At 38.3% G+C, this 72,089-nt stretch overlaps 4 protein-coding genes across 4 annotated transcripts; 1 reads left to right on the top strand and 3 right to left on the bottom strand.

Annotated features, from left to right (window-relative positions):
* Nucleotides 1-19,046: 19,046 nt before the first annotated feature.
* Nucleotides 19,047-27,136, top strand: LOC134001248 (tumor necrosis factor alpha-induced protein 2-like; the record flags this gene model as incomplete). Its single annotated transcript, XM_062440814.1, has 11 exons — nt 19,047-19,146; nt 20,044-20,686; nt 20,998-21,103; nt 21,565-21,687; nt 22,295-22,389; nt 22,485-22,601; nt 23,220-23,346; nt 23,699-23,821; nt 24,927-25,082; nt 25,610-25,731; nt 26,986-27,136. Coding segments are annotated over 11 exons (1,863 nt in total), but the record flags the coding sequence as incomplete, so codon positions are not given.
* Nucleotides 27,137-27,705: 569 nt separating this feature from the next.
* On the bottom strand, nt 27,706-35,169 carry LOC134001246 (exocyst complex component 3-like). The gene is made up of 11 exons (XM_062440813.1): nt 34,909-35,169; nt 33,642-34,131; nt 33,268-33,385; nt 31,979-32,083; nt 31,319-31,419; nt 30,769-30,870; nt 30,390-30,516; nt 30,138-30,245; nt 29,741-29,896; nt 29,520-29,641; nt 27,706-28,064 (listed from the first exon to the last, which is right to left on the bottom strand). The coding sequence occupies exons 1-11, from the start codon at nt 34,994-34,996 to the stop codon at nt 27,908-27,910; spliced, it is 1,674 nt and encodes a 557-aa protein (XP_062296797.1). The 5' UTR covers nt 34,997-35,169; the 3' UTR covers nt 27,706-27,907.
* Nucleotides 35,170-36,759: 1,590 nt separating this feature from the next.
* LOC134000747 (exocyst complex component 3-like) lies at nt 36,760-43,706 on the bottom strand. Its single transcript, XM_062440219.1, has 11 exons — nt 43,547-43,706; nt 42,411-42,882; nt 41,893-42,010; nt 40,877-40,981; nt 40,508-40,608; nt 40,170-40,271; nt 39,811-39,937; nt 39,614-39,721; nt 39,251-39,406; nt 39,030-39,151; nt 36,760-37,097 (listed from the first exon to the last, which is right to left on the bottom strand). The coding sequence occupies exons 1-11, from the start codon at nt 43,638-43,640 to the stop codon at nt 36,965-36,967; spliced, it is 1,638 nt and encodes a 545-aa protein (XP_062296203.1). The 5' UTR covers nt 43,641-43,706; the 3' UTR covers nt 36,760-36,964.
* Nucleotides 43,707-44,812: 1,106 nt separating this feature from the next.
* LOC134000746 (exocyst complex component 3-like) lies at nt 44,813-54,100 on the bottom strand. Its single transcript, XM_062440218.1, has 11 exons — nt 53,949-54,100; nt 52,471-52,969; nt 51,373-51,490; nt 50,268-50,372; nt 49,893-49,993; nt 49,249-49,350; nt 48,857-48,983; nt 48,604-48,711; nt 48,345-48,500; nt 48,124-48,245; nt 44,813-45,667 (listed from the first exon to the last, which is right to left on the bottom strand). Exons 1-11 carry the CDS (start codon nt 54,040-54,042, stop codon nt 45,514-45,516), a joined length of 1,686 nt encoding a protein of 561 aa, XP_062296202.1. The 5' UTR covers nt 54,043-54,100; the 3' UTR covers nt 44,813-45,513.
* Nucleotides 54,101-72,089: the final 17,989 nt, after the last annotated feature.

The raw sequence follows: 72,089 nt of genomic DNA, 5'->3' as shown, positions 1-72,089 counted from the left end.
GATAAAAATAATAATTCTGTTTTTCTGCACCCTGCATTAATTCTAGGGTTAATTGGTTATTTAAAAGACCATTCCAATTTTCTAAGGATATTCTTGGGAATTTTCCCATGCCTCACTTGGACTCAACATGTGTTACTGTGACAGTAACAAAGCATCTTTGCATCTTTTCAACTGAAACTTGGTTAAACCAAGATAACAGTGCAGTTGTTCTTATCAAGTCAACCCCTCTCAACTTCACTTTTATGAGCGACTCTAGAGTGCATAAGAAAGGAGGTGGAGTTGCCACTTTGTTTAAAGGTTCCCTCTAATGCAGGCAGATATCTTGTGGATATATTTCTTATTTTGAACATGTAACTCTTCAGTTGAATTCCACCTCTCAAGCTATATTTCTAAATTTCTACAGGCCACCAAAATACTGTGCAAACTATGACTTTGATGAACTGCTGTGTGTAATCTGTGATTGTAACATCCATGTTGACAACCCCCAGGACGGCAGCGCTAAAGACTTGTGTTGTGTTCTTGATATCTACGGACTGACTCAGCATGCGATGGAGCCCACACACAACAAAGGACACACCATGGACTTTGTCATCTTGAAGGATCTGAACATTTCTGAGGCTGTGGCGACTAATGTTGGTCTCTGATCATTTCTGTGTTTTCTTTGAGAGTTCTATCTCCATGCAGACAAATGCTCAAACAGAGCTTATCACAAAACGGTATATCACTGAAAACAGTGAAATATTTATTCATATATTTCCACTTCCACACCCACTCTCTCTTTTGTCTCAGTCAATGAGCTTGTAAATCATTTAAATTCTAAAATTACAAATGTTATTGATGCCATTGCACCCACTAAGGTGAAGGTGGCCTCTGGTTAGAAAAGATCTTCATCGATAAATGGCATGCTGGTCGGAATAGAAAAAAGAGAGTGTGTCAAAAAAGCTGAACAAAGGTGGCGAAAAACAAACCTCCAGGTTCATTATGAGATCTACAAAGAAAGTCTTTGCCTTTATAATTTCTTCTCTGATATCATCACCATAAAACAATAATAATACACATGCCTTGTTTGTTACTGTCGACAACCCTAACCCTAACCTGACAGTAGCAGATTTGCAGCGTTAGTATTACTGGATCTAAGTGCTGCATTTGACACTGTCGACCGCAAAGTAGATCGACTGGTAAACTGGGTGGGACTTTCTGTCACAGTACTAAAGGAAATAGGTAATATAAAATAGATAATTACACATCTGAGCGGACAAAAATGGTGTGTGGTGTTCCCCAAGGTTCAATTCTGGGGCTTCTTATGTTAAGCATCTACATTCACCCACTAGCTCAGATTATAGAAAATAACTACATATCTTACCATCATTATGCAGACGACACACACATTTATATAACAGTCTTACAAGAGGACTACGGTCCAGTGAGTAAGTGTATTGAACAAATCCATGATTGGATGTGCCACAATTTTCTTTATTTAAACAAAGATAAAACTGAAGTTATTGTTTTTTGGAGTCGAGGAAGAACAACTAAAAGTCAGCTTAAATCGGTAATGTTAAAAACCACAAACCAAGCCAGAAATCTTGATGAAGTCATGAAGAGGTAAGCCTTTCCCACTTCTGGTGCAGCGAAATCTGTCGCTACTCTTGCAGTCAAAACGATCCTACCATTCAGCACAAACTATTTGTCTTCACCTAACATGACAAATAAAATACTAATTTTGTAAGGTCTTTTCTGTCCAAGACAAGTATGGCAAGCAAAAAGTCAGAAAGTGTGATGTGGTGTCAGTGGTGTGGGGCGTTATCAATCAAGTCCTGTTTTTCTAAGAGGGTGCTAGTCTCCATTTTGTGATGGGTGCATGAACAAACTACCAAAAACAAACTTTTTACTGAATCATGTTGAAGTTTATTAATTATATTGCTGACAGAAAAAGAAGAAACATTGTTCTTACAACCCATCTATAAGTTTCCACCACCTAAGTAAAAAACAGTACGTAACATTTAAAAAATACAAAAACAAATATTTTCCTTGAGGCAAAACTTATTGAGAGAAAAGTGAAAGTGAAAATGAGTAAACCAGCACAGTGTACTTCAGTTTAACAGTACAGTAAGCATTAGAATTTATCAGCAAAAAGTAAACCCTGATTAAACACCCAAAGTACCAGTTTATATCTCCTGAAGTAACAAAAAGGTAACGGAGGTGCGAGGAGGCAGAACTGCCTTGCAGGCAGATAGCCTTCTATCTAAAAAGCAATAAGTAGTATAAAAATAATTATAAAATATACAATGATTTAAATTATAAAATTAAAATAATTGTAAATATGTGTAAAAATCTCAATCTGATAATGTCAATTTTAAAAAAAAGTTTAATTTACCTTTAATTAAATCAAATTAAATTATTGCCGTTTGTTTATGTTCTTTTGGATTACATTTGGCTAACCATACAAATTTCAAAGAGTTTGGCTAAAATATCACTTTGGTCTTTTGCACAAAACCAAATTTTACTGTTAAATTTATTTAAAAGTGATCTTTCCCTCAACCATAAACCACGTAAATATATATATTTTTTTCAAAAGCCTGTAAATATTTAGAAATGTACATTAAACTTTAACAACCCACAAAACTAACATATATTTACATTTTATCGATGCATAGCTTAGCATCTTAGCAATGGAAAGCTAAAACAGGATAAACCTGCAATGACACATACACTGAAATACAGCATGTGCTTTACCTCATTTTTTTTTTACATAAACATCTAAACAGACGACAGAAATTATGGCAATCAAGATTTTTTTTTTAAACAGCCTATTGTGTATAATCCTAATCACAAATGTTTCAAAGCTTATAAAAACCACTGTGTCTGCTCCTGAAGTCTCCCAAATGTTTAATCTTCTCTAGAGAATCTTGGCCTACGACAGATAAAACAGCTGTACCAGGATACTGATCTGGGTCTGGGTTGGTCCTCAGGAAGGGCCTCCAGCACCACCCTGACCTCTCGGTTAGAGAGACCTTTCCATCGCAGCAGGAGCTCCAGATCCTCTCTGCAGCAAAGGGCAAAACCATAGACTGTATATAAGAAATGAACGTAACATCCGTGACGTCACCCGTCCCGTTTGTGGACTGCTGCTCGGACGCCAATAGTATCGGATCTGAGCAGCGCCATCTTGAAAGTTTCCGGTGCATGCCGGGAAAAATAAAAACACGGATTCTACTTATATGGGCATCAGGAGGGGCATGAGGCGCCCTCCTGAACCTGTGAACCAATCAATCTGTCAATCACGACGTAGCCACGCCCTAATGCATACCCTGCTTTATCGTCAAATATAAAATCAGGGAGGCCAACATTTCACAAATGAACATCATACTGCATTGAAGAAGGCTTTAAACTAGCGATTGAGACCATAAACACATTTTGAAAACGTTTACTGAGGTTAGAAATCAAGTGAGAAGTTTGTGAATTCTCCATTGACTTGTATAGAGACGGAAGTCCTTTTGACACCAAAACGGTCGCCCCCTGGTGGCCTTTTGATAAAATGCAGTTTTAAGTTACTTCCGCGTTGGCCTCATTTCAGAGGACCGGAACTCCAGGCCTGGGCAAAACAGAAGCAGGAGTTAGTAGGATGCAGTTCCTTTAATGCCCATTAGGATATAATATTAATATTAAGTCCATAGGAAAGATGTTTTCAGGCAAAAGAAATTACAGCTGAAAAGTTGTAGAGATGCCATTATAGTACTGAACCATTTAGCTTGAATCTTGAGTGTTGTCACATGGAAAATTTACTATGAAATGTAGATGTTAACAAATCGTTATTTCACTTTGGTTAAACCACAACAGATTCAGATTTTAATGTTAAGGTTCAATTTAGCCATCCATAAAAATATGGATACAATGGCCCATAAACCAACACTGATTGAGAAGCAAGTGCTGTAGTAGATACTTGTGTATATATAAATAAACCACCGCAGTACGTTTCACTTTTTCAGCAATAAATAATAAAAGAAACTCAATAAGAAATGTTTTTTTCATCGACCCACCGCAGCTCCTCCGAAATTCAGATTGTCTTGCTCCAGTAACTGAAACATGTGACAGCTATCATTGAACACAAACTGTGAAAAGTTTGGTCTTTACAGGAGGTATTTCAGATATCCCACCAATTTGTAAAAATATCTTAAGTCTTGCATTGTTTACATCCGTGTCGACCAACCACACCAACACAACACAGAAACTCCACAGGATACCTTTAACTGAGCCTCACATGTAAAATTGGCAGCATGTCCCTTCTTCAAGAACAATTTTTAAGCTTTGACTGTTTCTCTTAACATTTATAAAGCAATGTTTTGGGGGAAAATTGGACACATGTTTATAAGAAACCTTTTACCTCTGCATGATTTACCTTTTGGTAATATTCATCTGCTGCATTTCTGCAACATCAAGTTTCAGTCCATCGGTGTCCTTGCACTCCAAAATTGCTGGGATTTTCAGCAGCACGAGGTTCCACTGTTGGACACCAAAGGCCTGATACACCAAAACCCATACAGGCAATGAATTCATGTTGTAACTGGTGATTTTATTGATTTACTAATTAGTAAATGTCAGTTTCAGTTCACTCACCATGTCTGAGATGGTGGAGTGAAGCAGCTCAGAATCGTTAGTCACTTGTTGCCCAACATCAGAGCTCCAGCACTTCTTTAGCTTTCTCCGGTTGATTTGTACAAGATGTTTGAAGTAAAGTTGAGTGATGAGCTTATAGACCTCATCCATCACTCTCTGAAAAACAAAGAGACAGATAGATACAAAGTTTAGTTATTTACAGATCATATACAACATATTTTGTACACGCCTTTCATGTTACTTTTCTAAACATCCAATCAGCAGATATATAAATCTTTCACTATTTTATGAAAACACAAGCAAACCCAGACTCAAGTCTTAAGTCAAATATCTTGACTAATGATTTCAGTGCAATGATCAGATTTTTAACGTACCTCTTGGACATCCTGACAGTATGATAGTTTAGTGAAACACATTTTTACTTCGTCAACCAACATGGAGAAATGTTTTTTCTCTGATTTGAAGTAGTTCTTAAGGTGGCTCTGTGTGAAAGAAATAGTGATTTAATGAAAAAAATTTTGGTCAAAGTATTATTTCCAATGTAAAGAATTACCTCAAATGACCTTCAAACGGATGGAAATTGTATGTTATATATTAAAATATGTTTATTGTGTTGATAACTTCAACAGTTACCTCTGTGTAGCCGGCAACAATCTCCAACAGGAGCTTCATAGTGAGATCATCCATCTCTTCAAGAACTTTCACAGTGTCATTAGGAAGGGAAGTTTTAGTGTTGTTACTTTTGGTCTGGACATGCTGCCTGAAAAGAGAGTTTATATCAACACAAATCAACACATAATTGTCAATTATCGTCATCACATTTAAATGCACACTACTTCAAACTCCTGCATCAGTGACTGCTACACCCTGAGGTGATTCATGTGGTTTAACCATAGACTGTTTATAAGAAATGGACGTAACATCTGTGACGTCACCCATTGGTTTGTGGACTGCTGCTCGGAAGCCAATAGTTTCGGATCTGAGCGCCATCTTGAAAATTTCAGGTGCATGCTGGGAAAAATAAAAACACGGATTCTACTTATATGGGCATCAGGAGGGGCATGAGGCGCCCTCCTGAACCTGTGAACCAATCAACCTGTCAATCACGACGTAGCCACGCCTTAATGCATACCCTGCTTTATCGTCACATATAAAATCAGGGAGGCCAAAATTTCACAAATGAACATCACACTGCATTGAAGAAGGCTTTAAAGTAGCGATTGAGACCATAAACACATTTTGAAAACGTTTACTGAGGTTAGAAATCAAGTAAGAAGTTGGTGAATTCTCCATTGACTTGTATAGAGATGGAAGTCCTTTTGACACCAAAACGGTCGCCCCCTGGTGGCCTTTGGATAGAATGCAGTTTTAAGTTATTTCCGCGTTGGCATCATTTCAGAGGACCAGAACTCCCCGCCTGGGTTTAACAGCATTTTATATTATTTCCTTGTGATTTGTAATATGATTTTATTACAAACTATGTTTGCATAGGAAGATAAGGTTTTGAATTGAATTAATATTTGAGACAAGGGTGCTCAAATACTCACTTGAGAGCTTCACAGTTCTGCAAAGTCTTCAGGAAAAGTTTCATTTCTGGCTTGGCCTTTTGTTTTTGATTTCTAAGAATCTCAGTCTGCTCAGTGGTGTACCTACAGACAAAAAAGGATGCTGTCATATAGTATCTACAGTAGTATACAGTAGTCTAAACAAGGCAAAATGAAGAGTTTAATTTGTGATGTGTAAGTTTGTTTTGTGAAAAGGACAAAAGCAGGGTCTCTGAGTTGTCATATTTCTCAGATTATCATAATAAAATCTCAAAATGAAAGCCTCTGGGTGGAAATCTGTGTTAAAGTCATATATTTTTAATGGAAAAACAGATTCTCACTTCTTCACAAACACCAGCAGCTCTTGGAAACAAATGTCGTGAACACGGTCAGACAATGTTTTGCTGACTGTTTCTGCAGCTTTGTACATGGCATTGGTGCACTTAAAGACAGATAGAAAAACAGATTTCTGTTAATTTAGATATAATATCATTACAGAACAAAATACGAAACTATATTAGGAACCAACAACTAACAGCTTCAGACAGTTGATTGGTGCATGTGTGTGCTCTTCATTGGTTGGAACAAAAACCTGCAGCCACACAGCCCTTTATTGTCTTTAGCTAACAGCTAAAATAAGGTTTGGGTTACTAAATACCTGAATGGCGTCAACGTTCAATTGAATAAAAGCATCGTCACTATCACCCCCTTCTTGGCTTCTCTCATTCTGAAGGATTTTCTCCAGAGATTCTCTGACGTCTTTCTGTGGGCAAAAGGAGACATAGCAAGCCCTAATACGTATATATATTTTTCCAAAGTACTTGAACATGATATAAGAATAATTTTATTAAAGCAACAAACATATCAGATAATAAGATTATCTTGGTGTGTCTATTCCAGACAGATAGCTTCAAAGGAACTGAGCTGTATTATTGACCGCTTATTTTTTGATGCATGAACAAACTGGTTTCCACCATTGAAATTTTCAAGAAAACCCTTAACACTTACTTTTACTCCCTAGTACTTATGACCATTCATTTGTATTTCTGATTTCTTTTTTATTGTATTTTCAATTGTTTTTGTGTTTTTCTTTGTGTGAAGCACTTTGGATCAACCATATTATGTTTAAAGTGCTATATAAATAAAGTTGAAGTTGAAGTTTATGTCATATTGTACAACAAAAAGAACAGTTTATATTAATGATGCAGATTTACAACAAACAACAGGCTTCTCATTTCTTGCCATGAAAATGGCAGCTGTATGATCTGCAGATTCTATCAACTGAAGTTAGTTGAAAACAGTCTCTGGCTGACTTTTTAAAACAAAAATCCTGAAAAAGGGTGTCTTAAATAGACATTTAACTTAAAAAGAAACTTTATGCTTGTATGTAGGACACATGAAAATAAAGAAACTGCCTTTTTCTTGTATTATTGTGTAGAGCTAGTTAGTTGTAGTATTATAAGAAAAAATGTAAGATCAAGCTCTTTTATTCCAAGATAACCTTGTTTGAATGCTTAGCAGACTCATTTCACACCAGGATAAGCAAGGAAGTAGGTTTATGGTTTATTGTTCCTATCTTTTAACACCCTAGTAATGGCAGCTAAGCTGTGATTGGACAATTGCTGTTTGGGTGAGGGATTTAGTTCCAAGTCATAAATATTGAGAATGTAGGCCTAGCTATGCTTTTTCCTATCACCGCCCATTTCAAAAGGTGAAAATCTCTCCTGTGAAGTAAAACTTTGGCAGAAAATGGTGTGTTCATGTTGAATCTCTCATAACAAGAAACAGACTGAGAAAACAGATATTCAGGGACTTTAAAGCTCTTAAGTAGGTGTAAGATTAGAAAACTACTGTAGTTGGATGAAGGGTTAGTATTCTTACCTGCACATTTTCGAGCAGTTTGTCCTGTGCTTTTGTCACCCACTCTGTGAACAGCATGAGGTCAACATTTTTTATGTGATCCAATTTCTGAGGGGAAGCATTGCCCGGCAGGTCCTGACTGGTAAAGCATCACAAATACCAACATCAGGATTGAGCAACAGTATGTTTCCCTGCTGTATCTGATAAATAGTGTCAGAGTCATTCAGAAAACAAATGAGTGGTATGTTTACATGCATACAACCTGATTAACGTAGCTGCCTTTTGAAATTGCAATGTTAACATAAAAACCAGGGTATGGTCTCAATAGGAGTTCCAACAACATGCTTTTCTTATGTTTGGGCCAAAAACAAATCCCAGATAACTTTTTTGAGTCTTCACCTCGTCTCAGACACATTATAATGTATAAATCATCAAACATGCTTGATGTCCTCAGTGGCTGATGTGCAGCATGGTCTTTATTCGAATGGTGTATGTTGGCAAGACCCAAAAGAAATGTCCACCTGCACTGCTGGGACATATTCAGGACAGGTCAACCATGAAAAATGTTAATCACTGTGCTTTTCAAATTTGCACTGTACTGAAATTAAGATGCAAAGACATTTCAGGAAAGGCTACATTGTCTCGGTGACATCAGTACGTTTTTTACAGAAGTTTGGAATATTGTGTGAAATGACTCACTCATGGTTTTCATTCACAATTCTCCCTCAGAGTTGTAAATACATCAAAAACAAAACATTAAAATGTACTGTTCATGATACATTATAAGCTGGGTGAGATTGGTATCACTCTTCTCATGTAACCTATACAAGGAGCAAACAAGCACATTTCTCAAAATGTCAAACTATTGCTTTGAGTTTTGCACAAAGCTGCTTGGTATTGTTTGAAACAAACTTTATGCCAATTACTCCCAACTCTAAGTGGATTAATATGCATGTAAAAACAAACATGAGTCAGGGAAGATACAGAAATTGGTAGATAAATACCTCAGATATGTGTGTCGGACCCAGTTTAACAGCATGAAGGAATTCTTGGAGGTGCGGATGTTCTGGAGTAGACCATGCAGGTGATCAATTGTCTGACGATGGTAGCACTCAAGCAGACAACCCATCAACCCCTTACATGTAATCCGGGAAGCCAGCCTCTCAAGCTGAGTCTGCACGACTGTCTCCAGTTCCAACAGGTGCTGCTGAAGGTTCCCCTCCAGCTCTGCCGGTGGCTTCGGAAAGTGCTGGTTCACAGATCTTTCTATCAATCGAACAACAATCTGCTGGTTCTCCTGTCCTGAGTGAGGCACTGCACAACAAGATCCATCCTCAGAGGTACCAGGGCTCACAGAGATGTCATCAAGTGTCACCTGAAGAAGCTCGGCTAGTTCCTGAAGTGTGATCTCTTTCGCACTCTGCTGTTCCTCATGGGTGTTTAAGGTGGTCTGAACTGAGGCTTTGTCATGCTTCCCCTCTTCATGGACACCTCCTATCACAGAAATATATGTTTAAGCTGTTTAAAGCACTGAAAATACTAAATTAAAATATGAAGGAATTACACATGCATGTCATAACAATGCAATTCACACAAGTTTTAAACCCAACACAGATAATTTCATTTTTAAATTGGCACTGTTTTCATCAACAATCAGTTAAAATGTCTTTTGTGCAGTGTAGGGTGAGTAGTGGTAACACCCTCTTGCTCCTTTGTAGTGCTCAGTTTAATTATTTTAGGATTTATTCTGTTATTCTGTAGTTTTGCACTGTATCACTAGTTTGTGTATGTAGGTTTTTTCTTTTTTGGTTTGGTGTGACTTTTATTGAAGCTTATACAGTGTAGTTTCAGGAGGAGGACCACACTACAACCGCCCCTCCTCTGGCCACGCTTGGAAATACCACCTAGACTCTTCCCCTTCTACGCCCCTCCCCACCACGGCACCCCATTTCTCTGTTTCTGTTTCTTCCTCTCCTTCATAGGGTCCCGAAAGGGTCCGTGATGCCCAGGTGCTACGGTTGACTTCCTACGAGCCTCCCAAAAATGCAGTCAGCAATGGAAGAACTACGCTCATCAACCGTTTTTCTTAATAAATCATTTAAGCACAGCATGTTGTTGCGGTCCTTGTTAGTAAAAAGGCAGTTAACTGTTTCCTGTGCACAGTAATTGCTGTTGCTGCCTCACACAGGCCTGTTTTATTAGTTGTTTTCTTTCTTTTTGCTGGACAGTTGCTGTGTGCCTAGTGAGCAGCAGTCCTGGTGGTGGTGTCCTTCCACAGTCCCCTTTTTGTTGGTGTGCAGTTTCACAGGTGGTGCTTAAGTTTTTGGGTCCTCCCCCTTTTGATACCTGACGCCATGGTAATCCCCAGCCCTGTCCCTCATTTCCTCTGACTTTTTGGCCCCTTTTTCGGCCCCTGTAGGATTGTGCAAAGTTTGATACCTGCAATAAATAACTAACTGCTCTGGACTTTTCTAACTCGTGTCTGCTAGGAATTTTAATAATTTTAATTCATTTTTTAAGTAAAAAATCTTCCTATGGTACACGTTCTCTTGCCCTGTGTGTGTGTGTTTCGGACCTGTGTTCCCTTTTCTTTCCCAATTGGTTAAGCTCCTTTTTTATAATTTCCTGGGAGTGAAATTCTCTTTGTTGGATATGACGAAAAAACATTCTCACACTCCCTGCTCCTGCCACACTAGAATTGTAATTGTGAGCTCGTCAGCATGCTGATAAAGGATTTGGCTCCAGTCTCAGCCAAGCCTTTTCTAGTAATGGCAGTTACTTTACTTTAACTCATAGCAAAGCAGAATAACAGGTCTGTGTCATGAGGACAAGGAAATTGGATATGGGCCAATGACAAGTGCACACATAGTTAACGAACGGAAGGTAACTATCTCTGTGAATCAAACCGTCAATAAACCATTACGCTTAACTATCAAAGCTAAAATGTGACACTTCCAGAAAGGTACAGAGAAATAAATAAACAGACTCATGCCAGGCGAGTAGTGTCTGTCATATTTACTCATATATCACTCTCACCTGTTTGTTGCATCATCTGTATCGCACTCACATTTAGAGTGTGTATGATAGCACAAGTAACTCATTTGAGGTCTGTGATTTCACTTTTTCATTCATCACACATCATCAGAAACTGGACTAAAGAACAATCATGTTGGTCTCTGTTTTCAGAGGCTCTGTATGGTGCAGAAAACAAACAGCACTCCTACGCAGACAAAGCATGCTCATTACATTAAGAAAACAGACTCTTACCTGCCTGTCTATTGTTCTTCTCCTTTTGTGAAGATTTCTTGATATCATTCCTTCCACGAAGGCTTGCCCACTTCTTTACAGTTTCCAGGGTTAAAATTTAAGTTATTCTGTTGATGCCTGAATGAGTCCAAGTGGAATAAAGCACAGAACTGTGAATCTGTGAGTCCACTGCGCTGTTATAAAGACTGTATAGGGAGGAGTGAAGGGAGGGGTGGGGTTTTCTATTACACCAAATATTCTATTGTACTTTCAGTTTCTTAGAACCTGTTTTATATGTGAAAGTAAAAGTTGTTACATCATGTTGAGAGAAGCCACAGTAATAACATAAACATTAATCTTACTGCTAATGATAATATTATCAATAATAATAATACTAATAATATAAAAATAATTAAAATCATAGTAATTGAAAGATTGATAGTTGACGAGAAGACAATCTTACGACAAGGTTCATTTAATAACTCTTCTGTAGCTTGCAGTCATTTATCTGAGCTCTTTAATGAAATAGAAACTTGAAATTCTAAAGACATTAAAACTCATGAGGCTCATGATGAAGAATGTGTGATACAATCAAAAGCTTCGAGAGAGACACTTAATGAACCTTGTGCTGAGATTTCTGTTAGATAACAATAATTCTGCTCTTCTACAGCAAAGCAGCACTTTAAAAGACTCAAATCTGTAGAAGTGCCACTATTGTATTCTGTGTTCAGAAAATTTAGCATTGACTGTTACTGTTGCGTTAACTCTGTTGTGTTGGCTCAGGCACTTCTGACATTACAAAATGAGACAAGTGATGTCTTTGAAAATTGTGTTATTATAATGTTTTACCTCAGGTGCACTGGAGTGATGTACACCCCTACTAATAACTCATACCAGTTCGGGAAAGGCTATGAGTTTCAATAAACCCTTTTTTTTTTTTTTTAAGATTTATTTTTGACCTGCAGCAAAGGTCCCTTGCTGGAATCGAACCAGGGATGCTGTCATTATGTGGCATTCACGGTAAGAACTCAACTACCAAGGTGCTCCCAATTAAGCCTTTTAAAAGAACACAGTAGTTTAAATATTTGATATAGTTTGTAGCTGTATACTTACTCAAATCCTGCCGCTGTGCACAAAGATTTCGCCTTAGTCGCTGTACGGCTCAATGAGCACACTGTCCTCGGACTCTGTGTCACTCCCAGAGTAAAACAAAGCATCGTCCTCTGTTCCATCCAGTGGAAACACTAAAAAGTGAATGAACCTTTTAGGCTTCAGCTAATACTCATACTGTGTGTCACTGTATCATTGTAATAAAAGTTCACAATTCTGCCCCACCCTTTTGTGTGGTGGCTTGATTAATTGTTTTTTAAGCTGCTCTAGGCAAAATGTTCCATGTGCAGCGAACCACTTGTCAATTCCCCGTACTGAAAGTGACGCAAACATTATTTATTTTTTCCTTTTTATTTAATTAGTTCAATTTAATAATCCATCTTTTGCTGACATGCCATATCATTTAGCCACTCACAGCAGTGACCTGTTGAATATGAGTCATAGATATGGAGAGGGGATTATTGCTGTCATGATAACTTTCCAGAGTTATAACCTATAATCCTGTTTTATACTCAAACTGGACTTTCTGCATCATATTAATATGTTCATGCTGTAGATAGCTGTAGCAAAATCCTCACACTAGTGCAACTCTTTGTATTATTATTGACACAGTTTTAGTTTTTAGTTGTTTGGAGAGTTTTCCAGAGGTTTATTAGGATTCTTCTTCTTTGACAAACACTATCTTAAGTCTGGAGATGAGCACTTTTGCTGATGTTTAACTCCTGCGGTCTAGAAGGTCACACCGCCTGAAATGACAGCATCATCACAGAAAAAACACTTTTGATTGTCTGTGGTATAACTGAAAGTGTCGGGAGAGACTGCAGCACGTAGTAATGACTGTTTCCTAACAAGGCTCTGTTCCAGACACCTACAGTTTTAATCATTGGTTGTTGTCAAGTGATCTCTGGTCTTCTTTTTTTCCTCTTGAGGCAAGTTGGAGCATGAGCAGTTTGGAGACTTGCACTGTTCATTTTGCCCAGTTGTTTTGCAAAAGCTTGCGTGTCAACAAAGTGGTTGCATGACAAATTTAAAGGTTGTTTTGACATGCAAAAGTGACCACTATGAGAAAAAAATGAAAGCAACACCAATCTCCTTTTCTGTGGACAAAAACACTGCTCATATTCAAGAACTGACAAGTACCTAGAATCTGATTTTATTTAATGTGCAGTCCTTGATCCAAAAGTGCTTTTAAAGCTTTTTAATCTACAGTACATCTAAAACTCTTCAGTTTTGTCTCAGCTTTCAATGTGTTTTTTCCACTGTGAGACTCACGTAACATGCAGACATGAAGACTCTCCAGCTGGTCCAGAACATAGCTGCATGTGTACTAACAAACACTAGAGAGAGAGAGATCATATTACTCCAATTTTAACTTTGCTGCATTGGCTTCCTGTAAAATCCTGTTCCTCACGTTCAAACCTCTTAATGGTCAGGCTCCATCATATCTTAAAGAGCTCATAGTACCCTAACAACCAACTATAACACTGCAATCCCAGAGTGCAGGCCTACTTGAGGTTCTTAATATCTCCAAAAGTACATTGGGAGGCAGACAACTCCTAGTTTATGCTGCTATAGGCTTAGACTACCGGGGGTCTTCCCATTATGCACTGAGCTCCTCTGTCCTCCTCCCTCTCTATATCCATCTACATTCATGTACTATCAATGCATTCACTAACTTAAACTTCTTCCCCAGAGTTCTCTTTGCTCTCTCGTCTCACAGGTAGCCTGGGGACGTAGATGTAGAGAGTTTTTTCTTGCCACTGTTGCTAAGTGCTGCTCATGTGGGAATGTTGGGTCTCTTTGAATTCAATCAAAGAGCACGGTCTAGACCTGCTCTATGTGTTAAGTGCCTTGAGATGATTTTTGTTGTGATTTAACGCTATATGAATAAAGACTGATTGATTGATCGATTGACTGATTGATAGGTTGGGAAAGTTTAAGTTAATTGAATGTGATTGGCATTGTGCTCTATCAGTTAACTCACTTTGTCAGCTGGGGTGCCAACCTGAGAGGGAAGCGTCTCAGTGTCCTGCTGCTAATTTGGGGGGGGGGGGGGGAATTATGAGATGGGGCACCCGACAGCACAATGAATTATACCTCTGGCCTCCTTGAACAGACAGAGACCTGAAATTTATTTCATGACAATCTAACATGGTACTTACACATTCAATCGATCAGCAATGTCCTGACAGCTTTTCTCTCAAATTTTATGTATTGCAGCCGTGTTACCTCTTTTCGTGATAAGGTGTTTCACTTCTTCATAAGTCTGCAGCAGAAGTGTCTGCTCTGAGGCAGTGAACATCGACGCTCGCTCCTTTGCATTGTACTTTGCCATTGTGAATCTGTTTGATCTGTGTTCGGCCCCATGGGCTGCTTATGAATGGCGTGCACACGCAATTAGTCTAACTACTTCAGCCTGTCTTGAATTAGTTTGATTGCGTGAATGTGGCTTGGCCTTTATGGAACCGCTATAGCCTGATCTCATTTGTTAGCTCATTCAAGTCAGGTGTTCGACAATAAGCGCCGCTTTTCCGAGCTTGCTTTATGGAACGGACCCCAAATTTACCAAACTCCTCCACTGAATTCAGACCAAAAACAAACAAACTATAGGTTTGAAAACGACCTTACCGAAAGCAAATACGTATACCTCCACAAATGGTAAATTATTCCTTTAAGTCACAGAAAGTGAAATGCGTCAGATCTATCAAATAAGGTGTATTTTGGTCATTTCATGCAGCAAGAGCAGCAAAAGTGTTGCATCTATTTAAGTGAGTGTGATTGTTATGATAAAAGTTGTGGCCAGAGCAGAGAAAACTAATTTAAACCTAAACTGTGGTTGGCCTTCTCTGTTTTCTGAGGAAGTGAAAACCTTTTCACAGATTTATTTGTAGCACCTTAGAGGGAAGTCTACGTGGTGAAGTTTATTCATCTTCGTGAGATACTTACTCATACTTATACTTTAAAAAATCGAAGTTTGTATATGTGATTGGAAGTTGTATAGATGCAGTTAGACCAGATTTTATGGAGGGTAAAAAAGGTTGTTTTCTGGATTGAAATTAAAACCCTAATTTAATTTGAAAAACTGAAATTATTCTTCTCTCATTAAATATGCAGCAGTTAAGTTTCTGAATTCATGAATCAATTTTTTTTTTATTTCACTTCAACCGTAACACGTCATTAATGTGAGAAACTGCACAAAATTTTTAAATCAAACATGCATAGATGTGTGTAATTTCGAAAGCGTTCATGTTAAGCGTTATTTTCACATTTTAAATTCTAAGAGGAAATGCACATATGTGTATAAATGGAAAGCAGAGCAGAGTTTTTTACAGCATGACTTAACCCACATCCTGCCATAAAACGTTATTTTGCATGTTGTTCTCAGTTCAGTGTTCAATCAACCTACTGCAGAGACACATCAACTTTACACACCTGCGAGTGTTGCAGCCTTCAGGAGAGATGAGTTCGAAGCTTCGCTGTTGTTTTCCCTGCAGATCTAGTGGAGCAAACGGTAAGATAAACAGGTTAAATCACGACTATAATCAGGTTATTAAAGTCATAGACAGGTTTAATGGAGGTTACATGTTAATACTGACTACAGAACACACAGTGAGTGAACATGACTGACATGATTTTTCTTACAAACATATGATGACAATGTATTAAATCCATCTATACTGGCTATCATAAGTTTAGCTCTAGTTCAATTTAGTTTAGTTACAATATTAATCATTATCCTAAGTGTTCTAAAAAAAATACTTAATACTATATGATGTACTTGCCTATTACAACATATACACTGTAGGATAAGCATAATGTATAAAATCTGTTTCTGTACAAAATAGTTTTTTACTTTTTAATTTCTTTAATCGTGCTGCTCACTGACTCAAAACCACTGTCATGGACTGCCATTGCAATAGACCTCTGTAAACTGTACGCAATGCACGGCATGTGTTCATGTATATATTCCTGCGCTGATTGTTGTGACTTTTCCTTGCAATGATCGCTCTACAACTTCAGAGATGTGCTGGGCTCATGTTTCATTCTCTTTGTCGAACTGTTGTTGGGACAAACCACGAGGTCAGACAAAGGCAGGCTTACTGGTGACCTCAGCAGCCTGAACATGAGGTTGCCTTTGTTTTCTGTAACACCTAAAACAAAAGAAAAAGTACCAGAGGTGCTCACCCATACTCCAACCACCAGCCTGCCTTTCATTTCACACCTCCATATCAAACCCGGGAAAGCCCCAAACTGGTGCCTCTCATAGGACATGGGAAACACCATTGACACTGCCATTACATTACTACAGATTTAACTACCGGCTGTGCACATCCAACACTACCCTTTCCATTGCGGCCTTGCCAGAGGAAATATTGCTCATAAGCCAGTTTGCTTAAGGAAGCAACAGCTCACATGTGCTTTTTCCTTTGCCGAGTTACTCACCTCATTACTGGATGCAAAGGAGAGGCCGCTTTTGTGATTGAATGGACCACCAAGTCCATTTTGCTGTTGTACTCTGAGGAATATCTTAAGTTAGCTGCCTGTTTAGCTTTATTCACCACACTAGACTGTCTTTATTGTGCACATTTATTGTGACAGGTGACTGATTGAGGGAGTCAGTGCTAGGATTCAACCCTTTACCGTTCACTTGTGGGTGCTGATATCCCAGATGTTAGCAGCAGCTCTAAGTGAACAAGTTTATGAGACAACCTTTTTGTTTGGTTATAAGTCCCGGTTTCTGGGTGGTGCCCCTTATTATTACTTCTTTGTAATAATCTCTCTTGTAATAAGTAATCATCTTTGATAGTTATAAATTATAGCTGTTAAACCAAATGCGCTTCTACCAGATACCACAACATTTTTGGTGATTGGAAGGAATGGCCTGCCCGAGCTCAACCCGAGTAGTGTATTGTGTAGTGTAGTGACTTCTGTGCTAGCCATGGATTGGCCATAACAAAAACCATGTTTGAGCATAAGGAAGTTAATGGAGATAAGGAGTATTTCTGTTTGTTATGGACTTTATTGACATGTACTGTACATTTTGCACACGTACTTCTACATATTTCAATCTGGCAAGTTCCTCAGTTTTCAACTGGCCTCAAAGATAATAGAGCTATAGAGTATTTTTTGTTTGTTATGCACTTCATTGAAATGTGCTGTATGATTTGTACATGTACTTCTGCATATTTCTCAATTTGGAACAGTTCAATCTCTGCAAAAAGTGTACTCTACAAAATAGGCACTTTGAAGTTGTCTTTTATCTTAATACCACACTGTTGTGTTACCTCAGACTCATTGCACTTCTTTTAATTTGAAATAAATCAAAAGTCAAGTTCATAAAGTAACTTCCTTTGCTCTCATTTGATTCCCAATCAAGATACACTGGGAAAAACTGCTTTACGTTGTTAATATGAACTTTTAATGTTTATATGTGAATATGAAATGCAAACAAAAATTAAACGTGCGATAAAAAAATGTGATTAATCACGACTAACTATTGAAATTCAAGTGGTTAAGCATGATTTTTTTAATATTTATTTTGTATTGGTGTATCATTGTATATGTATATGTGTAGCATATATGTTCAAATAGATTATTTTCTGTGTCACTTTATAATTATTTAGTGCTTTATTTTTTACAGGAACAGATATAAATATAATATTCACTGAAGAGTATAATTCTGCATATACTATCAATCAGATCGGGTCACATGCCCTCTTAAAATATTTGAGAATGTATGGCTATGGAAAATCCAGTTGTTGAGTAGACCAGTCACACAAACAACATTTCTGATCTTACTGGCCAATACTTGTTGGGGGACTTTACACCACACATGCATCACGTAGAGCAGGAAGTGTTTGTTGCTACTTTTAAAAACTCCACGATCTCACAGCAGCTGTTCACTGTTTCTGACAGAGCCAGAAGGGCTTTGAGAAAATTAGTGTATATACAAAATCAATGAAGGTTTAACTGTAACTGTAACTTATGCCAAATGTAAACAAATATAAACAAATGGATTTAAACAATAATTTAAAGTCTTATAAATTAATGAGGGTTAAAATTAAATTGACAATGTTAAAAGTTACATGCTTTTTTTTTTACTGAAAAAATGTCCACGTCCTGTCTTTTCGTTATTATTATATTATAGTTATTTTTATGTTTTTTATCATGTGAAAAATGACGATGTTGAACAAATGGATTCTGGATGATGCTTTGTGTTACGATTCAATCAGATTTAATGTATCCATTTATTTGCTTATTATTTGTGGTGGAAACATATGTTTTATCAAAGATTCCTATTTTAATATATTTTCATTTCACTTTTTTTTTTAAATTATATAGGAAGCAGCTTATGTTAGGAGCAGTTAGTGAATGGTTTAAAAAAGCACAATTTTAAACTTTCTTTTTAAAATATGAAAAAATACAGTAATTTAGAAATGTAAAGTGCTTTATGAATAAAATGTATTATTATTATTATCATCTATCACAGTAGTTAAATTTAAACCCATTTATCCCATCCGTTGCTTGCTAATTTGCTAATGAATATTGACAGTTAGCAAGTTAAATATTAGCCTTTTTTTTAATTCTTCACTCAGTTACTCTCTTTTAGTAAATAATATTTGGCTGTGTTTAGTCTCCACAGATCAGACAGCGCCTTTCTCAGCCTGCTGGTCACGTTTCTTGGACCGGATAGCAAGAACTCGCTCAGACTTGACTGATACAGGCAGCTTCAGGCGCAACCCTCCCTTGGATGCAAGCAACTCCAGTGAAGGTCAGTTAACAGCACTAACATCAAAGACCATTAGCCAACTGTTATCCCTTACTGTTTGAATAGGACTGCACTTTTCTGCAGAGAACAGGAAGAAATAGAAATATTTCAGGAACAGAGATAAAGTTAGTGATATATACACTGAAAAACTTTTACTGGTACTGTATGTGCAAAAGCATATGAAAATTAGGCACTAAATAGAATATTTTTTATTTATCACTTAACTTGGCTTTGCCTTTAAAACAGCAGCAGTTATCCTCTGTACACCTGCACATAGTTTTTCAATTAGTCTGCATGTTGGTTGTTCCTCCATCTTGGAGAATTTGCCATAGAAAATAGCTCTTCATGACTCTGGCTGGATGGTTAGGGTTGTTTAAATTCCACTCTGACACAGATGAACAAGCCAAAAGTCTATTACAGTACTGTCATACTTTACTAAAGAACAACCCATCGCTGTGCCTCTCTCAAGCTGCTGCCAATCACCTGTGACTTACTCTGCCAACCTCGCCAGAGGTTGGCAAGTCTGGATCTCTGTTGGATCGTTGAGACCCTCCTTCTCTCGCTCTTGTGCTTTCCTCCATACTTTGGGCTGAAGTTGTCTTTCCTTCACCAACTTAAGGATTTACTCTCTCTCTCTCTCCTTGAGATTGAGTTTAGCAATTGTGCTGCCTGTTAGTTCCTTTGAGTTCTAGAGGAATGGGGGTAACTTCTGGTCAAAGCACTTATTTTCTTTGTCTTATAGTAAACTAAAATATCTTTGAGTTTTGGATGTTTGACATGTTCATAAATATCATCTGTATTCTGGGAAGTTATTACACAAAGTTTAGATGCTACACTTTATTGTAAACAACTTCCCCAACAACTCAAAACAAGGCCTCCGGTTTGCTTTTTCTCTATCAGTGATCGCCACATTTGAGCAATGCCTCAATAAATGCTGCTTGTGTGAGGCCAGCCAACTGCTGATAAAGAGAGAGGATAATTTGTTTGGGGAGATAACGGAAGCAGAGGCACTCAAACATCAGGATGAAGAAGTAGAAAAGCTTGCTGCAGACCACAGAGCCCTGGAGGACCTCATAAAGCAGATTCTGAAACAGTCCCTCAACACAGAAGTCAACGCTGAGGCTCTAACATCTGCTGTGAAGGCTATCTGCCAGGAGGAGGAGCAAGACCAGCTGTGGAAGCAGAGGGGTGGGACACCGCCGGCCTGGAGGCCCAGCGAATGGAAGAAGAAGCTCCACGAATCGACCCTTTTCAGCATGGTGAAAGAGCGAATGGATAACCCCCCTAGTCCCCCTGCAGCCTTTGTGGACCAGTCATCTCTCCAGGTGGACGTCTGTGGAATGGGCAAGCAGCTGAAACAGGACCTGCAGTGGGTGGTAGATGTGGTAAAGACCTGCTACCCGCCGGAGATGAACATCTGTAATTCCTACGCCAGGTGGTACCACCAATTCTTCAGCGCCAGACTCAGAAAGATTGCAGAGTTTGGTCTAGAAGACAAGGACTGCACTTACCTCCTGCGCTGGGTTAACGAGTTTTATCCAGAGTAAGTCATTCATTCAGTTTATCCTTTTATTATAAGACAATAACATGGTTTAATACAGCTTTTGGTGAAGTAGCTCATATTTCTGAATGCATCCTGTCCATGTGTTGGTCCATCAGTCCATCCTCTGTCCAACATATTAGACCAAGATTCCTCAACAATTACTTGACACATTTACAGTAAATTTTTATACCTAATTATACGTCGAGGAACACACAGATGTCTGACATAATGATTGTTACTTTCTGTTATCTGGAAGTGTCCAAAACAGCATTGTTAATGAGCTTGAATGTGATGTCTTCTCTCTCTGTCAGAATCCTTCAGAAGCTGGCCGATGATATCGATCATGACGCTCTGGGGAAGCTGCTGCCTGAAAACTTACTGGAACCTCTGGAGAAGCAATTCCTGCACAAGCAACATGTAGTTTCATCAGATTTTAGTTTTGTACAGTAATTTTAGGTGTTAGTTTGGTTGGGTTTGGTAGTTTTACTCAAACTGCAGGTCTTGTTTTTGTGTTTTTTACCCTAGCAGCATGCTGTAGAAATCCAGTTATTTAGTGTGATTAATACTTCTGTGCAGAGTGAGATATCGCAGCAACTATGGGTTATATTGTCATTAAATTTGTTGTGGATAATCATCGTCCCCAGTAGATGAATCTCAGCCTTTTACAATACAATACAAACAACTATTTTAATTCCACTAGGGGTCGTTTGTTTGGAGCACATACAAACACACAAAAGCAATGAAAAAAACATCTCTACATGGCATAAAAAACCTGATGATATTTTGTCTAGTGCCACCCTTGATAGAATTATATAAATTCATGCTTTGAAGAATATATGTTAAAAGTAACAGCTTCATGTTGTTTTTTGTTCATCCAGAGTGAGCTGACAACTTGCATCGACCGTATGCTGAGGGACATACAGGAAAAATGGGATAAAGGAGAGGATCCCGAAAAAGAGGACGGCTGCTTTGTCAGTACTGTGTCCTACGACGCCATTCAGGTACAGTTTCATCAATACATGGAATCAATACATGATGTTAAATCAAGGATTTCACAGAGAGCCAATTATTTGCTGGATTAAAGATTTGGTATTTATAAATATCAGAAAACTGTTGAAAATAATAATATGAGTTCAAGAATAAGCTGCAAAATCATACGTTTAACAAACTGAAACATTGAATTGTCGACATTTTTTGCTAAAGAACTGCTGAAACTATTATCAAAATATTTTCAGCTTAATTGATGTAGTTAACTAACCAATTAGTCATCTTATTGTTTCAGCTCTAGACGACATGTTTTCATGCTTTGTTTTCTTCTGATCACAATCTATAAAAATCTTTGTTCATCTATCATCACATAATACTGTCATGTTGAGTTATTTTAGTGCTAGGATGACTACATAATCAATAATACATATAAATGTTTTCTTTTATTAATGAGAAAACAAACCATGAAAATAGTGCCTACAGTGTTTTATAATGTACAATGGTACATATGAATGGTGTGTATGAAGATATGAAAAAAGCTAGTATTGTGTAAATGACATCACTCTTTCTCTTTGTTGTTTTTAAAGCTGTAATTCATGTGTATCATCTGTCTGTATTTAGCTTATCAATGGTAATGTGACTGCAGCAGTAAAAATTGTGGGAGATCAACGCAAGGCCCAGAATCTAACACGGCCACTGAAAGATTTACTAGAAAGGTAAGAAGACTGATTATTTGCTTCTAAATGCTGCCATTTATGTGGGCTTTTAGTTTTATTCTTAATAATATCGCCTGTCAACTAAACTCCTGCAGGTTCAAGACCTTTCAAGATGACATCTTGGAGCAAAGCAAGCCGAAGGGCAAGTCGAACAGCAAGCCAAACAGCAAGCCGTTCATCAAGGCAAACCTCGGCTGTGTCAAACAGTTCAGGTACTTTTCTGACATTTAGACAAAGTCACAGCTTAAGGACTCGTTCCCATTTTTTCTAGTGTCTTGAAACCAGCAGTCAGGTGTCCATGTGAACAGTGAAAGAGGTTTTCCTTGATATGTGCTTTCAATGGAAGTGATGGAGAACCAAATCCAAAGTTTGTCCATACAGTCATTTAAAGGTTGATGTGAAGCTTATATGAGTCTTCAGCAGTCACATTCACACAATTCACATTTACAGTCTTTTTAGCATCAAATTCCATCTTTGTGTTTCCCCGTTGAGCTGTGGTGGAAGTATAGTAACAAAAAGAAGGACTATGATACTAAGAAGACTGTAACGATGAAAGATATCTACTCGCTTCCACTCATTTGGACGGCTGAAGATAAACTTTTAAATATAGTTTTGGCATAGGAGGAGGACAGTGGATTTTGTCCTCCATCACTTAGATCCGATCTTCTTGTGGTCAGTATGAACAGGAGGAATGATTACAGAAAGTTCATTTGTGCACATGGCTGTTGTGTTAAGACAGACTTGAAAAATTGTAAATCTGACCTTTGACATCATCAGAATAAAATATAATTTTGCGCTAAATTGAGGGGTTTCCTGTGGTCTGTATGCAGGGATGTCCTTGATACAAAGAGCGATCTGTTCCCGGAGGATGTTCGGGAAAGCTGTTTGTCTATCCTGAATGACATGAAACAATCTGCCCACACGTATTTACTAAGCCCCGTGCACGAGGTCCTCAAGGTAAGTTTATTTACAACTTATTTAAAGACTAAATCTGGTCATGTTCCTTTCAGTCAACTAATCCCATGAAGGATTAGTGTATCCAAAGCCTGATATATCTTCTTGCTCTGTGCCATAGAGCCCCATTGTTGTCCAAAAACTATTAAAAACACATCAGTGAACCAAAGTGTAGCAGTTGTTGACATATTGGTTCACCACTATGAACACACACTGTGTTGTTGCCATAAAATCTCACTAGAACACGACAGCTAAAAATATTGCCCTTGATACACCTCTGCAGTAACGTTTGGACTGAGTGTCCGAGATATCAAATATTTCACTGTCTCATGCATCATGTTTGTGTCTCATACAGCCACAGTACCGCAAACTGGGAACTAGTGACTGGCTGAATAAACCAACACCGTTTGATAATCTGCTGTCTAGCATTGAAAAAGAGATTGGGGATCTTCAAGGTTCAATTGAAGCGTGTCACCAGGTAAACTGAAGAAACCATAAAACACACTCTTCAATTTATATTAAAGGACAAGCCACTGTTTTTTTGTTTTTTTCAAGTTTCAAGCTCCTTAAAGGTGCAGTGTGTAGAATTTAGTGGCATCTAGCAGAACAGACAATGTAGCAATGTTTTAATTATTGTATAATCCATAGACTGTATATATAATGGGCGTAACATCCGTGACGTCACCCATTGGTTTGTGGACTGCTGCTCGGAAGCCAATACTTTCGGATCTGGGCAGCGCCATCTTGAAAATTTCAGGTGCATGCCGGGAAAAATAAAAACACGGATTCTACTTATATGGGCATCAGGAGGGGCATGAGGAGCCCTCCTGAACCTGTGAACCAATCAACCTGTCAATCACGACGTAGCCACGCCCTAATGTATACCCTGCTTTATCTTCAAATATAAAATCCGGGAGGCCAAAATTTCACAAATGAACATCATACTGCATTGAATAAGGCTTTAAACTAGCGATTGAGACCATAAACACATTTTGAAAACGTTTACTGAGGTTAGAAATCAAGTGAGAAGTTGGTGAATTCTCCATTGACTTGTATAGAGACGGAAGTCCTTTTGACACTAAAATGGTCGCCCCCTGGTGGCCCTTTGATAGAATGCAGTTTTAAGTTACTTCGGCATTGGCATCATTTCAGAGGACCAGAACTCCCGGCCTGGTATAATCCCATTAAAATAAGAATCATGGAGTTTTCATTACCTTAGAATGAGCCCTTTATATCTATATAGGCATTTAGTCCTCTTCCACAGAGCCCGCCATGTTGCTCTGCCATGTTTCTACAGTAGGTTAACTTTGATGGATTAAACAACTCAAGCAAAAGTCTGCTAAATAAGTTAATGGACACCAATGGCTGCCCGGATGTTAGGACAAATGCATACTACAGAATAGTTTGCAAAACAGTAATATCTGAAATATTGTAAATAGTGTAAAACATGGGAAATACTGGTATAGTTCTGGAGATTCACAGATGATCTGGTAAACCAAGTGGTTCTTCAAACAACAAGCAAAAAATAGTTTAATTTAATGTTAAAGTAACAGTTTTTGTCCTGATTACTGATTTGATTTCAGGAGCTGATTGGCCAGCTTCACCAGGAAGTGACAGTAGAATATGTGAGGAGGCTCCTGAAAGGTGAAGTCAAACTGAAGAACATGGAGTGCGAAGAGAAGGCCTACAAGACTGTGATAGACAACGCAGAGAGTTTGCACAATTTTTTCAGCGAACAGGTGAGACTCAAGCACGAAATCTGAAAGTATTTGATTTTTCTACAGATTGGGATTAGTATGTGTTCCTGGGAAAATCCATGCAAAACCATTCACACCAATGATAAAATCCTCTGTAAAACACTTGGCTTGTGTATCACTGTGACGCCCCTGTGTCGTCAGGTGAAGAGCTGAGGCTGATTGCAGTAACTCTGGGCACCTGGGCCCATCGCCCTGTAGTTCGTTTGTACTCCTCTTTCTCATTCATGCAGAGGCTATGCTGAGTTTAGTTTCTGGATATGCAGCTTCAGTTGTAGTTATCTTGCTTTATGCACATTACAACACTCTCTCACACACATTCATGCATCCATCACTCAGTCCTTACACTACTGATGTCCACACGTCATACAATAATTACTCTAATTTGGCACAACTTTTAATTTGGTCTCTTTTTTTGGCTTAAATAAACTTATTTTGTTGTGGCCACTTGAGCCGGGTCGTAACAATCACTGTTGGAGGAAACTTAAAGTCTAAACTAAACTATTTCACAGGGATCAAAGGAGGACTGGTTGAAGGAAGTCCTGAACAAGATTGCTGAAGTGCTGAAACTCCAAGAACTCGACGACATTCAGATGGAAGTATCATTTCTGGCAGCTTATTGTCCTGACCTCAGGTAGCCATTACACTCTGCATACTGGATTCACTTCAACAGTAGTATCAGAAACAAATGTCAAGCTGTCTTTAGCTCTGTGTAACTGACCTAAATTACTTGATATAGGATGAACATCAACAAACATAGTTTTCATTGAGAGCTGAGGGACAACAAGGAGTGAATTGAGCTAATGAGTTCAGATGTTTTCTGGTGGCAAGATAATTATTATGAGCTGAGGGTCAATTTTGTAGAGAAGCTGCCAAGAAAAAGAGAAGCTCTGCTGTTTAATGGAAGCTGTAGATTGAGTCAGTAATGTTCCCATGAGAGTTAAAAGATGATGTTTACTGTGACAGTAAACTTTTTCTCATCTTTAATCCTCTGTTTTCCATCAGTGTTATAAAACTTTTACACGCAAACTGAAGAATAAAATAGTTTGACATTCTGCTTTCATGCGGTTTGATGAGAAGATTGATATCACTTTTAGCCCCAGTAACATATCTGTACCAGCACTTCTAAAACTCACAAACTAACATGTCATATCTTGTTTAAATCTCTGGTTTCAAAAGTCAGGTGTTACAACTAGTGAGCTGATCAATCAATCGATCAATCAACCAAATATATTTATATAGCAATTTTCATACGAGTTAAATGATAATCAAAGTGCTTTACAAGTGATTTACAGTATGGTAAATATGGACTGGGAGACTAATGCATGCCAGGATACAGGTAAAGTACCAGACATTAAAACAAGGTGACTTTTAAAATTTAAATAAGATAAATAATAGAAGATAATGGATTCATATTCAGCATGAAGACATTAGATTGGTATCAATCTCCTCATCTAACTCTCAACAGGAATGCATAATACATAAATAATACAAATATACTGTACACTTACACACCATAATCTGCTTTATTATTGTAGTAATTATCTAATAATAGGATTTATGTTGTCCTGGATTAAAACTAGAAATGGGCGATATGGATTAAATCAAATATCATGATCTTTTGACCCTAACTTCGATATTGATATTTTGATAATATTAATATATTATCTATATTAATATTGATATTATCTAAATATTTACACAAGAAGATTTTTGATAAATAATCACCAATAATGTGGATGTAATGACTAAGTGGGTACAAACAATATTACAATATCCAAAATCTAAGATGATATCCAATCTCATATCACAATCTATATAATATTGATATTCCACTCAGCCCTAATAAGAACATTAATTTCTAATCTTTCCCTTCTTTCATCCACAGTGAAAAGCATGTTTTGGCTCTGTTGAAGCTCAGGACTAACTTCCCCAAGGACAACAGGAAGACCGTCATAGAAATTCTGTCAGTCATACGGAGAGAAATCAACACTCCCAACGCTCAACAGCCTTTTTTCTCAGAAATTAAGGTCAAATGAGACGTTCACTCCAGTGACACGTTCTCATTTCAGTCCCTTTAAAAGTGAGTTTTACAGTATCATGTATCATCAGTGTTTGTGTTGGATTAGTATGATGAACACACTGATATGTCAAACATGCAAACAACAAACAAAGAAGTGAAAGTCCGATCTTGGATCAAATGATCTAAAGATGTCAAAACAAAAACTCTAAACTTGAAGCTCTTCAGATATTTCTGCTCCGACGCTCCTTCACAGTTTTTTTTCTTACAGTTTTGTTGTTTTTTAGGCTAAAGTGAAAAAAAGAAGCACCAACCGCCTACCCATACATAGCTTAGCAATGCTGTCGTTTTGTGATGCAAAGATAAAACAGGATAAGATTCAAGATGTATTTTATTGTCATTCAAACACCATTTCAGCAGAGATACAGTGCAGAACGAAATTACATTACATAAGCTTCACTATGAAACAAGAAAATATAAAAACACCTTCAAGGTGATTACACCTGCAATGACACAAGCACTGAAATACAGCATGTGCTTTACATCTGCCATCTCAGCACTCAATAACCTCCCCCAATAAACCTCATATGGACCCAGCCCTCCTGAGTGTGCTATATATGTGTCGGTTGTTCAATGTCTATCTATCTATCTTACATGATTTCTTTTTACATAAACATGTAAACAGATGACAGAAACATTGGCAAGCAGGATTAAAAAAACAAACAGCCTCTTGTGTATAATCCTAATCACAATTGTGTCAAAGCTTATGCTCCTGAAGTCTCCCTAATTTTTAATCTTCTGTAGAGAATCTCGGCCTATGACAGATAAAACAGCTGTACCAGGATACTGATCTGGGTCTGGGTTGGTCCTCAGGAAGGGCCTCCAGCACCTCCCTGACCTCTCGGTTAGAGAGACCTTTCCATCGCAGCAGGAGCTCCAGATCCTCTCTGCAGCAAAAGGCAAAACGTACAAAGAGTTAGTAGGATGCAGTTCCTTTAATGCCCACTAGGATTTAAGATTTAAGCAGGCGGGGAGTTCCGGCACTCTGAAATGATGCCAATGCGGAAGTAACTTAAAACTGCATTCTATCAAAAGGCCACCAGGGGGCGACCGTTTTCGTGTCAAAATGACTTCCGTCTCTATACAAGTCAATGGAGAATTCACCAACTTCTCACTTGATTTATAACCTCAGTAAACGTTTTCAAAATGTGTTTATGGTCTCAATCGCTAGTCCTTCTTCAATGCAGTATGATGTTCATTTGTGAAATTTTGGCCTCCCTGATTTTATATTTGACGATAAAGCAGGGTATGCATTAGGGCGTGGCTACGTCGTGATTGACAGGTTGATTGGTTCACAGGTTCAGGAGGGCGCCTCTTGCTCCTCCTGATGCCCATATAAGTAGAATCCGTGGGGGTTTTTTACCCGGCATGCACCTGAAATTTTCAAGATGGCGCTGCTCAGATCAGAAACTTTTCGCTTCCAAGCAGCAGTCCACAAACCAAGGGGTGATGTCACGGATGTTACGTCCATTTTATATACAGTCTATGGATTTAGGTCCAATAAGAAGTGTGGGGTTATGCAAACCATAACCCTACACTTCATATTGGACTTAAATGTTTAGGCAGAAGAAATTAAAGCAGAAAAACATATGTACTATGAAATGTAGACGCTAACAAATTGTTATTTTACTTTGGCTGAACCACAAAAGGTTCAGATTTTATATTAAAATGTGCGGCTATAAACTACATAAGTTCAGGGAAATGTGAGACACCTTTATGCAATTCCTGGAATGTGATCAGACTGGAATTAATGAATAATAATTGTTATAAACTATATGAATGAAATTTGATTAATGGAGTGACAGCATCTATGGAAACTAACATGCCTCTTGTCAATATATATGTCCAATAATGATTTTATTTTATTTCATGTAGATTTCATTTTCTTGTCTTGTGTAATTTTTTGTTTTCCCCGGAATGTATATGTTATTGAGGATGGGGGAGGGGGGTGTTCCTAAATGTTGTTGTACTCGTTAATGTACATTTTTTTATGCCAAAAACAGTAAATAAATTGTTAAAAAAATGTTTAAAAAGTATGGCTACCAGTGAACACAAACTGTGAAAAAGGTTGGTCTTTACAGGAGGTGTTTCAGACATCCACCCAAATCACATTGTGTGTATCCCTGCGAACTAACAAATATGATACATTTTCTTCCTCGTAAAACATCTGCAAAGCCTACCTGTAAAAAATGTCTTAAAATCTGCATTGTTTACATCCGTGTCGACAAGCTTCCCTGCCCTTGTTGTCACATTGCTGAATTTTTGTCGCACTACGAAGCAATGTTTATGGGATCATACTGGACACATGATTATAAGAAAACTTTTCCCTCTGCATGATTTACCTCTTTGTGATATTCATCCGCTGCATGCTTGCAACATCAAGTTTCAGTCCGTCAGTGTCTTTGCACTCCAAAATTTCTGGGATTTTTAGCAGCGTGAGGTTCCACTGTTGGACACCAAAGGCCTGAAACACCAAAATAAAGACAGGTAATGAATTTATGGTGCAACTGGTGAAGATTTTATTCATTTGTTAATTGGTAAATGTCAGTTTCAGTTCACTCACCATGTCTGAGATGGTGGAGTGAAGCAGCTCAGCATCGTCAGTCACTTGTTGCCCAACGTCAGAGCTCCAGCACTTCTTTAGCTTGTTCTGGTTGATTTGGACAAGATGTTTGAAGTAAAGTTGAGTGATGAGCTTATAGACCTCATCCATCACTCTCTGAAAAACAAAGAGACAGATAGATACACAGTTTAGTTATTTACAGATCATATACAACATATTTGGTATAACATGTTTCTGCATGTAAAATAAATGTCTTTATGTTACTTTCCTTCACATCCAATCAGCAAATATATAAATCTTTCACTATTTTATTAAATCACGAGCAAACCAAGAGTCAAGTCGTAAGCCAAATATCTTGACTAAAGATTTGAATGCAATGATCGGATTTTTAACGTACCTCTTGGACATCCTGACACCACATCAGTTTGGGGAAACGCATTTTTACTTCGTCAACCAGCTTGACGAAATGCTCGTTCTTCGATTTGAAGTAGTTCTTAAGGTGGCTCTGTGTGAAAGAAATTGTGATTTAATTAAACCTTTTTTGGTCAAACTATTTTCTGAAGAAGTACCTCAAATGACCTTCACATAGATGGAAATTGTATATTATATATTAAAATATGTTTATAATGTTGATAAGTTCAACAGGTACCTCTGTGTAGCCAGCAACAATCTCCAACAGGAGCTTCATAGTTACATCCTTCATGTCTTCAAGCACTTTCACAGTGTCCTCAGGAAGGGAAGTTTTGATGTTGTAACTTTTGGTCTGGACATGCTGCCTGAAAAGAGAGTTAATATCATCAACACAAATCAACTCATTATTGTCAATTACCGTCATCACATTTAAATCTGTACACTATCTCAAACTATTAACAGCTACTGCATCAGTGACTTCTACACCCTGAAGTGATTCATGTGCTTCAACAGCATTTAATTGTGAGTAATATGATTTTATTACAAACTATGTTTGCATAGGAAGATACGGTTTTGAATTGAATTAATATTTGTGACAAGGCTGCTCAAATACTCACTTGAGAGCTTCACAGTTTTGCAAAGTCTTCAGGAAGAGTTTCATGTCTGGCTCGGCCTTTTCTCTTTGCTCTCTAAGAATCTCAGTCTGCTCAGTGGTGTACCTACAAACCAAAAAAGGATGCTGTCATATAGTATCTACAGTAGTATACAGCAGTCTAAACAAGGAAAAATGTGGAGATATGTAGAGATGTGTGATATTTATGTTTGTTTCATGACAAATAATGTCTCAGAGATGTTATATTTCATTATCATAATCAAATCTCAAAATTAAAGCCTCTGTGTGGAAATGTGTGTGTTAAAATCATATATATATATATATGTACATTTTTTAAATTTTTTTTATTAAGATTTATTTTGGGCTTTTTTGCCTTTATTTTAGAGAGTAACTGGCAGAGATGTCGACAGGAAGGAGAGAGGAGAATGACCTGCAGCATAGGTCCCTGGCGAGATTCGAACCAGTGATGCTGTGATTATGTGGCATGTGCTCTAACCACTCAACCACCAGGGTGCTCCAAATTATGTATTTCTAATGTAAAAACAGACTCTCACCTCTTCACAAACAACAGCAGCTCTTGGAAACAAACCTCCTGAACACGGTCAGACAGTGTTTTGCTGATTGTTTCTGCAGCTTTGCACATGGCATTGGTGCACTTAAAGACAGATAGAAGAACAGATGTCTGTTAATTTCATTACAGGACAGATTAACAGGAAAGCCAACTGTGATGACCCCTCCGCTCCACTAGGGGAGTTTGATTGGCTGGCTGGGGGAGACACTTCAAGAACCGGTCAGTACAGAACATGTACACAGTTAAGGAGTTAAGGTGAAGTTAAAGCAGTAGCTATGTATGTACTATGTAGCTGCCTACGAATCATTTAGATTTTTGAAATGGTCATTGTTTGCCGGTATAGAGTTTAATTTAACTAATAGCACAATACATATAGATAAATTAAGTCCTGAGTAGACCAATACACACACACACACATGCAGTAGACATAAGCTAGACTCATATCCCACAGTCTCTTAAAGCAGGCATGTCAAACTCATTTCACAAAGGACCATGTGGCTGCTTTCATTCACAGTTGATTGGTGCACATGTGTGCTCTTCATTGGTTGGAACAAAAACCTGCAGCCACACGGGCCTTCATGGAATGAGTTTGACATGCCTGTCTTTAAGTAACAGCTAAAATAAGGTTTGGGTTACTAAATACCTGAATAGTGTCCATGTTCAATTGAATGAAAGCTTCGTCACTATCACCGCCTTCTTGGCTTCTCTCATTCTGCAGGATTTTCTCCAGAGATTTTCTGACGTCTTTCTGTGGACAAAAGGAGACATAGCAAGTTAAAAATTAAAGCAACAAACATATCAGATAATAAGATTATCTTGGTGTGTCTATTCCAGACAGATAGCTTCAAAGAAACTGAGCTGTATTATTGACAGTTTATTTTTTGATGCATGAACAAACTGGTTTCCACCATTGAAATTTTCAAGAACAACCTTAAAACATACTTTTACTCCTTAGTATTTATAACCATGAATTTTTATTTCTGATTTCTTTTTTATTGTGTTTTCTATTTTTTATGTGTTCTTCCTTTGTGTGAAGCACTTTGGATCAACCATGTTGTGTTTAAGATGCTATATTAATAAGTTGAAGCTGAAGTTGAAATTATTGTCATATTGTACAGGCCACAAGTGAGTGTGGGCGGGTAAAGCGTGTTCAATTTGTTCTGTTTGCGAAGAACAGTTTACATGAATGATGTTGGCAGATTTACAACAAACAACAGCAGGCTTCTCATTTCTAGTCATCAAGCGTTGATTTTACCCGTGAAACTGACAACTGTATGGTGGCAGATTTTATCATTTGAAACTAGTTACGTAAATAAGCTAACATTAACGCTATGAGTTGGTTGAAAACTTTTTTATTGTTTCCAGCTGACATTTTAAGAAGAGAATCCTGAAAAAGGTGTCTTAAATATACAATTAACTTAAATAGAAACCTAACACTTGTCTGTAGAAAACATGAAAATAAAGAAACAGCTTTGTTCTTGTACTACCATTTCGAGCTAGTTAGTCTCAGATCAGGCTCTTTAATTAACCTTTTGTGACTGCTCAGCTAACTAATATCGTACCAAACTCTTTAAATGCCAAGCCTTATCACTACAGCACCATGAGCACTGCTTCAACTTGACAGATCTGTGTGCCTAGAAATGGTTGGAGCGATTGGACAGTTGCTGTTCATGGGGAAGGGTTTAGTGAACTGTTAGTTCAAAGATGAAAATATAGGGAATATAGGCCTAGCTATGCTATGTCCTATCACTGCCCGTTTCAAAGGCAAAAACACAAACACAGAAAATCTCTCCAGTGAAGAAAATGGTGTGTTCATGTTAAATTGATCATTCATAACAGACTGAAAACACAGATTTGCATGGACTTTAAAGCTCTTAAATAGGTGTAAGATTAGAAAATTGCTGTAGTTGGATGAACGGTTAGTATTCTTACCTGCACATTTTCAAGTAGGTTGTCCTTTGCTTTTGTCACCCACTCTGTGAACAGCATGAGGTCAACATTTTTTATGTGATCCACTTTTTGATGGGAAGCAGCGGCCGGTAGGTCCTTACTGGGAAAGCACCACAAATACCGACATCAGTATTGAGCAACAGATCTGGTCTCGAGTTGTGCATTTGAGACCAAACCTTGTTACAGTCATTGCAGTTGGTTGTATTTAAAAAAACAAAAAATGTAATATTTACTGTTTATGGTACATTATAAACCAGGTGAGATTGGTATCACTCTTTTCATCTAACCTATGAAAGAAAGTGAACAAGAATATTTCTCAAAATGCCGATAAGATACAGGATGTGGTAGATAAATACCTCAGATATGTGTGTTGGACCCAGTTTAATAGCATGAAGGAATTCTTGGACGTGCTGATGTTCTTGAGTAGACCAAGCAGGTGATTAAATGTCTGACGATGGTAGCACTCAAGCAGACAACCCATCAACTCCTTACATGTAATCTGGGAAGCCAGCCTCGCCAGCTCATTCTGCAAGACTGTCTCCACTTCCAACAGGTGCTGCTGAAGGTTCCTCTCCAGCTCTTCCGGTGGCTTCGGAAAATGCTGGTTCACAGATCTTTTTACCAGTCGAACAACATTCTGCTGGTTCTCCTGTCCTGAGTGAGGCACTGAACAACAAGATCCATCCTCAGAAGTACCAGGCCTCACAGAGATGCCATCAGGTGTCACCTGAAGAAGCTCGGCTAGTTCCTGAAGTGTGATCTCTTTCACACTCTGCTGTTCCTCATGGGTGTTTAAGGTGGTCTGAACTGAGACTATGGCATGCTTGTCCTCTTTCTTGGCTCCTCCTAACACAGAAAAATATATTTAAGCTGTTTAAAACACTGAAAATACTCAATTAAAATACAAAGGAATTATACAGGTATATCACAATAATGTGGATTCAATCTAGTTTTAAACCCAACAGAGATGATGTTTCAATTTTACATTGGCATTGTCTTCATCAGCAATCACTAAGCAGCCCTTGTCCCTTGTTTAGGCTTTAAAAACTGTGCAAAAATCAATAATAAAACAACAATCAATCGATCCTCTTACTTTTGTGGGGGCCTGGTATGCGTCTGTATCATCACAGTATCCCTGTTTCATATCTAGCCAGGGACATATGCTGCAAGTCATTCTCTATCTCTCCCTGTTTCCTGTCAGCCTCTCTTTCAGTTGCGATGTGTAAAAGCACACAGACAACCAGCATTTATTGCTGCAACACACAGCAGGCTACGTGCAGAGATCTGAACCCAAAAATAGGACAGTTCCAGAAAGGTGCAGAGAAATAACAGACTCATGCCAGGCGAGCACTGTCTGTCATACTTACTCATTTATCACTCTAATCTGTTAGTTGCATCATCTGTATTGTACTCACATTTAGAGCATGTATGCTAACACAAGTGTGAATCATCTGAATTCTGTGATTTCACTTTTTCATTCATCACACATCATGTATGTGGAAACTGCACTAAAGAATAATCATGTTGGTCTCTGTTTTCAGAGGCTCTGTATGGTGCTGAAAACAAACAGTATCCCTATGCAGACATGCAGCATGCTCATTATATAATAAAACAGACTCTTACCTTCCTGATTGTTCTCTGGTAAAGGTCTCCTTTTTTTCCACCGAAGCTTGCTTGGCCATTTATTTTTCTGTTTTGAATCTTGAGTCATTCTGTTGATGCCTGAACGAGTCTAAGTGGAATTAATCACCTTCCTGCACAGAGCATCCACTGTGCTGTTATAAAGACCGTAGGGAGGAGTGAGGAGGGGTGGATCACCATACTACTTTACTTTCACTTTCATAAGGCCTGTTTCATGGGCACAAGTAAATGTTGATGCATCATGTTGAGAGAAACCACAGTAAAAATATAAACATGAATACTACAACTGATGATAAAAAATAATGATAATAACAATAATAAAAATAATAATAAAGATCATAATAATTGAAAGATCAATAGTTTACAACAAGACAATCTTACGACAATGTTCATATAACTTGAGCTTGCAGTCACTTATCTGATGTGCAGATGCTTTAAATGCAGCATTTTTGCTGAACACTTTAAGGAAATAGAAACTTGAAATTCTATAGCAATTAAAACTCATACAGCTCATGAGGAAGAATGTGTGACACAATCGAAAGCTTCATAAGAGCCACTAAATAAAATAGCCCCGAAATTTAATCTGCTGATTAAAATCCAGTAATCCACGAATATTATTTAGTACTTTAAAAATATAACCACTATATTATTCAACATTTACCAGTAGATTTTACCCCTGTTGTGTCTTTATAAGTCCCGGGAAGACCGGATAATTCACTGATGATTTTATTTCCTCAACATTTCTTCACACAAAAACAAGAAAGTGTCCTGGATAACTCAATGAAATGCTGGGTGACTGTTATGACCATCGCTTTTAAGTATTTTCACCGCTTTGGACATTAGCAGGAATGGCTGTTAATGTTAATTTTATTTTGAAAGTTATTGTTCCCTCAACCATAAACCACCTAAATACTTAAAAAAAGACTGTAAATAATTCAAAATGTACATTTAACTTGAACAACACATATTTTTTCTGACGTTTTTGTTGATTTTTAAGCTATAGCTACAAAAAAAGCACCAACCACCTATCCATACATAGCTTAGCATCTCTGTAATGCTGTTGCAGTGTGATGCAAAGATAAAACAGGATAATGCAAAGCCTGCAATGACACAAGCACTGAAATACAGCATGTGCTTTACATAACAGACAACAGACATTTTTAGCAAGCAAGACTTTAAAAAACAGCCTCTTGTGCATTGTCCTAATCAAAGTTGTGTCAAAGTTTATAAAAACCACTGTTCTGTCAGAGAGTAAGATATTTGTCGTAGAGTCCAGAGCACTGTCTCTTTAAGAGATCTTAGTTTGTTGTGTGTAATGTCACAAGGTCCTGTGAGATCTTGCGATAGTTCAGTTACCATGAAGAAGCGAGCGCATGGTGGATCATCTCTTTGTGTCTTTGGCATCCGTTATCATCTGCTACATTTCAGTCTTTCTTGGAGTATTGTAGGTAGGTTACTTTAATGTTTGGATCAATGTCTAATATCTTTCATTGTCATTTTGAGTTTGGACATTTTTTATATTTCTATTTTGTATTTGCTAATATTGAGTGTATGTAAATTAGCCTAATTTGATTTAATAGTTTAATGTAATAGTTTATCTACAATACTTACCTTGTTTACCAGTGTGACTGTAATGCAGTGCTTATACTTACCTTGTTTCGTGTCATACTAAGCTAAAATACTTTGCCATTATTTGCCTAATCTTTTGTGGATGCTACATTTATACATACATGTGTCCAGTTTACACATTATAATATTGAATTAAGGATTTAAATAATACACAGGACTTAAATATGTCAAATGTCTATTTTATTTATATACAGTATATGTAAATTCATTGTGTATTGTTTTCTCAGTTTTACCCTACCCTAGTTCGTCAATGAACGAAGTAGAACTGAGTTTCGTCTTCATCGTGGTGATTGGGGAAGGGGTTATCTGCCTGTTGGCTCATGCAGTGCGCATGAGGGTGACAGATCAACCACCATGTCTGCTCCTGAAGTCTCCCAAATGTTTAATCCTCTGTAGAGAATCTTAGTCTTCACCGGGTGATAAAACAGCTGCACCAGGATACAGATGTGGGTCTGGGTTGATGGTCAGGAAGGGCCTCCAGCACCTCCCTGACCTCTCGGTTAGAGAGACCTTTCCATTGCAGCAGGAGCTCCAGATCCTCACTGCAACAAAGGGCAAAACAGGATGCAGTCCCTTTAATGCCCACTAGGATTTAAGATTGAAGTCCAATATAAAGTGTAGACATACAAATGATAAGTTGATAAGCCGTTATAGTACTGAACTTTTTAGCTTGAACCTTTATATCTATAGATAGATAGATAGATAGATAGATAGATAGATAGATAGATAGATAGATAGATAGATAGATAGATAGATAGATAGATAGATAGATAGATAGATAGATAGATAGATAGATAGATAGATAGATACCGCTGGACAGACCTGGGAAACCCAAACAAGTAGTGAGGGTGACCTGGGAACGTCTGGTGGAGGCACCTGTCTGTAAGTGCTTCAACCTTCATCTCCAGAAGAAATTCTGACCTCAGAGCTGCGGCCAGAAGGTCATTGGTGCCTGTCGGAGCGGCAACCCGAGAACCCGCTGGTGAACACCAACAGTGAAGGAGGCCTTTAGGGCCTGGCTGGCTCAATGAGGCAGTGGCTCAGGCAGTCACTGAAGCAAAATGCCGGTGTGGGAGGAGTTCGGTGAGACCATGGAGACGGACTTTTGGTCAGCCTCAAAGAAGTTCTGGAAAACATCAGGCAACTCAGGAAAGGAAAGCAAGGCTTAGCCCAAGCTGTTCTCAGCAGGGGTGGAGAACTTCTGGCCTTGACCAGGGATATTGTCAGGCAGTGGAAGGAATGCTCTGAGTAACTCTTAAACCCGACCAACATGTCCTCTATGGAGGAGGCAGAGCTGGATGATCCGTAGGAATCTTCACTCATATCCCTGGCAGAGGTCTCTTAGGTAATTAAGCAGCTCTTCAGTGGCAAGGCACTGGCAGTGGATGAGATTCACCCTGAGATGCTGAAGGCTCTGGACATTGAGGGCTTGTCATGGCTGACGCGCCTCTTCAGTGCCAATGAACTGGCAGACTGGGATGTTGGTACCCATTTTTAAAAAGGGGTACTGGAGGGTATGCTACAACTATCGGGGATCACACTTCTCAGCCTCCCGGGAAAAGCCTATGCCAGGGTGCTGGAAAGGAGGCTGGCTAATTGTTGAACATCTGATTCAGGAGGAGCAATGCGGATTCCATCCTGGCCATGGAACAGTGAACAGCTCCTCACCCTTGCAAGAATACTGGAGGGGTCATGGGAGTTCGCACATCCAGTCTACATGTGTTTTGTGGACTTGGAGAAGGCTTACTACTGTGTCCCTCTGGGGACCTTGTGGGAGGTTTTACGGGAGTATAGCGTACCTGGATCACTGCTGCGAGCCATTCAGTCCCTATACACCCGCTGTGAAAGCTGTGGTCGAATTCTCAGCAGTAAGTCAGACCTGTTCTAGGTGGATGTTGGGCTCCGCCAGGGCTGTCCCTTGTCTCTGATTCTGTTTGTGATTTTCATGGACAGAATCTCAAGGCGCAGCCAGGGGCAGAGAATGTCCAACTTGCATCTCTATTTTTTTTGGATGATGTGGTTCTGTTGGCCTCAACAAATCAGGACCTCCATGTCAGGATGAGAGTCAGCACCTCCAAATTGGAGGCCATGTTGCTCTGCTGGAAAAAGGTGGATTGCCTCCTCAGGTTTGGGAGGGAGTTCCTGACCCGAGCAGAGTATCTCAGTATTCACGAGTGAGGATTAGATGGAGCATGAGATTGAAAGGAGGATCAGTGCAGCATCAGCAGTGATGCGGGCGTTGCACTGGACCGTCCTGGTGAAGAAAGAGCTACGCCTGAAGACAAAGCTATCAATTTATCAATCAATCTACGTCCAACTGGGCCTCGTGTAAAAATTGCCAGTGTCCCTTCTGTACCAACAATTTTTAAGCTTTGGCTGTTTTTCTAAACACCAACGAGGAGGGACAGAGCAATGTTTTTGGGGGAAAATTGGACACATGTTTATAAGAAACCTTTTCCCTCTGCATGATTTACCTCTTTGTGATACCCATCTGCTGCATGCTTGTAACTTCAAGTTTCAGTCCATCTGGGTCCTTGCACTTCAACAATTCTGTGATTTTCAGCAGCATGAGGTTTCGCTGTTGGACATCAGGGGTCTGACACAACAAAACACATATAGGTAATGAATTTGTGTTGTAAACAGTGAAGATTGTATTCATTTGTTAATGGGGAGTTGCCAGTTTCAGTTCACTCACCACGTCTGAGATGGTGGAGTGAAGCAGCTCAGCATCGTCAGTCACTTTTTGCCAAACATCAGCGCTCCAGCACTTCTTTAGCTTTCTCTGGTTGCTTTGCACAAGATGTTTGACGTAAAGTTGAGTAATGAGCTTATAGACCTCATCCATCACTCTCTGACAAACAAAAAGACAGATACATACAAAGTTTAGTTATTTACAGATCATATACAGCATATTTTGTACACATTTTTTCTGCGCGTAAAATAGACATTACGTTACATTCCTAAACATCCAATTAGCAAATATATAAATCTTTCACTATTTTACTAAATCACAAGCAAACCAAGACTCAAGTCTGCAAAGATCAGATTTTTGACATACCTCTTGGACATCCTGACACCACATTAGTTTGGGGAAACGCATTTTTACTTCTTCAACCAACTTGGAGAAATGCTTGTTCTTCGATTTGAAGTAGTTCTGAAGGTGGCTCTGTGTGAAAGAAAATGTGATTTAATTAAACATTTTTTGGTCAAACTATTATTTCCAATTTAAAAAATTACCTCAAAAACCTCAACTACCTCTGCGTAGCCAGCAACAATCTCCAAAAGGAGCTTGAAAGTTCCATCTTTCATCTCATCAAGTGCTTTCACAGTGTTTTCAAGAGGGGAAGTTTTGATCTTGTGACTTTTGGTCTGGACATGCAGCCTGAAAAAAATGTTTGTATCATCATCGCATTTAAATCTGCACACTAATTCAAACTATTAACACCTCCTGCATCAGTGACTGCTACACCCTGAGGTGATTATTGTGCTTCAACAGCATTTTTATACTGTTTGCTTGCGATTTCCAATGTGATTTTATTACAAACTATGTTTGCATAGGAAGATACTGTTTTGAATTGAATTAACATTTGCGACAAGGCTGCTCAAATACTCACTTGAGAGCTTCACAGTTTTGCAAAGTCTTCAGAAAGAGTTTCATGTCTGGCTCTGCCTTTTGTGTTTGATTTCTAAGAATCTCAGTCTGCTCATTAGTGTACCTACAAAACAAAAAAGGATGCTGTCATAATATATCTACAGTAGTATACAACAGTCTAAACAAGGCAAAATGAAGAGTTTAATTTGTGATATTAAAGTTAGTTTCATGACAAGGACAAAAGTAAGGTCTCTGTGATGTCATCATTCTCAGATCATCATAATAAAATATAAAATTAAAGCCTCTGTGTGGAAATCTTTGTTAAAATCATATATTTCTAATGTAAAAACAGACTCTCACCTCCTGACAAACACCAGCAGCTCTTGGAAACAAACTTCCTGAACACGGTCAGACAGTGTTTTGCTGACTGTTTCTGCAGATTTGTACATGGCATTGGTGCACTTAAATACAGATAGAAGAACAGATGTCTGCTCATTCAGATATAATATCATTACAGGACAGATAAACAAAAAACTAATGTAAATTAGGGACAGAAAAGCCAACAAATAACTATATAAATCATACAGCCTTATTTAACTAATATCACAATACATAAAGGTAAATCAAGTCCTGAGTAAACCGATATATGTGCACACAAACGTAGATATAAACTAGACTCCCACATTCTCTTAAAGCAACAGCTAAAATAAGGTTTGGGCTACTAAATACCTGAATAGAGTCCACATTCAGTTGAATGAAAGCTTCGTCACTATCACCACCTTCTTGGCTTCTCTCATTCTGCAGGATTTTCTCCAGAGATGCTCTGACGTCTTTCTGTGCACAAAAGGAGAGACAGCAAGCCCTAATAAGCATATATGGTTTTCCAGAGCACTGAAACAGAGAATAAGAATGTTTTTATTTAAGCGACAAACATATCAGATAATAAGATTATCATGTTTATCTTGGTGTGTCTATTCCAGACAGATAGCTTCAAAGAAACTAAGCTTATGTTTTGTATGCATGTACAAACCGGTTATGTCACATTAATGTCATATTGTACAGGCCACACGTGGGTGTGGGTGGGTAAAGAGTTTTCAATGTGTTCTGTTTACTAAGAACAGATTACATTAACGTTGCTGGCAGATTTACAACAAACAAGAGCAGGCTTCTCATATCTAGCCATCAAGCGGTTCAATTTTGCCTGTGAAAGTGACAGCTATATCATGGTGGCAAATTTTATAAATTTTTTCAGTTGAGTTTTTAAAAAGAAAATGCTGAAAAAGGTGTCTTAAATAATACCTCTAACCCTAACTCTTGACTTAATAGAAACTTGTATGTAGGAGACATTAAAACAAAGAAATAGCATTGTTCTTATATTACTGTGTAGAGCTAGTTAGTTGTACTATTATTAGAAAATTCTAAGATAACATTGTTTGACTGCTTAGTGTACACACCTGGATAAGCAAGAAAGTAGGTTTATGGTGTATTGTTCATATTCGTTAACACCCTAGTAATGGTTGCTAAGCTGTGATTGGGAGGGGTTTACTTCCAAGTCATAAATATCATATAGGCCTAGCAATGCTTTCTCCTATCGCCATCCATTTCAAAGGCAAACATTTCTCCTGTGAAGTAACTAAAACGTTGGATCCCGTCACTCATAACAAGAAACAGACTGAGAAAACAGCTCTTAAATAGGTGTAAGATTAGAAAACTACTGTGGTTGGATGAAGGGTTAGTGTTCTTACCTGCACATTTTCGAGCAGTTTGTCCTTTGCTTTTGTCACCCACTCTGTAAACAGTATGAGGTCGACATATTTTATGTGATCCACTCTTTGAGGGGAAGCAGCGGCTGGTAGGTCCCGACTGGGAAAGCACCACAAATACCAACATCAGAATTGAGCATCAGTTCTGATCTCGAGTGGTGCATTTGAGTCCAAACCTTGTTCCAGTCATTGCAGTTGGTTGAATTTTAAAAACAAAACATTAAAATTTACTGTTCACAGTACATCATAAGCTGGGTGAGATATGGATGTATCACTCTTCTCATCTAACCTATGAAATAAAGCAAACAAGCATATTTCTTGAAATGTTAAACTATTGATTTGAGTTGTGCCTTATCTAAATATTTAAGATCATTGGATGCACAAAACAACTGTATTGTTTGAAACAAACTTTAAGCCAATTACTCCACATCTATATGGATTAGTATGCATGTAAGAACAAAAATGAGTAATGGCAGATACAGAATGTGGTAGATAAATACCTCAGATATGTGTGTTGGACCCAGTTTAACAGCATGAAGGAATTCTTGGAGGTGCTGATGTTCTGGAGTAGACCAAGCAGGTGATCAATTGTCTGATGATGGTAGCACTCAAGCAGACAACCCATCAACTCCTTACATGTAATCCGGGAAGCCAGCCTCTCAAGCTGAGTCTGCACGACTGTCTCCAGTTCCAACAGGTGCTGCTGAAGGTTCCTCTCCAGCTCTGCCGGTGGCTTCGGAAAATGCTGGTTCACAGATCTTTCTATCAGTTGAACAACACTGTCCTGGTTCTCCTGTGCTGAAATAGGCACTGCACAACAAGATTCATCCTCAAAGATGTCATCAGGTGTCACCTGAAGAAGCTCAGCTAGTTCCTGAAGTGTGATCTCTTTCGCACTCTCCTGTTCCTCATGGGTGTTTAAGGTGGTCTGAGTTGAGGGGTTGTCATCCTCGTCCTCTTCATGGATATCTCCTATGAGAGATATGAAAATACTGAATTTAAAAATGAAGGAATTGCATATGCATGTCACACCAATGTAGATTCAATCCACATAGTTTTAAACTAACCCCCCCCCCCTGCATTACAATTTCAGTAATTTTAATGCATTGTTTAAATACATTTTTTCCTATGGTACACGTTCCCTTGCCCTGTGTGTGTCTGATGAAGGATTTGGGTCCAGTCTCAGCCAAGCCTTTTCTCTTATAATAGCAGTTGTTTAACTTTCATTCGTTGCAAAGCAGTATAACAGGTCTGTTTGTTTGAGTTCAGAGTGTGTTTACTCTCTCTGGGAAATTCACTTGGAAATCTCCTGCATCAAAAACCAGAAGCATGGCAGTTTGATCTGTATTCATTTAAATCAGATTTCCAAATATGGTGAGTACAGTTTTCTTTGCATTTCTACTTTTTAAAAAGATTTTTACTTCACTAATGTTTCTCTGCCATTTCTTTTCTGGATTTGTTCACATGAAGCAGTCTGTGATTTCACTTTTTCATTCATCATACATCATATGTGGAAACTGCACTAAAGAATAATCATGTTGGTCTCTGTTTTCAGAGGCTCTGTATGGTGCAGAAAACAAACAGCACTCCTACGCAGACAAAGCATACTCATTATAATCATAAAACAGACTCTTACCTTCCTGATTGTTCTCAGGTAAAGGTTTCCCATTTTTCCCCCAAGGAATGCCTGGCCGAATTTTCACCTTTTTCCGTTTTGACTTGTCCGTCATTCTGTTGATGCCTGGACAAGTCCAAGTGGATTAAAGCACGATCCTGAAAAGAGCTGTGAATCTGTGAGTCCACCACGCTGTAAGAGCGTAGGGAGGGGTGGACGGAGGGGAGGGGTTTTCTATTACGCCATATATTCTACTGTACTTTCAGTTTCTTTGGGCTTGTTTTAAGTTCCCACATTATGTTGAGAGAAGCCACACTTATAACATAAACATTTTCCCATTTCTTCTGACTTAAATGAAGACATTCACTTTTCTACAATAGTTCTACCTCAACAGCCGTCTATGTATATAATATATATATATACTGAAAATAGGCTCTTGACTGAACCCTATTTTTGAAAGATCATTAACTACAAATCATATGTAGGCTACAATTATGTTTGCCTCATAACTGTTTAAATGCAAATCAATTTGTTGATAATGTAACTCTCTGACATACATTAAGTCCATGTTTTTCATTCTGCATGGACAGATATGCTTCCATTTTCAACATACCTGTCCACACAGTCCATGTAACAGATCATGCCTCACTTGCACTCAACATGTGTCACTGTGGCCGAAAGCATCTTTTTAGGCTTTTTATCAGTTTTCCTCTGATATAAAATATTTTTAATCAATGATTTTACTGTCAAGGACAACCTTCATTTTTTTCCCTTATCAATTCAACCTCTCCCAACTTCAGTGTTATGAGTGAATATAAATGCTGGTGCATAATAGAGGAAGTGGAGTTGCCACTTTGTTTAATGATTCTCTCCAATCTGTAATCTGTAATCTGTGTTGACTTTGAGTCAACCACACAGCAAAGGACATACCATGGACTTTGTCATCTTGAAGTATCTGAACATTTCTGAGGCTGTGGTGGACTAATGTTGATTTCTGTTTTCTTTGAGAGTTCTATCTCCATGCAGACAAATGTTCAAACAGAGCTAATCACAAAACGATATGTCACTGAAAACACCAGTGAAATATTTATTCATTTAAATTCTAAAATTACAAATGTTATATACAGGTGTATATACATATATGTTGGCTAAATAAAGTGCATTGTCCAGACTCTGGCTTCCTGCAGTGTCTGCATTTGGGACCAGCTGCTCTGCATTTACATGACAGGTGTTAGTCTCCATCTTGTGGTGGATGTATGAACAAACAGCCAAAATCAGACGTTTTACTGAATCATTTTGAAGTTTATTAATTATATTGCTGACAGAAAAAGAAGAAACATTGTTCTTACAACCCATCTATAAGTTTCTTAAAAGAAAAAACAAAAATCGAAAAACCCACCACCAAGGTAAACAGTACATAACATTTAAAAAATACAAAAAATAATTTATTTCTTTTTGTTTTGGATGAGATTTGGATAACCATACAAATATTTATTTTAGAAACCATAATACTAGAGTTTGGCTAAAATATCACTTTGGTCTTTTGCACAAAACCAAATTTTACTGTTGAATTTATTTAAAAGTTATCTTTCCCTCAACCATAAACCACCTAAATACCTGTAAATATTTAGAAATGTACATAAAACTTTAACAACCTACAAAACTCACATATATTTTGTTTGTTTTTTTCGGACATTTTTGTTGATTTTTAAGCTAAAGTGACAAAAAAAAGCACCAACCATCTACCCATACATAGCTTAGCATCTTAGCAATGCTGTTGCATTGTGATGGAAAGATAAAACAGGATAAACCTGCAATGACACATACACTGAAATACAGCATGTGCTTTACATAATTTATTTTTACATAAACATCTAAACAGATGACAGAAATTTTGGCAATCAGGATTTCTGATTTCTGAATCCTAATCACAATTCTATCAAATGTTATAAAAACCACCATGTCTGCTCCTAAAGTCTCCCAAATGTTTAATCTTCTGTAGATCTCAGCCTTCGCCACATAAGACTGTTGTACCAGGACACTGGTCTGGGTGTGGGTTGGTGGTCAGGAAGGGCCTCCATCACCTCCCTGACCTGTTGTTTAGAGAGACCTTTCCATCGCAGCAGGAGCTCCAGATCCTCTCTGCAGCAAAGGGCAAAACAGAAGCAGGAGTTAGTAGGATGCAGTTCCTTTAATGCCCACTAGGATTTAAGATTTAAGTCCAATATGAAGTGTAGACATACAGGATAAATGTTTTTAGGCAAAAGAAATTACAGCTGAAAAGTTGTAGAGATGCCGTTATAGTACTGAACCATTTAGCTTGAATCTTGTTCGTTGTCACATGGAAAATTTACTATGAAAGGTTCAGATTTTAATGGTAAGGGTACATTTATTCATCCATAAAAACATGGAAAATACTGGTATATGGATAGTAAACCGCAGGAGCACATTTCACTTTTTCAGAGACAAATGATAAAAGAAACTCAACAAGATGCTGATGGATGCTGCTTCATCATAGTTTTCCTTGAAATTATGTTTTCATCAACCCACTGCAGCTCCTCCAAAATTCAGATTTTCTTGCTCCAGTAACTGAATGTGACAGCTTCTAGTGAACACACACTCCATAGTGCTGAGGGAAGTCAATGAGTGGTATGGGGTGAACTGGGAACATCTGGTATAGGCCTCGTCCATGAGATTTTCAACTCTTGACCATGTTCAAGACCTCAATTGTGGAGGTGGCGGCTCAGAGTTGCAGCCTGAAGTTCATCTGTGCCTGTGGACACCAGCAGTGAAGGAGGCCGTCAAGCTGAAGAAGGAGGCCTTCAGGGCTTTGCTGGCCTGGCTCTGGAATCAGCAGACAGTTACCGGCTGGCCAAAAAGGCAGCTGGCCAGTTCAGGCGGTCACTGAAGCAAAATCCTGGGTGTGGGAGGAGTTCGGTGAGACCATGGAGAGGAATTTTTGGTTGGCCTCAAAGACGTTCTGGCAAACCATCAGGTGACTCAGGAAAGGGAAGCAAGGCTTAGACCAGGCAGCTCTCAGCAGGGCTGGAGAACTGCTGACCTCGACCGAGGATATTGTCGGGTGGTGGAAGGAGCACTTTGAGGAACTCCTAAACCCGACCAACATGTCTTCTATGGAGGAGGCAGAGCTGGATGATCCAGGGGAATCTTCACTCATATCCCTGGCAGAGGTCTCTGAGGTAGTTTAACAGTTCCTCAATGGCAAGGCGCCAAGGGCAGATGAGATTTACCCTGAGATTCTGAAGGCTCTGAACATGACAGTGCCAATGGACTGGCAGACCGGGATGGTGGTCCCCATTTTTAAAAGGGGGAACTAGAAGGTATGCTCCAACTATCGGGGGATCACACTACGCAGTCCTCTGGGAAAAGCTTATGCCAGAGTGCTGGAAAGGAGGGTCTGTCCGATTGTCGAACCTCTGATTCAGGAGCAGCAATGCAGATTCCATCCTAGCTGTGGAACAGTGGACCAGCTCCTCACCCTTGCAAGGATACTGGAGGGGGCATGGGAGTTCGCAAGCCATTCAGTCCCTATACAACTACTATGAGAGCTGTGTTCGCATTCTCAGCAGTAAGTCAGACCTGTTCTAGGTGGGTGTTGGGCTCAGCCAGGGCTGTCCCTCATCTCCAATCCTGTTTGTGATCTTTATGGACAGGATCTCAAGGCGCAGCCAGGGGGAAGAGAGTGTCCAGCTTGGGGAATTGGGCATTGGTATGGTTTGCAGCCGAATGTGAAGCGGTCGGGATGAGAGTCAGCACCTCCAAATCGGACGCCATGGTGCTCTGCCAGAAAAGGATGGATTGCCTCCTCAGGGTTGGAAGGGAGTTAGTGCCCCAAGTGGACGAGTTTAAGTATCTCAGGGGCTCATTCACAAGTGAGGGTAAGATGGAGCGTGAGATCGACAGGCAGATCGGTGCGGCATCAGCAGTGATGCAGGTGTTGCACCAGACCGTCCTGGTGAAGACAGAGCTGAGCTTGAAGGCAAAGCTCTCAATTTACCAGTCAATCTACTTCCCAACCCCCACCCAAGGTCACAAGCTTTGGGTAGTGACCGAAAGAATGAGGCTAGGAGTGGAGCCGCTGCTCTTTTGCATTGCAAGGAGCCAACTGATCAGGATGCCTCCTGGACGACTCCCTTTGGAGGTGTTCCAGGCACATACAACTGGGAGGAGACGCTGGGACAGACCCAGAACACGCTGGAGGGATTACATACCTCTCCTGGCCTAGGCATGCCTTGGGATCCCCCAGGAAGAGCTGATGAGCATGGCTGGGGAGAAAGGTGTCTGGGTTTCATTGCTCGGCCTAATGCCAACGCGACGTAGCCCCAGATAAGCAGCAGAAAATGGATGGATGAATACAGCCACCTATAGATCAATGGAACCAGCTACACTGCTCCACAGCTCTACTAAAAGTCAGAAACTCCACAGGATACCTTTACCTCTGGTGTGTCCCTTTTGTAAGAACAATTTTAAAGCTCTGGCTGTTTCTCTAAACACCAACGAGGAGGGCAAAAGCAAATGGTTTTGGGGAAAAATTGGACATATGTTCATAAGAAACCTTTTCCCTCTGCATGATTTACCTCTTTGTGATACCCATCTGCTGCATGCTTGCAACTTCAAGTTTCAGTCCGTCAGTGTCATTGCACTTCAACAATTCTGTGATTTTCAGCAGCATGCGGTTCCACTTTTGGACACCAAAGGCCTGATACACCAAAACACATACAGGTAATGAATTAATGTTTTAACTGGTGAAGATTTTATTCATTTGTTAATGGGTAGATGTCAGTTTCAGTTCACCCACCATGTCTGAGATGGTGGAGTGAAGCAGCTCAGCATCTTTTGTCACTTTTTGCCAAACATCAGAGCTCCAGCACTTCTTTAGTTTGCTCTGTTTGCTTTGGACAAGATGTTTGAAATAAAGTTCAGTGATCAGCTTATATACATCATCCATCACTCTCTGAAAAACAAAAAGACAGATAGATACAAAGTTTAGTGATCTACAGCTCCTATATATAAAGCCTATATTGATATACAGTGCAATGATCGGATTTTTAACGTACCTCTTGGACATCCTGACACCACATCAGTTTGGGGAAACTCATTTTTACTTCGTCAACCAACATGGAGAAATGCTCATTCTTCGATTTGAAGTAGCTCTTAAGGTGGCTCTGTGTGAAAGAAATTGTGATTTAATTAAACATTTGTTGGTCAAACTATTATTTCCAGTGATAATAATGGCCTCAAGTGACCTTCAAATTGATGGAAATTGTATATTATATATTGAAACATGTATATTGTGTCTATAAGTTGAACCTCGGTGTAGCCAGCAACAATCTCCAACAGAAGCTTCATAGTTACATCCTTCATCTCTTCAAGCACTTTCACAGTGTCCTCAGGAAGGGAAGTTTTGCTGTTGTTACTTTTGGTCTGGACATGCTGCCTGAAAAGAGAGTTTATATCATCAACACAAATCGACTCATAATTGTCAATTACCGTCATTACATTTAAATCTTCACACTATCTCAAACTATTAACACCTCCTGCATCTGTGACTTCTACACCCTGAGGTGATTTGTGTGGTTTAACAGCATTTTATATTATTTCCTTGTGATTTGTAATGTGATTTTATAACAAATTATGTTTGCATAGGAAGATAAGGTTTTGAATTGAATTAACATTTGAGACAAGGGTGCTCAAATACTCACTTGAGAGCTTCACAGTTTTGCAAAGTCTTCAGAAAGAGTTTCATGTCTGGCTCTGCCTTTTGTGTTTGATTTCTAAGAATCTCAGTCTGCTCATTAGTGTACCTACAAAACAAAAAAGGATGCTGTCATATAGTATCTACAGTAGTATACAGCAGTCTAAACAGGGAACAATTAAGAGTTTAATTTGTGATATTTAAGTTAGTTTCATGACAAGGGCAAAAGTAAGGTCTCTGCACTGCAAATAAAAAAAGCTGCGATGCAAATAAAAAAAGCCACAACAGAAGTGAATTGGTCCGAGTTACCCGGGACTATTATTGCCGACGGACAGTGGGTTTTTTGTCAAAGGAGAAGAAGAAGAAGAAGGAAAAAGAAGACAATAATAGTCCCCGGAAACCTGGACCAATTCACTTCTGTTGTGTTTTTTTCTATTTGCATCGCAGCTTATTTATTTGCAGTGCGGTGACCTTTAAATGGACCTGCAGTCTAATTAAATAAAGTCTATCTATCTTTCTCGGCCACCGTATCTCTGTGATGTCATATTTCTCAGAACATCATAATAATCATAAGAAATCTCAAAATTAAAGCCTCTGGGTGGAAATCAGAGTTAAAAAGATATTTGTTTCAATGTAAAAACAGACTCTCACCTCTTCACAAACAACAGCAGCTCTTGGAAACAAACTTCCTGAACACGGTCAGACAGTGTTTTGCTGACTGTTTCTGCAGATTTGTACATGGCATTGATGCACTTAAAGACAGATAGAAGAACAGATGTCTGTTAATTCAGATATAATATCATTACAGGACAGATTGAATATATAAATTAGGGACAGAAAAGCCAACAAATAACTAGATAAAACATACAGCCTCATTTAACTAATATCACAATACATGAAGGTAAATCAAGTCCTGAGTAAACCGATATATGCGTGCATGCATACAAACATAGTAGATATAAACTAGATTCCTTTCCCACATTCTCTTAAAGCAACAGCTAAAATAAGGTTTGGGTTACTAAATACCTGAATAGAGTCCACATTCAGTTGAACGAAAGCTTCGTCACTATCACCGCCTTCTTGGCTTCTCTCATTCTGCAGGATTTCCTCCAGAGATGCTCTGACGTCTTTCTGTGCACAAAAGGAGACACAGCAAGCCCTAATAAGCACATATGGTTTTCAAAAGTACTTGAACATGATCTAAGAATGTTTTTATTAAAGCAACAAACATATCAGATAATAAGATTATCATGTTTGTCTTTGTGTGTCTATTCCAGATAGATAGCTTCAAAGAAACTGAGCTATATTATTGACAGCTTATGTTGTGTATGCATGTACAAACTGGTTATGTCACATTAATGTCATATTGTACACACCACAAGTGGATGTGGGTGGGTAAAGAGTTTTCAATGTGTTCTGTTTGCTAAGAACAGTTTACATTAATGTTGCTGGCAGATTTACAACAAACAAGAGCAGGCTTCTCATATCTAGCCATCAAGCGTTTCAATTGTGCCTGTGAAAATGACAACTGTATGGTATCAGATTTTAATCAACTGAAGTTGGTTGAAAACAGTCTATAGCTGACTTTTAAATGTTTCCAACTGACTTTTTAAAAAGAAAATGCTGAAAAAGGTGTCTTCAATAATATTTGACTGAAGTATAAACTTTACGCTTGTATGTAGGAGATATTAAAATCAAGAAACAGCATTGTTCTTGAATTACAGTGTAGAGCTAGTTTGTTATATACCATTATACTCTTTAATTCTAAGGTAACCTTGATTGACTGCTTAGCATACACACCTGGATAAATGAGGAAGTAGGTTTATGGTTTATTGTTCCTATCTTTTAACACCCTACTAATGGTTGCTAAGCTGTGATTAGAGAATTGCTGTTTGGGTGAGAGGTTTACTTCGAAGTCATAAATATTGGGAATGTAGGCCTAGCAATGCTTTCTCCTATCGCTGCCCATTCAAAGGCAAAAATCTCTCCTATGAAGTAACTAAAACTTTGGCAGAAAATGGTTCATGTTGAATCCCGTCACTCGTAACAAGAAACAGACTGAGAAAACAGCTCTTAAATAGGTGTAAGATTAGAAAACTACTGTAGTTGGATGAAGGGTTAGTGTTCTTACCTGCACATTTTCGAGCAGTTTGTCCTTTGCTTTTGTCACCCACTCTGTGAACAGTATGAGGTCGACATATTTTATGTGATCCACTCTTTGAGGGGAAGCAGCGGCCGGTAGGTCCCGACTGGGAAAGCACCAAAAATACCAACATCAGAATTGAGCAACAGTATGTTTCACTGCTGTATCTGATAAATAGTGGTGGACTGGGAATGATATAGGCCACAGGAGAGATCATGGGAATCTGTCAACAAGATTATGGACCCAGAACTCATCCATGAGTTCCATCACCTTCATCCTGATCCTCCTGGGACTTCTGGAGTCGTCCCTTGAGAGGGGGGTACTATCACATCTCGTCCTGTGTCAAGTCATGTTTATGTTTATTTCTGCTTTTGTCTTGTCACTTCCTGTTTTATTTTGGATATGTTACTTACCTCTCTTCTTGGTTCAGATCACTTCACTTCAATTCTCGTGTGTTTCCCGCCCCTGAATGTCTACACCTGTGTTTTGTTAATCACCTTCCCCTAGAGTATATAGTCTGTGTAATTCCCTCTGTTTGTCGCCAGTTCGTTGTAGTTCCTTCGTGTTTCGTGTTCCAACCTTTTTTCTCTTGTGTAAGTCTAAGTGTGTTTTTTGTGAACCTTGCTTGTGTTTGGACCCTGTCTTTTGCCTTTGTTCTTTGGATTTATTTGGTCTGTCTGACTGCCTTCTTGTTACTGACCTGTTTTGGATTAATGGACTGTGTTTTGGGAACTGATCTGTCTCTAGTTGTGCATTTGAGTCCAAACCTTGTTCCAGTCATCACAGTTGGTTGAATTCAAAAAACAAACTATTTAAATTTATTGTTTATGGTACATTATAAGGTGGGTGAGACTGGTATCACTCTTCTCATGTAACCTATGCAAGAAAGTGATCATATTTCTCGAAATTTCAAACTATTGCTTTGACTTTTGCCATATCTAAATATCAAAGGTCATTGGATGCACAAAACAACTTTGTATTGTTTGAAACAAACTTTACAGCACTTATTCCACCTCTAAGTGGATTAGTATGCATGTAAAAACAAAAAAAGAGTAAAGGAAGATGCAAAATGTGGTAGATAAATACCTTATAATAATAAGATATGTGTGTTGGACCCAGTTTAACAGCATGAAGGAATTCTTGGGGGTGCTGATGTTCTGGAGTAGACCATGCAGGTGATCAATTGTCTGACGATGGTAACAGTCAAGCAGACAACCCATCAACTCCTTACATGTAATCCGGGAAGCCAGCCTCTCAAGCTGAGTCTGCACGACTGTCTCCACTTCCAACAGGTGCTGCTGAAGGTTCTTCTCCAGCTCTGCCGGTGGCTTCGGAAAGTGCTGGTTCACAGATCTTTTTACCAGTTGAACAACACTCTGCTGGTTCTCCTGTCCTGAGTGAGGCACTGCACAACAAGATCCATCCTCAGAGGTGCCAGGGCTCACAGAGATGTCGTCAGGTGTCACCTGAAGAAGCTCGGCTAGTTCCTGAAGTGTGATCTCTTTCACACTCTGCTGTTCCTCATGGGTGTTTAAGGTGGTCTGAGCTGAGGCTTTGTCATGTTGGTCCTCTTCATGGACACCTCCTGTCACAGTAATATATATTTAAGCTGTTTAAAGCACTGAAAATGCTAAATTAACATATGAAAGAATTACATATGCATGTCACAACAATGTAGATTCAATCCACATAGTTTTTAAACCTGTCTCAGGTCTACAGTCTCACCTAAGCCTTTTCTAATAATAGAAGTTGTTTAACTTTCATTCGTTACAAAGCAAAATAACAGGTCTGTTTGTTGAGGGAATTAACTGAATATAGGCCAGTGATAAGTGCACACATACAGTTCAGCTCTGAGTTCAGGGTATGTTGACTCTCTCTGGGAAATTCACTTGGGAATCTCCTGCATCAAAACCAGAAGCATGGCAGTTTGATCTGTATTCATTTAAATCAGTTTTCCAAATATGGTGAGTAAAGTTTTTTTGCATTTCTACTTTTTAAAATGATTGATACTGCACTAATGTTTCTCTGCCATTTCTTTTCTGGATTTGTTCACACGAAGCACTTCATTACTCTTCTTTGAATACCATTAATGTGCATTAATAAATGGCTAAAAGGTCAAATGACTGATAATGTATTCATATCAACCATACCTGTAACTCTGTCAAGATTTAGACAGTTGATAACGAACGGAAAGTAAGGAACTATCTCTGTCAATCAAACTGTCAATAAACTAAGCTAAAATGTGACACTTCCAGAAAGGTGCAGAAAAATAAATAAACAGACTCATGCCAGGCGAGCACTGTCTGTCATATTTACTCATTTATCACTCTCACCTGTTGCATAATCTCTAATGCACTCACATTTAGAGTATGTATGATAGCACAAATAACTCATTTGAGGTCTGTGATTTCACTTTTTCATTCATCATACATCATGTATGTGGAAACTGCATTAAGAATAATCATGTTGGTCTCCGTTTTCAGAGGTTCTGTACGGTGCAGAAAACAAACAGCACTCCTATGCAGACAAAGCATGCTATTTAGAATCATAAAACAGACTTTTACCTTCCTGATTGTTCTCAGGTAAAGGTTTCCCATTTTTCCCCCAAGGAATGCCTGGCCGAATTTTCACCTTTTTCCGTTTTGACTTGTCCGTCATTCTGTTGATGCCTGGAAAAGTCCAAGTGGAATAAATCACGATCCTGAAAAGAGCTGTGAATCTGTGAGTCCACCACGCTGTAAGAGCGTAGGGAGGAGTGGAGGGAGGGGAGGGGTTTTTTATTACACCATATATTCTACTGTACTTTCAGTTTCTTTGGGCTTGTTTTAAGTTCCCACATTATGTTGAGAGAAGCCACAGTGATAACATAAACATTTTCCCATTTCTTCTGACTTAAATGAAGACATTCACTTTTCTACAATAGTTCTACCTCAACAACCGACTATGTATATAATATATATATATACTGAAAAGAGGCTCTTAACTGAACCCTGTTTTTGAAAGATCATTAACTACTAATCATATGTACATTATGTTTGCCTCATAACTGTTTAAATGCAAATCAATTTGTTGATAACGTAACTCTCTGACATACATTAAGTCCATGTTTTTCATTCTGCATGGAGATGAATGTGAAACCAATGGCTGCTCTGTTGTCTGTCTCATACATGTCTGAGAGAACAGATATGCTTCAATTTTCAACATACCTGTCCACACTGTCCACGTAAAAGATCATGCCTCACTTTCATTCAACATGTGTAACTGTGGCCGAAAGCATCTTCTTAGGGTTTATATCAGTTTTCCTCTGATATAAAACATTTTTAATCAATGATTTTACTGTCAGGCAAAACCTTGATTTTTTTCCCTTATCAAGTCAACCTCTCCCAACTTCAGTTTTATGAGTGAATCTAAATGCTGGTGCATAATAGAGGAAGTGGAGTTGCCACTTTGTTTAATGATTCTCTACAATCTGTAATCTGTGTTGACTTTGAGTTATCAACCACACAGCAAAGGACACACCATGGACTTTGTCATCTTAAAGGATCTGAACATTTCTGAGGCTGTGGTGATTAATGTTGGTCTCTGATCATTTCTGTGTTTTCTTTGAGAGTGCTTTCTCCATGCAGACACATGTTCAAACAGAGCTAATCACAAAATGGTATGTCACTGAAAACACCAGTGAAATATTTATTCATTTAAATTCTAAAATTACAAATGTTATATATATCTACAAGACTTTGCATTGATCATTTATAATTGAGAAATGCAAGGCGGTCCTGATTTTCTGATATCATTGCCATAAAACAATAATAATACACGTGCCTTGTTTGCTACTGTCAACAGGCTTACCAACTCTTCTGTGTCTGTAGCCTCTGAGCTACTATCCACCAGGGCCTGCAATTAATTTTCCTCCTTCTTCACTGACAAAATTAAGAAGATTACACAATCAATGCCTCCATACCCACTTCGGAACATGTGGTGCTCTTGTGTCCATTCAAGATCAATTCAAGTAGCATGACATTGTTTTATCTGATCAACCATAATAACCTGAAGGACATTATAAATCAGCTGAAATCCTCCTCCTGCTGCTTTGATATTCTGCATACAGGCTTTTTCAAAATAGTATCTAGCTGCATGGCCTCAGATCTTCTACAGATTGTGAAAATATCTCTTTTCAACAGGCCCTGAAAACTCATCATCAAACCATTCTTTAAAAAGAACAATCTTCTAGACACTTCATGAATGAGCAATCCATTTTTAAGTAAAATCATCGAAAAAGAAGGTTTCCAACAGCTGATCAACTTCTTGGCACTAAACAACATTTTTGATGTCTTCCAGTAAGGATGTCGACCGCACCACAACACAGAGACTGCTCCTATTAAGGTCTTCAATGACATACACTTAAACACGGACAGTGGAAGAATTTCAGTGTCAGTATTACTGGTTCCCAGATTTGACATATTACTAGATTGACTGGAAAACTGGGTGGGATTTACTGGCGCAGTACTGGTTTGAATCAGGCGGGGAGTTCCGGTCCTCTGAAATGAGGCCAACGTGGAAGTAACTTAAAACTGCATTCTATCAAAAGGCCACCAGGGGGCGACCGTCAATCAACCTGTCAATCACGACGTAGCCACGGCTTAATGCATACCCTGCTTTATCGTCAAATATAAAATCAGGGAGGCCAAAATGTCACAAATGAACATCATACTGCATTGAAGAAGGCTTTAAACTAGCGATTGAGACCGTAAACACATTTTGAAAACGTTTACTGAGGTTATAAATCAAGTGAGAAGTTGGTGAATTCTCCATTGACTTGTATAGAGACGGATGTCCTTTTGACACCAAAACGGTCACCCCCTGGTGGCCTTTTGATAGAATGCAGTTTTAAGTTACTTCCGCGTTGGCATCATTTCAGAGGACCGGAACTCCCCGCCTGGTTTTAGTTCATGTCTTATTTTGAAAGGGATTTTCTCCTTGTGTGTATAGTTAGTTTTACTTCCTGTGTTTTCCCGCCTTAGTTAGTTTCCTCATGTGTTTCACCTGTGTCTTGTTTAAACCCACCTGTGTCCTGTTTGTAATCACCCCTTGTGTGTATATATAAAAAAAGTACATTATCCAGACTCTGGCTTCCTGCAGTGTCTGCATTTGGGTCCATCTGCTCTGCATTTACATGACAGGTGTTAGTCTCCATCTTGTGGTGGATGTGTGAACAAACAGCCAAAAACAGACGTTTTACTGAATCATTTTGAAGTTTATTAATTGTATTGCTGACAGAAAGAGAAGAAACATTTTGTCTACAACCCATCTATATGTGTCTCAAAAGAAAAAACAAAAATGAAAAACCCACCACCGAAGTAGAAAACCATTTAAAAAATACAAAAACATCAACTTTTACATTGAGGCACAACTTATATAAATAATAAAGTAAAGCCTGATGTAAACACCCAATGTACCAGTATATATATCCTGAAGCTGTAACAGTTCAAGTATAATTAGACAATGAGACATTTATTATGTTATAAAAACAATGAAATCATTGATTTTAACAGTAAATTTTGATGTTGTATGTTGAATGATAGTGTGGATGACAACTGGGGCATTCCTCATTTTTTGACTGATGTGTACATTCATATAAATAAATAAATTAAAAATCAATAAATAGTATAAAAATAATTGACAACGTAACAATGGAGAACTAGTGCATCTTTATCAGTTTTTTTACTTTTAGTACCAACAGTACACAAAACAAATAAAAGCAAGTGTACAAAAGTAAATTAAAAAACTGATCAAAAAAATTAAGTTTACCTTTTAATTTAATCCAATTGCATTATTTGTGCTTGTCTTTTGGTCACTAGGCAGCGTTAAACATACAAATCTTACATTTTGCATAAAATCAAAGTTTACTGTTGAAAACTTAAAATGTATTTAAAAGATGTAAAAGTTATCTTACCCTCAACCATAAACCACTTAAATACTTTTTTTAAAAGTACATAAATAAAAAAGGTACATAAAAGGATAACACAGGATAAACCTGCAATGGCATAAGCACTGAAATACAGCATGTGCTTTACATCATTTCTTTTTACATAAAAATTTAAAAAGGTGATAGAAACTTTGGCAAGCAAGACTTAAAAAAAAATCTAATTTGCCTTTCCTGAAATGACAACAACCCTTAAAAGGAAATCAGTTGAATTTCAACTTACTAGAAGCCTCTTGTGCATAATCCTAATCATAGTTGTGTCAAAGCTTATAAAAACCACCTTGCCTGCTCCCTCTTTTATCTACATCTCAGTCAAAAGATTAGATTGAGGAACTGAAATCAGTAAACAGCAGACTTGGTTTTCTCTGGATTCATCCGATCAGAAAAGTTCATGACAAGAAGAAGTCTCCAAAATGTCTAATCCTCTGCTGAGAAACGAGGCGTACAGCAGCAGATAAAACAGCTGTACCAGGATACAGATCTGGGTCTGGGTTGGTCCTCAGGAAGGGCTTCCAGCACCTCCCTGACCTGTCGGTTAGAGAGACCTTTCCATCGCAGCAGGAGCTCCAGATCCTCTCTGCAGCAAAGGGCAAAACATACAAGGAGTTAGTAGGATGCAGTTCCTATAATACCCACTAGGATTAAAGGATCCAATATGAAGTGTAGACATACAGGACAGACGTTTATAATTTTAATTACAGATGAAAAGTTGTAGAGTATAGTATTTAGCTTTTTAGCTTGAATTTTGTATGTTGTCAAATGGATAATTTCCCATGAAATGTAGATGCTAATATATGCTCCACAGCAATAATAAGTCAGAAATCAACAGGATACTTTTAACTGATCTTCACATGTAAAATTGGTGGAATGTGCCATTTATAGCGACAATTTTTAAACTTTAGCTGTTCCTGATTACAATTTGGTTCCTCTAAACATTTACACAGAGGCTCAAAGCAATGTTTTTGGGAAAAAATTGGACACGTTTATAAGAAACCTTTTCCCTCTGCATGATTTACCTCTTTGTGATACTCCTCTGCTGCATGCTTGCAACTTCGAGTTTCAGTCCGTCGGTGTCCTTGCAATCCAAAATTTCTTGGATTTTCAGCAGCACGACGTTCCGCTGTTGGACACCAAAGGCCTGACACACCAAAACACATACATGTAATGAATTCATGTTGTAACCGGTGAAGATTTTATCCAGTTAAATGTCAGTTTCAGTTCACTCACCATGTCTGAGATGGTGGCGTGAAGCAGCTCAGCATCGTTAGTCACTTGTTGCCCAACATCAGAGCTCCAGCGCTTCTTTAGCTTGTTCTGGTTGATTTGGACAAGATGTTTGAAGTAAAGTTGAGTGATGAGCTTATAGACCTCATCCATCACTCTCTGACAAACAAAAAGGACAGATAGATACAAAGTTTAGTGATTATACAACATATTTGGTATAACACTATTCACACTTTCACTATTTTATTAAATCACGAGCAAACCCAGAGTCAAGTCTTAGGTCAAATATCTTGACTAAAGATTTGAGTGCAATGATCAGATTTTTAACGTACCTCTTGGACATCCTGACAGTATGATAGTTTGGTGAAACGCATTTTTACTTCTTCAACCAAGAAGAAGAAATGTTTTTTCTCTGATTTGAAGTAGTTCTTAAGGTGGCTCTGTGTGAAAGAAATTGTGATCATACTATTATTTCCAATGTAAAGAATTACTTTCAAATTGATGGAAATTGTATATTATATATTAAAATATGTATATTATGTCGATCAGTTCAACAACTACCTCTCCGAAGTCAGCGACAATCTCCAACAGGAGCTTCATAGTTACACCCTTCATCTCTTCAAGCACTTTCACAGTGTCGTCAGGAACGGAAGTTTTGATGTAACTTTTGGTCTGGAGATGCTGCCTGAAAAGAGAGTTAATATCATCAACACAAATCAACTCATTATTGTCAATTATCGTCATCACATTTCCAAACACTACCTCAAACTCCTGCATCATTGACTGCTTCACCCTGAGGTGATTCGTGTGGTTTAACAGCATTTTATATTGTTTGCTTGTGATTTGTAATATGATTTTATGACAAACTATGTTTGCATAGGAAGATAAGTCTTTGAATTGAATTTAACATTTGAGGGTGCTCAAATACTCACTTGAGAGCTTCACAGGTTTGCAAAGTCTTCAGGAAGAGTTTCATGTCTGGCTTGGCCTTTACTCTTTGCTCTCTAAGTATCTCAGTCTGCTCAGCGGTGTACCTACAGATGAAAAAAGGATGCTGTCATATAGTATCTACAGTAGTATACAGCAGTCTACACAAGGAAACATGTGGAGATTAATTTGTCATATTTATGTTTGTCTTGTGACAAGGACAAAAGCAAGGTCTCAAGGATGTCATATTACTCAAATCTCAAAATTAAAGCCTCTTGGTGGAAATCTGTGTAAAAATGATATTTGTTTTAATGTAAAAACAGACTCTCACCTCTTCACAAACACCAGCAGCTCTTGGAAACAAACTTCCTGAACACGGTCAGACAATGTTTTGCTGATTGTTTCTGCAGCTTTGCACATGGCATTGGTGCACTTAAAAACATAAAAGAACAGATGTTTGTTAATTCAGATATAATATTACAGGACAGATTAACAAAAAAATAAAATAAAATAACGCTGCATGTCAGGTTGTGGTCAGTCAAAGGGCTGGAACAGCAGGCATCTACATATCTTCATACACTGCCTCTTATCGACCATTGCAAGAATGGGTTAAAGAACACTTCCTGTGTCCACTATGTGATGCTAGTGAACACCTACTTACTATGTCATGTTGTTGTATATGATGTGAAGAACACACCATGTAAATTTCACATAAATCGGATTATGTTTGTCACTCAAGGCCCTGTGACACATACAGAACTTGTAACTGGCTGTTACTGCCAGCCTGATTCAGAATAGAGCTGTGAGATAGAGCCGCAGTGTGCTATCAGCCCTGTGAAGCACAGAAGTTATCCTTTAGCTGTTACTGCCCTGCATCTCAGTTAGTGCACGTTAAATATTGGGTAAGTGGACTAACTAACTTAAACCTGCATTTGCCACCACATTAAGTTGGGCTGGTGTGCGGCCCAAGTTAAACATAAACCAACAGCTAAAATAAGGTTTGGGTTACTAAATACCTGAATAGTGTCCACATTCAGTTGAATGAAAGCTTCGTCACTATCACCGCCTTCTTGGCTTCTCTCATTCTGCAGGATTTTCTCCAGAGATGCTTTGATGTCTCTCTGTGGACAGAAGGAGACACAGCAGCCATATTAAGCATATATGGTTTTCCAAAGAACCTGAACATGATGTAAAAATATTTTTATTAGAGTAAGTTTATCTTCATGTGTCCTTTCCAGACAGATAGCTTCAAAGAAGCAGAAGTATTTTATCAACAGTTTATGTTTTGCATGCATGTATAAACCGGTTATGTCACATTAATGTCTGTTTGCTAAGCACAGTTCACAGGGATATGTTGGCAGATTTACAACAAACAAAAGCAGGCTTCTGATTCCAAGTCATCAACCTTTTTTATTTATCAATTTATTAATTTATCAACTGAAGCTAGTTAGCTAAATAAGCTAACATTAACTCCACATTTTCATGGACTGTAAAGCTCTTAAATAGGTGTAAGATCAGAAAGTTGCTGTAGTTGGATGAAGGTTAGTGTTCTTACCTGCACATTTTCGAGCAGTTTGTCCATTGCTTTTGTCATCCACTCTATCAACAGCATGAGGTCAACTTTTTTTATGTGATCCACTTCTTGAAGGGAAGCAGCAACAAGCAGCTCTTGACTGGGAAAGCACCAAAAATACCAACATCAGAATTGAGCAACAGTATAGAAACAAAATGACCCTTTATGCCAATTACTCACACCTCAAAGTGGATTAATATGCACAGAAAAACAAAATTGAGTAATGACAGATGCACAATGTGGTAGATAAATACCTTATAATAATAAGATATGTGTGTTGGACCCAGTTCAACAGCACAAAGGAATTCTTGGAGGTGCTGATGTTCTGGAGTAGACCATGCAGGTGATCAATTGTCTGATGATGGTAGCACTCAAGCAGACATCCCATCAACCCCTCAGATGTAAAAAGGGGAGACAGCCTCGCCAGCTCATTCTGCAAGACTGTCTCCACTTCCAACAGGTGCTGCCGAAGGTTCCTCTCCAGCTCTGCCGGTGGCTTCGGAAAGTGTTGCTTCGCAGATCTTTCTATCAGTTGAACAACACTCTGCTGGTTCTCCTGTGCTGAAAGAGGCACTGCACAACAAGATCCATCCTCAGAGGTGTTGCCAGGGGTCACCTGAAGAAGCTCGGCTAGTTCCTGATGTGTTATTTCTTTCAAACTCTGCTGTTCCTCGTGAGTGTTGAAGGTGGTCTGAGCTGAGGGGTTGTCATACGCCCCCTGTTCCTGGACACTTCCTGTCACAGAAATATATTTTAAGATGTTTAGAGCACTCAAAATACAACAATAAAATACAAAGGAATTATTACATGCATGTCACAAAAATGCATATTCATTCCCTGTAACAGAGATAATATTTAATTTATACATTGGCACTGTCTTCATCACCAACTAGTTATAATAACAGTAATGACAGAAACATTTGTAGTCACTGAAAATACAACAATAACAATGTTCTGTCTTTTGTCACCTAATAGATGTTAAGGTTGAGATGGTTCTCAGATTATCGGTCCTGTGACGGACTCATGGCCTCTAACCTTAGTTGATTGGTTGTCTGGGATTTGGGGAGTGGCTCATCAGGAGAGATGGTTAGCACCTGGATTTGTGTGGATGCCTCTTTTATAAATAGAGCATCTGGGCATTTACTCTCTCCCCTGTTTGAGTTGCTGGGTTTGTTTTGAGCTTTGGTTATTTATATTCTTGTTTCATTTTACATTTATACACATTCACACACACCCATACATTACAAACATTACTGATGAACTGACATACATAGTTATTTTAGTTTAATTCAATAAATGTATGTTTTCTAGTTTAAAGTCATGTGTGGTCTCCATCTTTTGTCCTAACTCTGAGCCAGGTTGTGACAGTCCTAATGCCTTATTTAGTCTATTTAAGAGCGATGCAACAGATATCACAATGCATCTAGATTGTTCATTTGCAGCCCTTGTCCATGTTTAGACTTTTAAAACTGTGCAAACAATCATTCAATCAATCAAACAGTTGATGCCTTCACTTTTGTGGGGGCCACCATGAGGTGGAAGTTCTCTGTTTTGAGTGGAATGGATCAAAAATGATTGGATAGATTTACATGAAATTTGGTGCAGACATTCATGATCCTCAGATGATGAATTGTAATAACTTTGGTAATCTCCTGACTCTTAAAATAACACCACCACAAGGCCAAATTTAACACTTATTCTAAAAATATCTCAACATCTATGACACACAAAACTTTGCAAAGAAATTCATGCTTTCCAGATGATGACTAATAATCAATTTGATTAACTTTTCATTCAGCACCATCATCAGGTTTGTGGTTTATGACCAGAATTTTGCAAAAATCACAGCTGAGGTTTTCATCAACCTCAGCTGTACTTTGTGTTTACTGATAGTTAGCAAATGTAAACATGCCAACACACTAAACTAACATGATAAGAATTATACCTGCTAAACATCACAAGGTTAGAATTGCCATTGTGAGCTTGTCAGCATGCTGACGAAGAATTTAGCTCAAAGCACAGCCGTGCCGCCCACGTGGCTGAAGAGTCTTAGCAGTGGTTTCACACTCATTCATAGCAAAGCAGAATAACAGGTCTGTTTGTTGGACAAGAGAATAGAACTGAATATGGGCCAATGACAGGTGCACCCATACAAGCTATTTCCACATATCTAAGTCACATTTTTTCTTCACCCTGATTTCTGGGTGTGGTCACTCTCAGGGGAATTTAAGGTACATCATTGGGGAATCCCCTGCATAAGCATGGCGGTTTGATCCGGATTCGGACTAAGAACATCACAGTTTTCCAAATATGGTGAGTACAGTTTTCTTTTTTTTTTGCATTTCTACTTTTTAAATAGATTTTTAATGCGCTAATGTTTCTCTGTGTCATCTCTCTTTTGTTGATTTGTTAACTTGAAGCACTTCATTACTCGGCTTTAAAGTACATTTATCACCAATTAATGTGTATTAATAAATGCCTAACAGGTAAAAATGACTGATAATGTATCTGCATCAACCAAACAGATACCAGTTACACTGTTAAGATTTTAGACAGTTGATATCGAATAGAAAGAGAGGAAAGTAAGGAACTACTTCTGTGAATCAAACCAATCAATAAACCTTGACAAGTTTTAAAGCATATGTTACTTCCAGAAAGGTGCAGAGAAATAAATTACTAGACAGGTGTCAGGTGAGCACTGTCTGTATTATTTACTCATTCATCACTTTCACCTGTTAGTTGCATCATCTCTATTGCACTCACACTTGGAGTATACAGTAGCACGAACGACTCACTTGAGGTATGTGATTTCACTTTTTCATTCATCACACATCATGTATGCAGAAATTCAGACTCTTACCTTCCTGTATGTCATTGTTGTTGTTCTCTAGTAAAGGTTTCCTGCTATTGGTCCTCCAAGGGATGCTCTTTTTCCATCTTTTCACCATCTTGAGTTCTGTTGATTTCCAAACGAGTCCAAGTGGAGTAATACACAACGCTCCGAGTGAGCTGCACTGTTATAGAGACTGCAGAGGAGGGAGGAGTGGAGAAGGGGGGGGGTTTCCATTACACCATACTGTACTTTCAGTTTCATAGTGCTTGTTTCCTGGGCACAAAAAGGTATTACATCATGCCACAGTAATAATATAAACATTAATACTACTGCTACTGATTTTGATAACAATAATAATAACAATAATAATAATAAAATAATAATAATAAAAATCACAGGCATTGAAAGATCAGTAGTTGACAACAAGACTCATTCAGGGTTCATTTAATAAATCTTCTGTAGCTTGCGGTCACTTATCTGAGCACTTTAGATGTGTGAATGCTTTTGATGCAGCATTTCTTAGTAGAGTACTTTGAGGAAATAGAAACTTGATTTTCTTTTAACTTTCATAGTCCCGAAAGAACTATCCCTAGTGACTTTTGGGATGCTCTGACTTTTCCTCTAGTGCCATTATGATGTTGACATGGATTATCTTGACATTTTGTACTCAAAATTTGAACTTCAACTAAATCAGTGCTTTGGTTTATGACCAAATACCTGTAAGACTAATTGGGTTTATTGATGTAGCCTGCTAACACACTTAACTGGTGGTAAACCTGGGGCCTGTATCATGGGAGGAAATTACATGCAAATTACATGCAAAACAAAACACTAGTATTTTACATTAAAAGATTTAAGATAACCAGAATGTCAGGTGGGCCGAACAGAGTGGTACATGAAGGTCTTTTTGATGAAGAGTTCCTCTGGTGTTATATTAAAAAATTAATAAATAAAAGCAATGACGCATGTAGGTGGCCCATTAGAGACACTTCCTTGTTAGATGAAGTTTACAACTACAGAAATTCCATTTTACCTTTTGCATCAGACCGAAACTAACATCAGATCAATGCAATTATTCATAAATCACAAATGTCTACAGTTTTTTTTTTAAAGCTTAGATTTATGGTTTTTCATAGTCAAACACACACACAGTACATTACTCTCTCTCTCTTTTGCAGGTAGCCTGAAAGACGGGAACAGCAGCTTTGTGTTTACTTTTGACGCAGGTACTCATGATTAAATAAACATTCCATTGACACACAGGTCATGATTAGAAAGTTGTTTGGAAATGGAAAATCGTACATGGAAATGAAAGGCGGACAATCAAAGCAAACTCAAATGTGAAAGTATTTGATTTATTTAGGAATGTGATGATTTGTTCATTTACCATTGCTTAAACTCAGTGTAATGTAATGTTTGCACAATGTGTGAGTGTGAGTGTGGGTGTGTCAAAATTTCCCCTTCTGGGAAGAACATCCCGGGAAAGAAAGCAGTTCCCTTTAAATCCCCACAAACCAACACTCGGTATTTCCCAGCTATGGCATTCACATTTTTGAGAAGAGCCAGATGAGGTGGCTCGGGCATCTAGTTAGGATGCCTCCCGGACGCCTCCCGGGTGAGGTGTTCAGGGCACGTCCCACCGGTAGGAGACCCCGGGGAAGACCCAGGACACGCTGGAGAGACTATGTCTCTCGGCTGGCCTGGGAACGCCTCGGGATCCCCCGGGAAGAGCTGGACGAAGTGGCTGGGGAGAGGGAAGTCTGGGTTTCCCTGCTTAGGCTGCTGCCCCCGCGACCCGACCCCGGATAAGCGGAAAGAAGATGGATGGATGGATGGATGGATGGCATTCACATTTTTGTTTGATGCCATATGAGGTAGAATAAATCTGATTGGTTGATTTAAAACATCTGAGGAAGGAGTGAAACGTTTCTTATCCAATGCCTGATGCATTCAATGAGCTGCTGTGTGGTTTTTTTTCCCCAGGTCTTTAACAGCAGCTTTAATGACATAAGCAGAGTCCAGTTTCAAGAGAGGTTTGTTTTTTTTATAAGAACCAGTTGATTCTTTTAGTCTCTGTACTGGTAACAACAAAAGTACCATAAATACAAATAATACAAATAAGTGATGCACATTTAACAAGATTACTGTTGAATAAAAAGATCATATGGATATAAACATCAAAATATAAATACTGATTAGATAAATATAGCAAGTTGTGAAATAAAAATGTGGACATAGATGTGAAATATTAAAACTTGTTGTACTTCATGTTTATATAAGTCTGCAATCAGTAACAAACACAATACGCAAGGAAATGTTTTTAAAAAAAAGAAACACAACACAAAAATTTCTAACATCTGAAATAGATGATGACTGAATTTACAGCTTATTGCACCGACCAATCAAGAGCAAATATCTTGCAAAAGCAATATCATGTCCTATGGTTCTTATGCAAATGTGCTTAATGATCGTACAATATTATATGTGTTAAGTAAATTATTTTTATCTTTAAACCTACTTAGTATGGCACATGTTTTAAGATCCTCACTACAGCTACTCCACAAAGTCACCCCTTTCATTGAGTCCTAGTTTTTTTATATGTATTATTGCACAGAAGGAGGACTGTGGATTTTGTCCCCCATCATTTACATTGTAATTGCATTATGAAGAAATCTTCTAATGGTCAGCTGAAGTATTTTTGAAGCTTTAATTAAGGCTGTTTTTACTGCATAACTCAACAGTTTGTCTTCCCGACTTGTGTCAGTAGGAGCTTCATGTGAAAAGCCACACCTACTGGCCCTTGAGTCAATCAGTAAGATCAGACAACCTCTTACTTTAATCACCTGGACTAAACCCCAAAGAGGATGGATATGTGCTAAACTGCAGCTTCCTCTAATTTGCTGCTGCTGCTGCTGTACAGAGGGGACTCGGCCGAGTTGTCGCACTTCTTCCCGAAACATAATGAAAAAACAGGTGACATTTGCAGAAAGTCATATGGTCCACAGGCTCTATCAGGATGATGCTTTGCCGAGGTAAAGTAAGGATTTCTTGCTCCAGTTCACCTTTTCATATTTTATAATCAATGAGTTTGTAATGATGCCACTGGGATTAAATTTATGTTGCAGGTATAGCGGGATGAGTGAGTCAAAAATGGGTAAGTTGTTATTTGTAAGTTGTTGTTTTCATGAGAATTCAATATATCAGTGCTAAAGAAAAGCATAAAGGAAAAAGAAGATTATTACTCTACTGGGTCAGTTTTTTATTCTGCATATTGAATCCACTGTATAATGTCTATTTCATTGTGTTTCTTCAATGCCGGATTTAAGAGGTCAATGCATTATGTGTTTGTTAAATACACAAAACACGACTAGTATATCTTGTCTGCTTTGAAACCTGAGAGGCCTTTTTCTTATCGAGGGCACAGAAGTGGAAACCAGGAGAAATCCTACACCTAAACCTGACCTGCATGGGTCACGCCTGATCTGTTACAGGAACAACGCTCACTCGTGCTGCTTTCTAATTAGGGGCTCTTTGCTTTGACAGTTTAACTAAGCCCACATACAAGCGCCTGGTTTTGTTTCACGTGTACCAAATATCAGCTGACCCTTTAGCAACTTTACTGAGCAAAAAATCTACTGAGGATTACTAGATTGACCAAGATTTGGCAGGTGTTTTATTAGCATATACACAAAAAAAAGTACATTTCTAAAAGTAGGCTATTTTTTAATTGCCATTAATAGCACATCAGGAATCCCAAAGTCAGAATTACTATGGATAATCTGTATGTACACCAATAATATTTCTTATAACATACATCTATACAAATATGTAAAACTACTTAAGTACAGGACTTTAAGTTTACTAAATAGTTCACAAAAGTTAGCTAGCAATCTCTGTAACCATGGCAACTGTTTGAATTTAGCAAGCTAGCTGTGTTAGCTAGACTACAGTAGGTAAACGATTACTATACTATAAATATGAATTTAAACAAAAAAGTGTTTTTTATTTCTTCAGTTGGGGATTTGACAAATAATGATTAACTGTATTAGATATCTCAACAACTATGGGAAGCTCTTGAATTTAACACCCTGGCCGTCTAAGCTACCAGCTAGTTAGCTACCAGATGCTAGATACTGGAGGCCAATACGGGTCAAATATACTGTATTGTGATACTTGCTTGTTTATTTGATCAATTATAAACTAATAAAAAATGAGTAAACCCTTCAAAGGTTATGGCAATCATAGTTACCATGGCAAATGCTTGAATTAAGCAAACTAGCCGCGTTGGCTGCCAGCTAACCTAGTTACCTAATAACTAAGTTATTAACTGACATGGTGGCCTGTCATAAAGGGTCAAATACACTTATTAAAAAGAAAAAAGTTGTGGTGGACACACACATCCAGAAGAAGAAATAAAGCAGGTGCTGGACCAAACAACAAATGAAAAACAAGAGAAAAGTCTGCACACTGCAGCTACCAACGCAGGTATTTATTTTGATATCACCAGCGTGACGTTTCGAGTCTGAAGGAGAGCATTGTGCTCGAAACGTCACACTGGTGATATGCAAATAAATACCTGCACTGGGAGCTGCAGTGTGCAGACTTTTCTCTTGTTTTTCAAATACATTGTTTAAAAGGGTGAATCTAAACAAAGATGTGTTACAATAAATGTTAGCTATGGAGAAATTTTCGTCATGGACTTTGATGGATTTTAATCTCTAGGTATATCATGGCTTTGAATAAACACTGTCGCCCCTTTGAGACATAATCTTCTCTGCTTTCTTTCTGATAACAGCTGGTGTTAACATCAAAAATGGTACGAAAATCTACAAACAACCAGCTGCAAGATGTGAACCACAACTCCAACATGCAACGACCATCCCAATCCCCAAAACCATGACCGCAGCCCCGTTCTTGACGGTACACTAATGTCATTGTGATCTATTTTGGATGCATGACATTTTCATACAATTGTACTATTCTCTGTTATCATGAAAGATGTCAAAGGCAAGAAACTGCAAGGCCAGTTTAGCTTATTGTGAAACTTCTACCATTGAAGTAACCTCATTTTTAGTAATCCTATATTCTCAAATAGTGAAATATTGGAATGCAATGCAATACAAAGTACAGTAGAAGCCAGATCAGTGTTTGATGATGTGACCTCTGTCCGTCCCTCAGCACACAGCGCTAACACCAGCTCAGAAGGAGTATCTGTATACCATCGCAGCCTCCTACAGTACCACACATGTGCGTAACCTCATCACCCAACATTACATGAATGTGCTGCACAGGTGTATACGAGCAGGTGAGAAAAATAAAAACCTCCAAACAAATAGCCAATTGCTTTCAGTTTGAGTCTTAAACGGGAACTCAACAAATTGTAAAGTCTGTTCAGAGGTGTTGGGGAGGAAAACTGCATATGTGACAAAAGTCCTTAAAGCCTTGAAAAGACCTCTGTAGCTGCTCCTCATCTCTGCAGGAGGCTTTAACTCCAGGCTATATTAAATCTCCAACCTAACTGATTGTAGTCAAGTTGCATGGTGGTCGATACAGGAACCAAGTTTTGACATAATGCATATAATAGAAAAGACACTATCTGTGGTTCTTCTGCATCAATATTGACAATATTGACAAAAACTGTTCATCATGAGTGCGACAGTGTTAGAGGAGTACTCGTTAATGCCCTTTAGTGCCATATATTTTTAGTTACTTGCATTTTTTGGGGGGTGGGGGTGTAACTTCCGAGGACTCTGTAAATAAAAATAAAAAAGTCCTCCTTGCTTTGATCTATACCCTAAAGAAATTAGGTATACTCTGTGCAATAGCTACCACAAGTTTCTTAAGATCTGATGACGCTTTATTGAATATATTAGGAAGAAAAGGTGTCAACATGGGAACTTATGGTCTCGGACTGTATTGCACTGTATCGTACATGTTGTGGCCTTTCTATCTAGGTGAATAAAGGGAGTAACATACTAAGTTTGATAAGTTCAGTTAACCACAAGAAAAATTACTTTAAATAAAAACATTTTTAAAAAGCAGCTGAATCACCTTCAAATATACCAATATCGCATTTATTAACAGACAATAATTAACAGAAAAATAGGATTAACAGAATGAAATTAGGGACAAATTGTCATATTGTTCTCTGATCCGCCAGAATTATAGTTTTTTAGCCTTCATCTTGGACCATCCTCAACCTCACTTGGTCTTGATGCCATAAACTCTGTTTCTGACTTCAATCCCCCTTGTGGACATTTTAGGTATTGAATGGATTGACTTGCATATGTGTACTTATCCTGTGAGCTGGCAGTTTGTTTGTTTTATTTTGTTCTAACTCATGTCATGTCTATTTGTTCGTTTTGGAGGGGGGTTGTATTGTGAAAAAGGAACATTTTGATATATGTATGTATTTTTAGTTTTAACTCTATTTTGGCTGTGTTTGCAGGCAACAACCATGAGAGGGACGATAACCTTGTTGGGACTGCTGCAAATGATGCAAGTGAAAAATATCAATCAGATGTTCCCTCCAGGGCAAAACAGAAGGGGAAATTAAACACTGGTGCAAGGAATCCAGGAAAATCCCCTCTCCCCAAAGTCCCAGCCAGACAAGCCAGGTGGGACACTCAATTTCAACATATATTTACACAAAAACATGTTTTCAAGGAGATTATGCTTTCATATGAAGCACAAAAAAAAGAATCACTATTAAATAATAGCTTGTGTTTATGTTGTCCAGTGGCTGAAGGCAAGGCAGCATACAATTAAAAATAAATGAATAAATAATACATTTTTAAAAAAGAACCCAATTATAATAAAAAAATAAAACAAAGTACAGAAAAATAGAAAGAGTGAAAGAAAAATAAAAGCTAGACCAAAATATAGCATGAAATATTAGAGTGCAGAGAGGCTGAAGAGAAATGTTATACCATTAAAAAAAAAGTAGAACATTTAACTTTCTATTAATTACAGTCATTTTTCATTATACAGACATTTTGATCATGTGTAGCAACCCCAGTCTTTTATTAACATTGCAGGCTTTCCAACATCTCTGCACCAAATATTTAAACTTTAGTTGATTCATAATTTTCATTTTTGTTTCTAGGAACCAGGATTGAGCTGGAAGAAGAGGAGAGGGAGGAGGAGGAGGAAAATAATAGTCTGGATAGTCTTTCTTTGGAAGAATGGGATGATGACACCATAAAAGTGAATAGTGGGTTTTATTGTAAAGGCTGTGAGTCACGACTCAGTTTGCAAATGATGTATGCCTGATTATTAATGGATAAAACATATTTTTACATTGCTGACCCCAAGTGGTAGCAAGAGGAAGCACTTTTCATTTCCTGGAAGTCACGTGATTACTGGTTGGACTGGAGGAGAGGCACTGGGATGACAGCTCATTTTCTAAACTTGGTCTGGTCACATGATCAGCTCTTTGCTGTGGCCATGACCACATAAGTATTTATAAATAACGTCAGGGCCAACAGATGCAGATGATAAAAAGTAGGGTTTGTTGTATTTCTTTGAAAAAATAACTGAATATTTTGGTTTCTCAGTGCCTTAAACTTCAGTTTTTGTGGACACGGGATAAACCGAGCCCTATATGATTAATTATTTAAACCACTAAGTGTGTAACAAGAACACTTCAGGTCACATTTCTTTCTTTGCAGCGTCAGCTGTGAATGTAGAGTTAAGGTTCAAGCATTTAGCAGTCATGTATGACCCCTTCAAGTCCAGTGAAGAGATCACTGAGGGGTTGCAAATATCAAAGTCTGCACACATGCTTCATCAATTAGCAAGAAAAAGAAGGCCCTGCTAATGAACTTGATATGAAGCGCCTATATCAGCTTTAACCATTTATTTTAGAATACAAATGTTGCTCCTGAAAGTAAAGTTGTCTTCTTTAAGTGTCTGCAGTTTTGTGATTGTTTTTTTTAGTTGCAGACTATAAACAGATCAATAGTGTTAGACTTCACTGTATAATTATGGTCATCCATGTTTGTTATTGTGAAAATGTTATATTACATAAATGTAGTTTGGAATTCTATGTGTAAACTGGTTAACTTTGTTGGTCGGTAGTGACCACTGAGGTCATTCTAATCTGAACTAACATACAAAACATACAATGCACTACATGTATTTACTTATTTTCTTTTTATTGTAAT

This window comes from Scomber scombrus, chromosome 19 (assembly GCF_963691925.1).
Source record: "Scomber scombrus chromosome 19, fScoSco1.1, whole genome shotgun sequence".
Classification (NCBI taxonomy): Eukaryota; Metazoa; Chordata; class Actinopteri; order Scombriformes; family Scombridae; genus Scomber; species Scomber scombrus.
Note: the sequence above shows the minus strand (reverse complement) of the source record. Positions and strands in the feature narration are given on the sequence as shown.

Coding starts and splice junctions, on each gene's coding strand:
- LOC134001246 (XM_062440813.1), bottom strand. CDS start 34,996: ATGACTCAAGATTCAAAACAGAAAAATAAATGGCCAAGCAAGCTTCGG. Junction 33,386..33,641: donor GTCCAACACACATATCTGAG/GTATTTATCTAC, acceptor GTGCTTTCCCAG/TAAGGACCTACCGGCCGCTG. Junction 31,420..31,978: donor TGAACATGGACACTATTCAG/GTATTTAGTAAC, acceptor TCTGTCTTTAAG/TGCACCAATGCCATGTGCAA.
- LOC134000747 (XM_062440219.1), bottom strand. CDS start 43,640: ATGACGGACAAGTCAAAACGGAAAAAGGTGAAAATTCGGCCAGGCATT. Junction 42,883..43,546: donor ACCTGAGAACAATCAGGAAG/GTAAGAGTCTGT, acceptor TATCTCTCATAG/GAGATATCCATGAAGAGGAC. Junction 39,152..39,250: donor ACTCCACCATCTCAGACGTG/GTGAGTGAACTG, acceptor TTGTTGTGTCAG/ACCCCTGATGTCCAACAGCG.
- LOC134000746 (XM_062440218.1), bottom strand. CDS start 54,042: ATGACGGACAAGTCAAAACGGAAAAAGGTGAAAATTCGGCCAGGCATT. Junction 52,970..53,948: donor ACCTGAGAACAATCAGGAAG/GTAAAAGTCTGT, acceptor TTACTGTGACAG/GAGGTGTCCATGAAGAGGAC. Junction 45,668..48,123: donor CAGATGGGTATCACAAAGAG/GTAAATCATGCA, acceptor CCTTTGCTGCAG/AGAGGATCTGGAGCTCCTGC.